This window comes from Tinamus guttatus, unplaced genomic scaffold (genome assembly GCF_059628265.1).
Source record: "Tinamus guttatus ecotype Peru unplaced genomic scaffold, ASM5962826v1 Tinamus_guttatus_pri_ptg000652l, whole genome shotgun sequence".
Taxonomy (NCBI): Eukaryota; Metazoa; Chordata; class Aves; order Tinamiformes; family Tinamidae; genus Tinamus; species Tinamus guttatus.
Window position 1 is genome coordinate 2,306,710 of NW_028289186.1, and position 60,948 is coordinate 2,367,657.

Consider the following 60,948-nt stretch of genomic DNA (forward strand, 5'->3'; position numbering starts at 1 on the left):
TATGAAAGGGTGCAGGAAAAGGTGGTGGTTGCAGAGATTTTGAAATCCAGTGGAGGTTCCATCTGGAGGAAAGATTTAAGCTTGAGCTGCCAGTTCTACAGCTTTTGTCGCTTTTATTTCTGCACTTCACTCTTAATTAAACGGGCATCTTAAGAAATGAATCTCCCTAAGTGCCTGGTTAGATGGAGTGGAAAAAGCCCAGCGTGTGCTGTGCCTGGGGGAGCCGCAGGGCTCTGAGTCAGCGCCGTCCAGCTCCGCAGCGTGGCCGGTTTCCACCCAGGAAGGAGCCGGGGCTGCTGCGGCCCGGCGCTGTTTGCCTCACGGACCGTGTGAGTCCGTGGGCTCTGGGAGGCACCTGGGCACCGCAGCGCTCGCCACAGCCGCTGCGTTTATTAATTTGGGCTCCTTTCCCGCTCGGCCGGAGCGGGCCGTGACTGGGGGAGAGGGGAAGGCAGCGGGAGCCCAAGGGTGGGAAGAAGAGGCTGAAGCTGCGGGATGGAGAGGAGCCGGCCAAGCTCTGCTAAGGAGGCCGGGCACGAGGCGGCTGCGGATTCCCCCTGGCTCCGGGGAACGCGCGAGGCGGCTCCTCCCGGCCTGGCGGCTCTGCTGTGCCGGGAAGGGAAGGTGTTTGCAGTACGGAGCCAAATAGCTCTGCTTGTGTGGCAAGGGAATGACTCAAAAATGCCTTGGAAGCGGTGGCGAGGGCGATGACATCACTGGCCACGCGCGTCACTGCGGTGATCTCAGTGGGCTCGTTAAAAGATAAATCTTAATAACAAGACAGGGAGTGCGGCGATAGGGATCTCGCAGCGAGGCTGGAGGAGCGGGAGCGTCCGGGGGGAAAGTGGCTGCAGCCAAGGGCGGCTCCGGCTGCGCCGTGCTCTGTGCCGGAGATTTCGGCGTCTCTGGAGGCAGAGAGGCCCTGTGGTGCCAGCGCCAAGGCCATGGTGCCAGTGCCAAGGCCATGGTGCCCGTGGGCCTGGCAGCGAGGGCTGCTCCCACCACAGGTAGCAACGGGCACCACAGCGCGGGCTGGAGCAGAGGGAGCTGCTTGGGACACGGATTTTCCTACACAGGGATGCGGGAAGCCTAAGCTGAATGGAGCCTACATAGGTGATCGCAGAGCTCTGTAACATGGCGCTGGCCTTGGCCTCGCAGCCTTGCCGCAGCCGTCAGGACTGTGCCAGCCATCCCCGGGCAGAGGGCTGGTGCTTTTGTCACTTTGGGCTTTTCACATTGTGCTAAGGTGTCTTAAGGGAGGGGAAGAAGTCTCTGATGTCTGGTTTAGTGCTCAGGATCGTGCTGGAGCCTCCTCCCCTGGTGTCTGTTTTGTCTCCCGCTTTGCCCAAGCCTGAAGGTGTTTGGGAGGACTGGGAAGTGTTCAGAGCAGCGGCTTGCACCCATAAACAGCTCAGGTGTTCCCAGCTCCATCATTCCGTGGGAATATCCATCCGCTGGTTGGAGACCATTTGACACCGTCAGACTTCCCAGGCTGCCCGCGCCGATCCGTTCATCCGCACCGACGGCGAAGCAGAAGCGATGCGGGAGCAGGTGGCCGTTACTCGGGGTTTCCAGGGAAAGCTGGGGACAACGGATGCCCAAGTCATGGGGAAAGGGAAGGCCTGGAGCCAACTGTCTGGCTGGAAAGTTTGTGTAAGGGACACCTGGAGGGAGCTGTGCCGCTTGGCCATCACCTCCTCGATGCCACCGATCCTTAACCCTCTGCTCCCTGATTTTGGGGGCAGCCCCATGCTGGGAGAGGAGTCAAAGCTGCAGGGAGGGAAGTCCCTCCCGCTACAAGAGGCCGGTTCCTCCCGGACCTGCAGCCTCTGCTCATCGAGGCCAACATGAACTTAAACGTATCAGCCCTTCCCCTGCTGTGGGGAAGGGAAAACGGGAAGCAGAAAATACCCTGCCATGATTTTTCCTTGGCCCTAATCCATGTAGCCCTAAGGCCCTCTATTTCTGGCTGCCAATGAGTTCCACCTTGGCAGTGAAAGCTTGAGTGAAGGGCAGGGCTGAGGAGTGAGATTAAAACATGGAATTTTTGAGGGCGAAAATTTGGAAATCGGGTGCTCTGAACAAAATACCTGACCTTTTTTTTTTGGTTCGCAAAAAAAAAAAAAGAGAAAAAAGAAGGAAAATGTGGACTTACTAGACTAGCAAGTGGCATTCAGAGACATTTGAACGAGCAAGCATGGCCTTCTTGCTGGAATGTTTCCCCTATCTGCCCCCTCTTCCCTTCCTTCTGCTACCTGGGAAGGCCGAATTCAGCCCCTTGCTACTCCGGGAACGTTGCTCCCGTGTGATGCAGGGACACGGCCGGACATGTTGCACCTGGGCACACGAGAGGCTTTCGGCTGCTGCAACCATCCCCGCTGCGAGCGAAAACCCCATGTGAGCTGGGCACAGGGCTGCGGTGACATCCAAGATCGGCAGAGGATGGAGAAAGCAGCGGCATTTTTGAGGTTGCAGAGATACAGGGACACTGGAGAGAGCGAGCGAAATTCCAGAGATGTTTCACGTGCAAATGGATATTTCCTTTGAGAGTCTCTAGACTAAATAATACTCCTTGTGTCTAAATGGACAGTATATCCTGCTGACCTGGCAGCATCCTCTCAGCCCAGCGCAAACCAAGGAATGCCCTGCAGCTGCGTGAGAAGGACACCAAAAGGGAAGGCAGGAAGGGGGAGCATGAGAAAGGTTGGTCTCCCCGTGCAGCATTCGCTCCTGCCTCCTTTTCTCACATTTCTCTCTTTTCTCTCTTTTGCAGAATCTCAGCACCTGGACTGAGCTGTGCACACAGGCACCAGGCAGGGCTGCCCTTGGCCTTACGGGTCTGTGTGAGCCACGTCTGGCTGCGCCGCGCTGGCCTGTCATAGGATCATAGAATCATAGAACGGTTAAGGTTGGAAGGGACCTCTAGAGATCATCTAGTCCAACCCCCTGCACACGCAGGGTCACCTAGAGCACGTGGCACAGGACTGCGTCCAAGTGGGTTTGAAGATCTCCAGAGAAGAAGACTCCACAACCTCTCTGGGCAGCCTGTTCCAGTGCTCTGGCACCCTCACTGTTAAGAAATTTTTCCTTAAGTTCGTGTGGAACTTTTGGTGTTTCAGTTTGTGGCCATTACCTCTAGTTCTGTCAGTGGTCACCACTGAAGAGAGACCAGCACCATCCTCCTCACTGCCTCCCTTGAGGTACTTATAGACACTGCTCAGGTCCCCTCTCAGCCTTCTCTTCTCCAGCTGAACAGGCCCAGCTCCCTCAGCCTCTCCTCATAGGGCAGATGTTCCAGGCCCCTGATCATCCTTGTGGCCCTGCGCTGGACTCTCTCCAGCAGCTCCACATCCCTCTTGTCCTGTGGAGCCCAGAACTGGACACAATACTCCAGATGTGGCCTCACCAGGGCTGAGTAGAGGGACCTTACCCGCTGTCGCAGAGTTCTGCGAGTGCTCAAGAGTTTGCGTTGCTGGAAACTGGGCACACTGAACACAACAGGTGCCTTCTCCCTCCCACCGAGTGACTCCAGTATTGTATAAAATTAAATATTAACCCCTTAAATATTTAGGCAACGAATATTCTCAAATAGGCCACACAGGTTGGTTCACTGGCTTTGTAGATACCATTGAGGTAAGATTTGGAGCTGTTTTGGGGGTTTTAGTTTACTTAATAGACAGTATGTCAAATGCCATCAAAGCTCATGAATCTGTAGGCCTACACGGATTTTTTTTTTTTTTTTGCCTGAAATCCATAAAGCCATTGATTACTACTGAGGAATCTGCCAAAGTTATCTAAGAAACAAAAAAGTTAACAGGAGGATTTGATTCACATGTCAGAGGACAGAACCTCCACTGGGAAAAAAATCTGTAAATCAAGAATAGCTGAAACCACAGGTTTGCTGTATATATAAGGATATATTCATTTTAAACATCTGTTCTATATAAGCAAGTGAAAAAAAACGCCCTCCCTCCTTGCCTCCTTTTCCTTCTTCCCTTCTCTTCCCTTCCTTCTGCTTCCCTTCCGTTTCTTTCTCTTCCCTTCCCTTCTTTTCACCAGAATTTGGACATAATCTAGGAGAAACTTCCCTGCTTGGCGCAGATGTGTGTGTCCAAAGGTGGAACCACACGGAGATGTTCCAGGTCTGCAATCCAGCAAGGCCGCCCTGGCTCAGTTCTGCTCCTGCCTCGGGGAGAGCTGTGGTGCTGCACAGGAGAGCCCACGAAGCCGACCCCGCTGCCGCGTGCTGCTGCCCATGTTATGGTCCAGGGAGTTTCACATGGCTCTGGCCAATGCTGGCACAACATGTATTTACAGCTGGGGCCCCGCTGATCCTCTGTTCTGTCATCCTTCAGCCCGCAGCACACCAAGAGTGCTCTTAGCCTCCAAACAAACCGCAGAGACGGGAAGGAGTCCACGCAGCTTCCCCCACGTAGGTGCAGGCAGCCCAGCCTCAAGTGGCTCGCTGTCCCTCGCCCAAACATGTTACCCCTAGCATGTTGCATGGGCTTTGCTTGTGTCCCTATCATTGCTAGAAGGGCTCCGCTGCACCAGCGTGGCTTTACGAAGCAGCTAATGCCGCTTTGTTCCTCCTTTCCAGCTCGGCCTGGCAGCGTTCCTCCCTGGACCCCAGGGTCTGCCCTGCCAGCCCTAGCCCAGCCTCTGCGTGGACCTGCCCAGGCTCGTGAAGGTGAGTCTGTGATGGTTGGGCCTTCTTGCACTCAATGGTGCATTGAAGCACATCAGGAAAGGATAAGGTCAGGTATTTCCTTTGGGCTGAGTGCCCAGGAGCTTTGGAGTGGGGGAGGAAGAGAGTTTCCAAGGCCCCTTCAGCAAACAGGGCCAGTGCTGCTCTGGCATGGCAGGAGGGGAGGAATCTCCTGCCAAGACGTCTCTAGACCCCCATCAAACACATTGGGGCACCCCCCTTTGTTTGTGCTAATAGATGAAACTGCCTCTCTCAGGAACGTGGGTACCCAATGCCAAGTTTAGATACAGTCTAGACGCAGCAGTGTATTTATAACCCTGGCACATGACGTGGCAGGCAGTGGGGTATAAACAGCATTCAAACCCAGTGAGACGCAAAGTTATTTATGTATCAGGGTGCTCAGTGTAGGAGCCCGCAGCCCCAAGGGCAGAGACCACAACTTGAGGGAGATAAGGAGGATTCAGCCCATCAGTGGGAGTGAGAGCTGTGAGAACGGGACACAACAGGCGTTCAGATATCGAGCTAATCCCATGCCCAAGCTCTGGCAAGGCAACAAACCGTCTGTGTCCCACGAGCTGACTACACCTTGGTAATTTTGAACTGCGGTAGGTTTTACTTCAAGGATAAATTTGATTTGATCTGTTGCTGTAAGAGATGAAAAGAGTGAGAAGCATCGAACTGGCTCTGCCTGAGATTTAGGCAAACCCCTTTGGTCACAACAACAACAGTGTCCACATTCAGCAGAGAAAATCCACCCGGACAGTCCCCCGTCAGCTTGACACTGTCCAGGGGGTGGAGTGGCAGAATGTCCCTTGCAGGGCTAAGCACTGGCAAATTGGTGCTAGTAACAAGTCAGCATGTACAGTGCGTGGTGCACGGAGGGTGCAGTGAGCCCGCAGGCTGCTCAGGCTGCAAGGGAGCAAGGCCTGAGCGAAGACACAGCCTCAGCAGCTCCTTGCAATTACTTCAGTTTTATGCCATATAAAATACACGATTCACTGTCAGGCAAGGCCTGAGTGTCTTTGTGCTGCACTGGCAATGCCAGCTAAAGTCTAGCTAAGGAGATAAAAGAACGACAAGAGATTTCCTCTAGAATCTGCCCTCTTTCTCCACTCTTGATCCACAACTCTTTGTTACCAATTTTAAATAGGTGAGACTTAGCTCTGAACTAAAGAGTCTTTTTATTTACTCTGTAGATCTCCATTTACTTTGCACACCTTAGTCTGTTCTCAGAATAGCCCTTTGGCTGGAAGAAAGAGATCTGGACCCCAACTTTACAGAGGGGATGATGATACAGTCTGGTAACTAACAGAACTTAGATCGGCAGGTCTCAATCCTCAACCATTCGCTCGTACTTCTTCATTAAAGAAAAAGCAGAGGGGACAGTCACAGTGCTGACAAACCAGTGCAAGTGTATTTCTGAAATGGGAGAAAGCGCAGTCTGGAACCTGAGCTTTCAAGTTCTCTGGCTTCCTTATGGAAACTGCACCCTTAGAGCTGTCTCACAAGGAGATTTTGATTCTAGCTTGGCCTTGATGCAGGAATCTGCTAGGTTTTAACCCCGTGTTCATCTCACTGCTCTCTGGTTTGTTACATGGAGTGGCTCCATGATGTCCCAAGCTCTAGGAACATGGAGACCCCAGGCAGAGTGGCAGGATCAGCCAGTGCAGACAGGGTGAAGGAAGTCCCCGTGTCGAGTCCTCCTCAGGTTCAGCCCTTCAGGGGAAGGAGTGTCACAGCAAGAACTGGACATGACTGCTCCTTCCTGTCCTTTCTTCATCTTGCTGCAAAGGGTTTTAAGTTACTGCCTTTAGGTGGGGGGAACCGGTTCTGCAGGTGATGTTGAGGGAACAGAATGAGAAGAGTAAGATTTGACTCATATGCAGTAAATATCTGTGTCCTTTATGTGTCCTGCATGTCATGAAACACCTAAACCTTTCATGCTGGAAAGAAAATTTTACAGGCTTTAATAATAGCTTTCAAAAACAGAGCACTTTCTCCTGAGAATCCCATGCTTTGGGCAAACATTTCTTGAATCCTACAGTCCCTCACACCCAGACAGCTCTAGGTACAGATTGCTTGGGCAGTGCCTGAGTGGCAGTGAGCATCCAAGTGGCGATTATGCCTGGTGGGGACAGGTTTACATCCAGGCAGTGCAAAAAGTGCAATTCCTGTGCGCTCCAACTCCAAAACAGCTGATGGGACCGTTGGATGATCAGGAGGTGCCAGCTCTGGCCTGCACCAGGCAAAGTCTGTCTCGGAGAGCTCTGAAAGATGCAGGTCTCAGTGTGAACAGGGGACAAATCCATAGCCCACCTGGACCATCAGAGGTTGATGTGATAGGGCTAAGCGAACAGCGAGCTCAGGGTGCAGGGACGGACGTCGTGGGTGCCCACAGTGACCAGCAGCACCGACGGAGCCTCCAGCCTGTTGCTCCTTGCAGCTCGCTTGCTTCCCTGCACACCGACCAGAAATGCATCACGCGAGTCCCTGCAGGCCCCACTGGGGGCATTTTGGTCACAACATGCCCCAAAACACGCTGCTGGGCTCCTCCTATTCCTTGGTCAAGCACGTGGCACTACAGGGCTGCGTTTTGACTTGGGAGCCGAGCGCTGCAGCAGAGAGGCCGGATTTGGCGCCGGCGGCGCGAGCGGCCGGGGGTGCCCGGCGGGGAGGCCGCAGAGCGCATTTCCCAGCGCTTCCCGGCGCTCCCGCAGCCGCGCGGAGCTGCAGGGAGGCCGGAGCTGAGGTGTGTTTGAGCCGTCGCCTGGGCGACAGCTAAATATTGGCTTGGAGTAATGATTGTAAAATCACTTGGCGCGGGGCGCTGGGAGAGGCGGCCGCCACTGCCCGTTGTCCCCATGAGATCCCACGTGAAAAGCTGCTTCTTGAGCGGCGCTGGCTGGAGCCGGGGCCCCATGGAGCTCATCCAAGGGGCAGCTGTTTGCACGGGCTGTTTCCCCGGCATCCCGAGGCGGCGCAGCCTCCTGCTCGCGGTCCGCACCGCAAAATGTGACACGGCCACCTGGTATCACACAAACCCCTTCCTAAACACGGCAGAAGGGTCGCACGTGGCTTAGCGCTTGTTGCCTCCTCTTAGGTTTTCTGGAGAACGCCGGGATCAAGCGCGTTGCATAAGGGACACTGCTGCCAATTGCCAGCCCTGCTCCGCGTCTGTGGCGGAGCCGGCGCGGCGCTGATGGGACTCGCCGCAGCGTTAGGCAGCCCTGGGAGGGACGGGGCTGTGTCTCACGAGCAGCATGAGGTCACTTGCATTTGGTCCTCTTTGGGTGGGATACATTGGCATGCTGCCGCTTGCCTTGAATGCAGCGATTAATTTAATTTTTAGCATCGGCGCAGGCTGCTGCCCCTTCCCTGTTAACTCATTCTCATCTCTTGCCTTTCCTCGTTTTGATCAAGACAAAGAAATCTAAACTACATCGAATGACCGCAGAGTCACAGTTTGGCAATGGGCATTTTTCTCATAGTATCCAAATGCCACAAGGCCACAAACTGGCTCCCTGCCATCAGCCCACCAAGTGCCCCACGCATCTCTTCACATCTGTAAAATGGGAATGATTCTCCTTTCTTCCTCTGCCTTGTCCCGAGATGGCAGGACATGGGCCGGGAGCCTGGAGGACGCTCAGCTCCATGGAATTAAAACTCCAGCGGAGGATAAAAAGGCATCACAGCGGTGGTGGCATCGATGGCCCTGTCCCTCGCGGAGTGGCCTGGCCGCAGCACGGGCCGAGGGGACCACGTGCGGAGGCCGCACGTTCACGCGAGCTCCCAGAGCAGCGCGGAGACGTCCCCAGCGTGCCAGGACAGCCACGTGCGGCAGCCCTTGATGGCAAGCGCTGAAGTTAGCAAACTGAGCGGTTTTGAGGGAAGCGCCGGCACGCAGCTGCTTGCCAGGAGCTGGGTGTTAGGACAGCAGCTCGCGGAGCGTAATGGGCGGTTTGGTTAAAGAACTAGTGCCAAGGCCTGCACGAGGCCCAGCAGGGCTGGGGAGAGCGGAAAACACCAGACCCTGGTTTGAACTGGGTCTGTGAGCGGCTCTCTGTGCCACTCACCACCTCTGTGCCAGACTGCCAGGGTAGCCCAGCAGGTCTGGGAATAACCCTGCTCCAAGCGCTGCCCCTGGACAAGATGTTCTTGGCATCTGCCTGGAGCTTGCCCTACCAGGTCTCATTAAAAAATCGATGACTGTTTTTTTTTTTTTTTTTATAAGGCAGGTGGGTGTTCTCCCTCCTCCGGTTGTGCGGCGCCTGGAATTACACCCGCTCATGGTGAGAAGCGCTTGGGAGAGGAGGTGAGAAGAGGGGGTGAAGCTGAGCTTAACCTGAAGGCAGATGGTGCCTGGGATGTCTCTGCTTGGCTGGGCAGGCCCCACGTTGGCCTCTGCTGCTCCGAGAGTCACTGTGCCTCTACCCCTGTGGGAAATGCGGCTCTTGCAGCCTCTTGAACGGTGGTTTCTGCAGGAATTAGGAGGTGCCGGTGCAGGGAGACGCGGGACCCTCCGGTTTCGCTGCCCTGCGGCAGAGCACGGCGCGAGCAGGAGGCACCGGGCTGCTCTCCTACCCCTCGTGTTCCAGCCGGCCACAAAATCAGAACCATGTGAGGGGCGGCGCAGGACAGGGATTTATGGGTTGTTTTATAGGAGATGGTATAAAATGCTTTTATTTCAAGTTCTCTATTGTGTTCATTTCCTCTCTCTTTTCCTCTGTCTTTTCGTTACCACATGCAGGAGAGAGGCAGAGCAGGCTCCTTCCAGCCCTCTGCAGCCACCACACAGGCCGGTCCATGGCCAGGGTTATCCCACCCCTCCGGCTCACCGGAGCTTTCCAGCTCATCCAAGCCCTGTGCAGAAATGCGGAGGCACAGGAGCAGCGCACACCGGTTTCTTCATAAATCAGCATCCTTCTGCAAAAGTGCCTGGGTTGGGAGCAGCAGTCACGAAACCATTTCTTCATGATCTAAAACCAAGGCAGTCACAGAGCAAAATTACAAAAGGACAAGAAGGTAAATGCATGCTAAAGGAGCAGTAAAAAAGCCCTGGTCGCAATTAAAACACACAAACACACACGCATGTACACACTGCAGAAAAGTAGAGAGCCAATGAGCCACATTCGGGAGGAAGCAAATTCCAGGATGATGGAATTCGCTTCTGTAAAAGTTAATCCGGATCTCAGGCTACGAGGCCAAGTCTTTTTAAAGCCATGCTGGGCAAAAAGGTTTAGTGAGATAAACCTGGAGGTTAGCCAGATCTTTGATATTGTAGCTAGAGCCTCATTAATTCCAGAGGGTCTGTGTGCAGGCCTGGGGGTGGCAGAATGAGGATGTCAAGAAGGAGATCAAAGTCCTGGAATAACTCAAGCAACCATTTATGGTAAAGCATGGAAAATGCCTGGTTACCACCATGTTGCTTAATTCTGGAGTGAGGACAGCGAAAATCAAGAGACAGGAAAGGTTAAAAGGGATCATTTAAAGCTAAGCTAATGATAATAAAAAAGCACATGTGGAAGGTAATAAATCTGGTGGGATGGGCAGCCATTTTGCTAGGCACTTTCTGCTGATGTTAGCTAATAAAAACAGCAGAGTGTTTGGCAATTGAGGTCATCTCCTCTGTGCATTCCACCCTTACTGAAATTACTTTTTCTCCTCCTTAAAAAACTCTATTTTTAAGGGAAAGATTCAGTCAAGTGATGATGTGCAAATCCAAGGAGGTGGGAGGCATTGTTGAGATGAAGCATATTTCATTTCATTCTTGTAGGTATTTCGTTAGCTAAACTGCAGAGAAGCACAAACGCAGGGCAGAAAAAGGTATTCAAATCACTGTCAACATGGGAAAATGATCCCAGCTTGTCTGTGCTGGGATTCCAACTGTGGATGGTGAGAGCCTGCAGGCTGCCCATCACCGTGGCATTAGGGCTTATGAATCCCAGTTGTTCTGCATGATGCTTATGTGGTTGTTCACTTACGGTACAGCATTAACTCAGGACCCCACCTCGGATCAATGTGCCCTTTTGCTAAACTCTGGGTAGACTCAGATTCTTGATAAGTCAGCTTCTTGTCTGGATTTTATTTAATTACAGAGTGCCGGGCTGGGATAATGGTTGTTTTGTAGCTGGGGTTGATAAAGAGGAGAAAACCCAAAGAGGAGGAAAAAAGGTGGGAAAAAAAATGAAGCAGAAAGGAGGTGAAGGTTTTATTTGTGCATATGCCCTGTAAAATGGTGGGGAGCCCTGGCTGTGCCTGCAGGGAGGCAGGGGAATCTGCCTCCTGCAAACTCTGCACAGCGCTTGCGTTGTGGCCTCTGAATTTAGTCTGCAGCTCCACCGAAGTTCAAGGGCATTTGATTTTGGTACTGCTCCAAATGTAGCTTCACTGAAGCCCCTCAAAGCTTCGGAGCTTGAGGTGGGAAAGGGCTGGATCCGTGACAGCCTCGCAGGAGCCCAGGTTCAACGGTGTGCGGAAAATCTCGCTGTCAAGAACTGAATGTCCAAAAAGGAGACAGAGGAGTCCTAAAACTTTATTCAAATAAAGGGAGAGTCCACCGGGCATATCCCTGTGGGGTCTCTCAAATTGCTGGGGGACGCAGCCCCCCTTTTATCCTATTTTCCCGACCGAGGGACGCCCTCTCCTTTTCCCCATTGGCCAAGGTACTCAGAAGTTACAGCCTTCCCAACCCGCCTACACCGAACTCCGGCCTCCCGCCATCTGCTCTCACCTGAGGTCACCAACTCCTTTGTCCCCCTTGCTGGAGAATGTGGGGGAATTGCCCTATTTCCCTCCTTTGTAAAGGCCCCCATCTCCTTGCAGATGGCTCTTTTTGTCCCAGTTGCTCATGGCTCCGCTCAGTCTCCCCTCCCTTTGTCCTGCTCTTCAGCCAAACTGTGGAGAAACCCCCTTATTGATGAATACAGAAACTTGAGCATTCCGCTCAACGGAGTGACCGGGGAAGGCCGGGAAAGACGAGGCCGTTGCATGGGAGACGCCGGGCCTGGCGCGTCGCCCCGCGAGGCGGGGAGGCCGCGGCCTCGAGGCCTGCACCTTGCGAGGCCCCGGCCCACTCCCCATTCGCGGGATGTCTGGGCGCTGAGCTCACTCCTGAAAGCTGTCCAGGTACGGCCGCGCGGCCCTGGAGCGCGCGCTCCCCTCCCGTATGCTTCCTATTAATCCTGCTTGCGGAGAGGCTGGCGATGGAGATGGAGGGAAGGGCGTTCTAGGAGGGGGATTCTGCTCCTCTCTTTAATTTCTTCATTCCCCAGTAATTTAGGACCTGCTCTGCCCAGGGTGGTGCATGTGCACCAAGACGCTCAGGCTGGAGGCTCTGTAGGTGGAAAACTACTGAGGTGGCCCCACATGGAGCTTACAGGTCACCCTTGCCTACAGCGTAGACAGGACACGGAGTCATGTTCTTCCCGGAGCCCGTGGCCACGGAGCTGGGCTGCCTCTACACAGTCTTGTTACACTTGGGGTCCCTCCTTCACTCCTCAGGCCGAGGACTAAATTCTGAATCCAGCTCCGTGTTAGTGCAGAAGGAAAATTGTCTCCTTGTCAGTTTTGACTTTCCCAGTTTCTCATTCCTTTTAATTCCCGTCTCGCTCCTGTGCCCACAGACTCCTGCTCCCGGTGTTGGCTCAGCCCTGTAGCAGCTGCTGGGAGTCTTGTCTGTCCTCGAGGTCCTGTAAGTGGAAGGGAGCCCATTTCTGCCATGACAAAACAGTAAGAGCAGATGAGTCTGCACGGAGCAGGGCCTCCCTCTGCAGCGCCCGTCGGCGCAGACAGCTCCATGTTCATCCTTGGGGAAGTCCCGGCCTCATCTCCGCTTACTCCTTTTGTGCTTGTTCTCTTTGTGCTTCAGCTTTGCCCACGTAAAACAGAAACAGGCAAAATCGCTCAGAATAGGACAGAGAGAAGGAATTCAAATAATGTGTATATACTTCCAGCCTTTATTACATTTATTATTTATTTATTATTAAATTTATTTTATAATTTATACTTACAGCCTTTATGCAATTTATTATTTATTGTGATTTATTTATTACATCATTACAAGTACTCTCAGTAAAATTTTGCTGACTGGATAGCCAGGTAAGATGTCTCCTTGCCATGTCTCAACAAATACACATGTGTTCTGCCTGCTTGTAGCCCGCTAGACTTTGGATCCTTGCTTGGACATTCACTTCTCCCCAGGCATCCCCCAAAATACGAGCGATTTCCCAGGGCAGCTGGGCACTATCAGTCTTGTCATCCCCACCACAGGTTTCTTTGATAGTGCTTCTGACAGGGAGGTAATTTGGAAGAGAGAACTGAGCTTCAGATTTGTATCGGCCTCCTCACAGACACCCACTTAATGCAGACTTCCAGATTCCTTTCACCAGGTGCTTTGGCTGCTCTGAGTTCAGACATTCAAGGTCTTCAGGGAAGAAACATAATTCCTCCGGCTCTTGCTTGGCTCTGTTGCTGGTTTGAATTTGGATGCCAGAAAACAGCTGAGTTGCAGGCATCTATCTGTTGTGCTGGACTATTTTAGCAATGTTTCTGTTAGCTGAGGGCTTGAGACAGAACTGCTGCAGAAATGTCTGACCCAGCTCCAGCTGCAGTCAGTGGAAAAAAGAGTAACTGACTTCAGTGGGAGCTGGATTAGGACCTAAAACAGTGAGTTCAGTGGTGCTGCGATGTCTTTCATCTCCAAATTGCTGGGTGAAATCCAGGCTAGGCTGGTAATGCCTGGAAAGCTGCCAACTGCTAATGATGTGGAACAAGTTGGTGAGTCCTCGCTCCAGTTTGTAGGAAGCCACCAGACAAAACAAGTCCCGTGAGCAGCCAGCTCAGCTCTTGCCCAGTCGGGTTCGTGCTGTACTGGCAAGGGAGCCTCAGGAACCTCCCCGAGGTGCTTCATGTGGTGCCTGATCTGCGGAGGCCACGGTGCTTCTGTGCACTTTTATCCTCACCAAATTCCCTAGAACGACTGAGCCTGATATAAAAACAGTGTCTGGACCACAGAGCTTTCCTAGGTCTGGCCCTGCTGCTTGGACACGGTCACAGCATAACCACAAAACCTGCAGCTTCTGCAGCAAAGACCTGCGCTCTGCAGGGCTCCTTCTGCCCGTGCCTGCAGGTGAGGTGCTGGGTGTGTGGAAAAGCAGATGCTTCTGAATGTGGGGTACCTGGAAAGGTAACATTCAATATGGACCGGCAACCCCTCCCCGAAAACAAGGCTGATTTGGCAGGAGTAGCCTCACGGGCATGTGAAACACTGCGGGAGGTTGCACTACAGTCGCATAATGAGTCACTATTTTTCTAAATTTCAGAGCAATACTGGAAAATGATGGTGGGACCACTGCACGGACCATCCACACAGCTGTTGAGGTAAGCAAATACAAGGAAACGCACACCCTAACTCCACCTTGCCAAAGAAAATAAGAGAAAAGGTGATGGAAGCCCAGGAAAAAAAAAATGCAGGTAGTATTTAGTATTTTCTCTGTCTTGACTGAGGCATTCAAACAGTGCTGGTAGCTTTTTCTCCAGGGCTTCAGAGTTCTCACACTTGAGCTTTTTAGAACCGTTTTCCCCTTTGGGATGTTTCATGGAGAAGAAGAGGAAGCAAAGAGTTAAGGGAGGATTGTAGACATAAATAAGCAAAACTAGAGGTGCAGTCAGAGAAAACGCAGAGTCTGGTAGAGATCAAACCATCTACACTTAGTTGCTTGCTGCTCCCATCGCCTCTGCTTCTAACGTTGGTCTCAGAGTGCTCTCTGCTGGGCAGTGGGAGCTGGAGGACAGCACAGCTACAGGGTTCCTTAATCCAGAATCAGCACAACCACCGAGCCTAAGGAATAACGTGCTTGTACATCACTTATACATTGCTCCAGGAGATGCCTGCAATCTGCTTTTGCCCACCAGTAAGAGCTACTTTCACTAGCATAATTTATCACCTAGAAAAATGGAAAACCATAAGATGTTTCTGACTAGCTATCCCAGCAAACTCTCTGCTAACCTTGTATTTGATGATGGAAGAAAACTTTCATCATCTTAATATATGTCATTTTCTGAAATCTTTCTGGGGAATTAAACAGTACTTCCATGAGAGGGCTCTGGGGACCCATCTTTAGTCTCAGAAAACTCTCTAGTGTAAACAAGCCATCAGGTGAAAATACAGGTTTCAATCCAAATATTGGTTCCAACCAGTATGACATTGTATTGGTGCAGAGTCCTGCCCTCTAACTAGTGTTCTTTGTAGGCAATGCTGTCCATAAATACCCTTACCTGTCATTACTTCGCTGTCATTACATTAACTCTCTTTTGCTCAGTAGTTTTTAAACTAAAGGGTTTTAGTGGGGATAATTTGTGATATGTGGTTTCATATCCCACAGTGAATAGAAGCAGAAAAGTATTAATTTAAATAGTAGCACAGAGTGTAGGAAATTGCCTGAGAACTCTCTTCTAGCTGCTGCCATGTATTAAATTAAGCTGGAATGCATGGACCTCTGAGTTACTATGCTGGGCTATGGATGTGGTGGCTGAAAGTCAACATATGGGTAGTTCTGCTGCTGTGGTGGGCAGCAGGAGTCAGACATCTCTCACACTTCTTCCACATAAATTACTAGAGCCAAATTACCAAACCCCAAAGGTGCTGGTTCTGTAAGAGCTGAGTCTTTCCAGCTCCTTTGAGGACTGATAAATCTCAGTGGGGCCAGAGAGGGAGCTGCCCCTGTGGCTACGTCCCTCTCTGCCCTTCTTTGCTTTTGTAAAGGGCCGTAGGATAGAAGGGACGTATTAAACCCAAGGTTTAGACAGTGTTTAGTCTGCTGACCTTTATCTGTCCCTTCTCGGCTTAGCCCTGCACAGAAATAGAGGCACTGCAAATCAGGCCCTACAGTTTTAATTAGAGAGTTGGAATCTGGCCTCCCTCACGCACACGCAGCTCTGCCATGCTCCCCGGTGAGCCGTGACTCGAAATAGCTGTGTTTAAAAGCAGCTCAGCTCTGGACACATGCTGCCCAGCTCTCCGATCACGGATCTAGGAATCCTTGTCCGGAGGCTTTTCCGGGAAGCCCATCGGTGAGTGGCTGCCGTGAGCCCGCGCCTCTCGCACACCCTCTGCGCGGGCTGCAGCCCAAGACAGGGCCCTGGCTCTTCCCTCTCGTCTCTCAGCTGCTCCTGCTCCGTCCTGGCCTCCTGCCGGGTGGACGAGCCCTGTGCCCAGTTCCCAAGCGACAGCTGGAAGAGGTTCCTCCATGTGCTCAGCACAGCCACGGGGAAGGAGCAATGAGACAGCAACAGGAAAACACACCCAGGGAACGGACAGGCGGCCCACGTGCACGTCCTGCAAGAGCTGCATGAACAAGAGTCTTAGAGAAACTGGTTTTTCCTTCTTTCTTTGTGCCCAGAAAGTTGCAGGACCCCATTTGATCTAGGAGCTGCTCTCCCAAGTTTCCTGGTGGGTTGTAAATAACCTCTTGCCATTGCGTAGCTCTGCATGAACTGTGGTGTTTGTGTCCAGACCCACGTACTGAGGTGTGCGAGGCACCTTTTGCTCCTTTCCTTGTTTGTTTTCCACGGGACACTTGTCAGAGATACACTGCTACTAAATACCAGGAGAACACTACAAATTTAGAACCTCTTCATAAAGAAACCTGTATTCTGAGCGAGCATCTACCTGCAATTGTCATATAGATGGTTGACATGTACCTATCTCTCCTGTCTTTGACGGACCCTCAGCAGCAGCAGCTCATTCCTCACTGACAACATGCAGGCCCCTTGGGACCTCCTGAACAAGCCTCCCCACCTCCTTTACAGCAGCCAGCTCCATTGCAGCCTATTAGATCCCAAAAGAGCGTAAATAACAAAGTATTTAGCAGGAAATCTTAACAGAGGGGTTAACAGGCTCTCTGATTGCATCAATACACTATCAGGTGCCATAGAGGTGTTTTCTCAGTTTATAACTAGCTAGAGGGTTTTTTTTTTTTCATTGTGATAAGGTCATTGTGGTAAGAGGCGCTATAAAATAGGCCAGTCTACAAAGACCAGAGGTGGCTGAATCGATGTTGCCAGCAAACACAAGAGACGTGTTACAGGGTGGATGTGCTGATAACACGCGGAGTTTAGCAGCTCCTTCTGAGTCATCTCCCCCTCGGGTGTTCCTGTTCGGGATCTATTCGCGTTATCTGCTGGGATTGTGCATTGGAAAAGCTCCTCGCTGACCTCGTGCCAGGCAGGAACAGCTTCCTCCGGACATTTGCGTTTTGGGATCCGTGGGATCCCCCGTTGTACAGGCACCAGGGAGCTGGAGCTGCCGCGCTGCTCCACATTGCATTTAGGGAACGCTGTGTTAAAATGGGCATTTTCACCCCAGGAATAACCGGCGCGCTGTGAGTGTGACACCAAGTCTGTCACCTCCAGCCGCAGCCAAGCTCTAAGGGCGGCTCCGCGGAGCCGGCACAGGCCCGGCCACACAGCACTGCGGTTACTGCCTCATCTCTGGGGTTGTCCCCTTAGTGCAGGCGCTGACGTGCTCCGGGATCTCAGATTTGGGGTAAAACAGCCCCAAAAGCTCCGTCTCGGGGGGAGGCGCATGCGCGAGACCGCTCCCGCCGCGTGACGTCGGCGCGGCCTTGTGACGCGTGTCCTGCTGGCGTCACGTGCGCGCCGCGGCCCGGCCTCCCGCTGGGGCTGCCGGGGCGGCGGGAGCAGAACCGGCACCGGCAGCGGAACCGGAACCGGGAACCGGGAGCCGGGCCGGAGCGGGCGGCATGGCGGGCGCCCCGCAGGAGAACACGCTGCTGCACCTCTTCGCTGGAGGGTGAGTCCCCAGCAGGCGGGCGGGGGGGCCGGTTCGTGCCGGTCCCATCCGGACTGATCCGGTTTGCGCCGGCGCGGGCGGCTCCTGAGGCGGCAGCAGCCCCGGGGCCTGCGGTGGGCCCGGCCGCCCCCTCCCCGCCGCACGGCAGCGCCGGAGGTGACGGCGCCGAGCGCGGCCGCCGGGACATTCCCTGTCTGTAGCGGGAAACCGGGACATTCGCCGTTTATAATGTGAAATCCCGCCGAACCCCGGCGGGCAGGGGTACCCCGAAGCCTGGATCCTGCTCGCACGAGGCTCCCGCCGAGCTAAGCGGGAGCTGGGGGCTCTCGTCCATAAAGCACCATCTTTGCTTTTTGCTGAGCTGTGCCCTGATTTTGGAAGGAAAGGAGGGTGTTGGCACCATGGTCCTGTAAAATCCGCATAGGCATTTCACCTGCTAAATAGTAGCCCGTTATTTCTTCCATTGCCAAACAAAATTCGGTCTCCTCCAACATCTCTTTGGAACAGTAAGTCCATTTAATGTAAATATTAAAATGGCAAAGCAGAGTTTTCCAGAGACCTTGCCCTTCTGCTGGCCTGAACAGCATGTGTTGCGCTAAGTAATCTGTCTTTTTCTTTATTTATGTTAGAGGACCTGGATAGACATATGAGAATTGTTGGGATAATTATGGTGTTTAGCTGGAGCTCTAGGTGACCTCACATAACTCTTCTCAGCCATCAGCATTTTAATCTAAGCTCTTCTGCATTCTCTCAGGGTCTTAATGAGTGAAGATCTTCTGCAGCTTGCCCAGAAGGTCAGTTTTGAACTGCTTTGCGTGGTGCATGGAAATGAAAAAAGGGAAGACCATTGTCCTCCTGAACATGTCCTCTTGGAATAAGACTGATAGATTTCTAAAGCATTTATAAAAATACAGCATGGGGAAGAGATGTGATCTTCCGGGGTAAATTGGCTTTAAAGCTTCATTGTGGGGCTGATTTTCATTCTGAACATCTTATTTAAAAAGACATAGAAAAGCACCATTTGTATTACAGCAGTGTGACAAAAAGGAAAGTGAGACAGCAAATTTAGTTTGTCTGCTGATGCCTCAGTGCATGGCTGACCTGCCAGGTGTCTGTGTTTGGCTTTTAAGTGTTCCTTCAACAACAACGTCAATTGTTGAAATATTCAATCAGACTAGTCAATGAGAGCATACCCTGTCTTCTCAGTGTGGAGTGGAGATGGACTTGCCCATCAGGGTGTTGTGGTGGTTCTGTGAGTGATACCGTTCTGCAGCTGCCACAGAAACACCTGTTTAAGCAGTGGAACCAGTGACCTTGGAGCTCAGCACGTGCTTCTGAGGCCAAAGAACTGGACATGGGCGTATCTCATCATTAAGAAACGGGCCAAGATTCTTTGCTGTAGAGCAGCTTGGCTGTCTAATGTGAGGTTTTAGCACTGTTGCTGGTGGTACATCTGCACTACACCTAGGTGTTTATATGTTCTCTCCATTGTAAATGTTGGGGGTTTTTCTGTTTTTTGTTTGCTTGTTTTTTAAACAATTTTGTTAGTGATTTCTGTTGTGTTCACTTCTAAGAAGGTGGAGGTAGCACGTAGGAAAAGGATTTTGTCAGAGCTTAGGAAGATGAAGTACAAAATCCTTGTGCATGCGCAAAAATGCAGGTCTACCTCAGACTACCTTCGCATCTAGAGGGCACGCAGAGGCTGGGAGGGATAAATTAAACCAATTAGGAAGCATTGTCCAGTTGCTGAAAGAGGCAGCTTCTTATTAACTCAGTTATTTATAGGAAGACTAACTGGTTTCCTCTTGTTCCTTCCTTTTAAGGCTCACAATAATAACAGCAAAGTGAAAGGTCCTGGGATGTTGATGGGAAGATGCCTCTGAGGGCAGGGAGGATTTTGAAAGGAACAAACATGATGCTTAAGTGTCACAATAAATTTAAGCATGTTTACAATTCTGTCTTCCTACGTCTTTACTGAAGTCAGTGCAGTTCTCGGCAATTTTTGGTTGGGAAAAACCTTTGACCTTGTCTTCAGGAGATGGGACTTTCCATCTGGAGTTACGCCCTCTACTAGAGGTAACAAGGTATTAGTTTCCTAAGAACTGGTATTCAGAGGCTCTAGTGCCCTTCATAAATCTGGCACAGTGTCTGCAGAGCTAAAGCAGGGAACAAACTGTTACCTTTATTTCATGTGGGTAACGTGATGTTTACTCATGATGTAACGTGGTGTAGAGTACTTTGGTTCAAGCTGGGGGTGGGAGACTCTTCATATAAATAAAACTGTGCTCGTGATTTCCACTGGAGCAGATGATACATTAGCCCTCTATTTTGTTCAGGCTCTCATGTACATTATGTGTTCCCTAGCAGTGCGTCAGCTATATATGATTTACTGAAAAACACAGTAAGTGCCTATAAGGATACATACTCCTGATGATAAAGTTATTAGTTGGAAATATATTATCTTAAAATTGAGGCATAAAGACCAGTTGGACTTGTTTTGATCCAAAATGTGCTGTGCTTTCTGTGAATGCAGCAGCTTGTTTTTCTTGAACTCTTAATGATGCCATACCAAAATAGCAAAGGCATAGCCTGCCTTACTGTTTCTGTTGAGCATTCAGTGCCAGAGCATGTGCTACTACGGGTGGGTAGATCTGGAACAGGCATGAGCACTTAGGAGAAAGATAGGAAAGAATCCCCTGCAGTATTTCACTTGACTGCTGCCATTCAAAAAATAGCTGTTAGATGTTGAGAGTAGCTCCTGCCCTTTGGGAATAAAAAGTTACTTTCAAATGCCCACACAGCAGAACGTTTCATGTTAGATTATAAATTGTGATTATTCCTCCAACTGAGCAGTTAATCATTTTTAACTTGTAATCTCAGTAAAGTCAAAAGTACTGTAATGAAGGAGCATCTAAGGTTTGGATGATCTTTGCAGCACTTGCTTTATTCAGCATGATGTGTGATTATCCATATTAAGAATATTGTTCAATGATTAAACCCAGCAAAGGTGAAATCACTCCTCTCGGTTAAGATTTTTGGCATCATCTGTACCAGTTGTGCAGGTGGGTGTTGAGAGCAAGTCATTGACATATCAGAGGTGGACTTTGTAAAGGTAGAAAGAGAACAAATGATAATTGGCATGAATTTTAAATAAAATGTTTGGGGCTTTTTTATATCAGCAAGTATTTATTTCTGTAGTTTTTTTGTAGTGTACTTTATAAGCTGTTGAATGGTTCATATCCTCAGGTCAAGAGTTTCCTTGATTGCTCTACTCGAACATTAGAAAGTAGAGAATTTTACTGCTCTAACAGCAATATATGCCTGGCCCAGCTTGTAACCAGAGGAAGTATTTGTAGCCTGGAGGACAAATCTGTTTTTTTGTCTGGGTGTGACAGGTCAAAGCTGATGATTTGTTGGATGTGTCCTGCAGAAGAGATCTGTGCCGCGTACAGAGCATTACTGGGCACTTTTTTGTGTCTGCTGTGTGGCCTGTAGAAGATGCCCATTTTGTTTCCAAGGAGGTTTCTCTCCCTTTACAGATTAAACATCATTTGGGGATTTTTTTGCAAGAGGCTGGTGTAATAAGCACTGCTTACCATGTCTGGAACTGTAATTCTGCAGCTACTGTGTGTGTGTGGTGTTTTCTTTTTTTTTTTTTTTTTTTAAGCTCTAGTCAGTACAAAGACTTGGAGGCTTTATCTTGATTGCAGGATAAAATTTTCCCAAAACAGTCTTATCTGGCTACATGCTCATGAGCTGAATCTTTCATGGCATAGGGCTGTCTGTGTAGCTGAGGAAGGTTGCTGGTTGTTTTTCCTTTCTTCCCAGAGGCAGGCGTTTGGAACATTCTAGGAATATAAAGTGTTTCTTTTATGCACAGTGTGCTATTTTAAGCCATTCAGGGAATAAAGCAACACCAGGACACGATGCATGGAAATCTCATCTGGAGGAGAATCAACTCATCTGAACAAGACGTTCAATACAGCAAAGTCCTTGCTTGAACCGTATCCTGAGGATTTATACTGGGGACATAACTTATGCACCCTGTTGACATTCTGAGAATTGTTTTGTTAATTATGCTGTTTGCCTCCAATGCCACGCTGACAGCATTAACTCCAAGCTGTTAAAACTGATGCAGATACTAGTTCTTTGTGGTGAATATCAGAGGATTACATGTGCTTTCCCAGAAGTATGTGCATAGTAAAGGCATAAATTAACTGGATTATCAGAATAGACGGGTGGAAGGAAAGGAGTGGGCTAGGAGGGCAAGCAGACAGATGATGCGGAAAGGAACTTGCCAGAGTGATTAGAAAATTGTATGTTGAGATGCCACTCTAGACCAAGCAGCTTGTAGTTTATGAACAGTAGCGGAATTTGTGTTCCAAATTTGTAAAATGTTATTGTGAACTACTAGTTTAATGCTCACAAATTTGAAATAGATGAGGATGGAAAACCAAGTACAAAATGGGGTCCAGGGCTGGTAGGTAAATGCATAGAGAGCTAAGGAAATCCAGTGCTCTTTGTAGAACTCCTGGAAATTTGCTATTTTTATTCGAATCTGTTGATGATTCAGGTGTTAATTATACAGGCTTAAGTCAGTATTGTATGTAAGCAGTCAGTAGTGAAAGGGTGACAGATGAGAATCTACAAGAGGTGTCCTTAAACACTTTTTTTTTTTTTTTTTTTAACTTTGAGCTCTGGGAACAGCAGTTTTGCTGGAGAATCTGTTGCTCACCCTTATGTTCCCCCAAGATCTAATCTCAGAGGCATGTGAGCAACACAAGATGCATCTAACAAAACGGAGGAGGATGCACTGGAGCAATCTCCTCCGGAGTAGCAGTGACAGAAAAGAAGACTTGGTTCTGAGCCAAAATGATCAGAGGCTGAGAATGCCACTGTTCCCAGAGACTTTCTTGATGCAAGTGACAACTTCAGCTGCTATGTAGCTAGTTCCATAAACAGCTTAATGACTTTATTCAGGAGTCAAAGCTTAAAGGGGTTAAAAGGCCTGAACACAAAGCTTTCTCTAGCTGACGTTTTAAATGTAGGGATTGCTCCTAGTGAAGATTAACTTTTTCTTGCAGCATTGAAGAGCAAGGAGCATGAGCTTAAAGAAGAAACTCATTTGAAGCATGCTTTTAAATCCTATCACCAGGCTTGGTGAAGCATGGAGTTTCTTCTGATTTCTTCAGATGTTTGCATCTGAAAACCAGTGAAACATCGTGTTTGGGATGATGCGTTGAACAGAATCCTACAGGCTGCAGATACCTTGTGACTCTAGCAAGCAGTGCTTTTATTTATTTATTTATTTTCCTCCCTCCTCTTCTACAGAAATCAAAGGATAGGTGTTTTTTTTTTTTTTTTTTCCTTCTTCCACCCATGGAAAAATACTTAAATTACAATTTCACATTAACATCAAAGAGTTTTTGACTCGTGGTATTTTCTAAAGAAAATCACAAACACTGCTTCCTCTGGAATAACATACTTAAACACTTGTGTAAACAAACAAAAAAACCAGTTTCTTGCCATTAGGTTCAGTTGTAGTAAACGCCCTTATAAAAACAGAAATCTTTAGTTAAGTCCAATGACAATTAGAACCCTTGCATCTTATCTGGCCCAGCAGGCTTTTCTGAGGCAAAGCTCTAGCTGGTTGTTCATAACAATAATTAGTGTCTGGAAGCCGTGTTTTTTCTTTCTGTGCTATGTGGTTATGGTGGGAGGCATGGGTTAAAGCAAGATACTGAAAAAGCACAAGAATAGAAAAAGTGAAAAGTGTCCCGCTAACCAAAAATATGTTGATGTTTGATTTTTTTTTTAATATAACCTGTGTAATCTAGCAGAATAGCTTTGGTTGTTGCTATGTCTATAAACCCTTTACATTCAAGTGCTGAAATGATGAAGATTTCTGTTGCTATGTTTTCGGCCTACTGGGTCCTAATCCCCAATGGTTTCTTCTCTTTCTCCAGTTTCCTGCTTCTCACAGGAAAAATCCATCCAAGGATATGTCCGATTAGGTCAGCAACCTCTGGGACGTGGGTTCCTCTGCTTTTACAGGAAGAATTCCAAGTCCTAAGAGAACATGGGGCCACCAGATGATCTGTCATGTTGCTGCTGCTGTTGGTGCTGCTGTTTTGTCTTCTCAGTTGTCTCTCTTCAGTCCATACACATGCTCATCATTTCTTGAGGTCTCCTTCCTCCCACTAAAGCTTGGGAAGAATCTCCCTTGCTGATGCCACAACTATCCCCCGCCATCCTAACTATTTTTCAATAATGCAGAACAGTCACGTGTTAAGTTTTTATTTATACTTGACGACGCTGTGATTTGACAAGCCCGTGCAACTACCATTCACTGAAACTGTCTTCTGCTCACGTTGTCTTTTACAGATGCGGAGGAACAGTCGGTGCCATCTTTACTTGCCCTTTGGAGGTAATAAAGACGAGGCTTCAATCTTCAAAGCTGGCCTTCCGGGCTGTCTACTACCCCCAAGTCCAGCTGGGGACCATCAGTGGGGAAGGAATGGTCAGGCCAACGTCGGTATCGCCCGGGCTCTTCCGTGTTCTCAAGTGAGTGTTGCTCCTCCTGTCACTGAGCGTTACTTGACACCAGTGAGCTAAATTTGGATTCCTTTGTGCAAACATGGAATGCAAATTTTGCTCCAGACTTGCACCGGAAGGATGTCTGTCAGTTAGGCTTATCCATTCAGCACCAGAATGATAAATTATTCTTTTAAAAATAGATTCTTAGGGTTCCTGGCTCTTTCTTTGAACTTACACAGAAACTTGCCTTTGGCACTCAAAGGCTTCCCAAGGAGAATTGTTTTGTTTGAGTATCTGGAAGTGTTATTTTTAAATAAGCTCTTCAGATTTAATCTTTCTGGTAGTTATTACATGCCAGGGATCAAGAGTTTGTAGCATATTCTGTGTATTTACATGCATCTCAGCTTGCTGGAACTACCATAATAAAAAACACCTTTCCTCCAGAATATTAACACAGGAGTTATCATCTTTGTCTTTTACTGGAAATCTGCTTAATTTACTGTAATCTTTGAGTAGTGGGTCTTTGCACAAGAACTGAAGGACTGAATGAACCATATACCCTTATCTTTCTTCCCTGCAGCCATTCCCAAATTGCTTTAGGTGGTTAGAGGTGCTTGTTTCTGCTTGTGCTATTTACTTGGTTGATGAGGGAAGCTTTAATTGTGCCCATTCCTGTCTTGCAACTCTCATTCTTTGGGGTTTCATATAAAAGTGAAACCCTATAGCCTTCCTTTCACCTTAAAGACGCGCTTTAACAAGGGTTCTACTTTTCTGCACTTGGTGATATGTGTCAGCCTCCTCTGATCTCTTTGAAGCTGGCCCTGCTTTGAACAGGTAACCTTCAAAGTTCCTGTTCAACCTAAATGATCCCATATATTTTAAGCATTGCTTGTCTGCACTCGTGTGGGTGATCTATAACTGAAACTTTTGGCAGTGGAGGAAGGATACTTTGCAACACTAGTCTCTAAAATATAATGTCTAATTGGGATCTTGTGAGCTCTTGTCTGTTCCTTAGACACATCTGATTTAATTAGCTGACTCCTGCTTGCTGTTAGTATGTTGCTTTAGGCAATTATTGTGCATCAATCCTATCCATGTCTGTGCTACTCATGAATTTGAGGTCTTTTCTGTAGTTGAGACTGCAGTAGTTGCTGTTCCCTTTTCCAATGTGTATTGAGTGAGATGCTAAATCATCTAACTTGAATCTGCTGTAGAGCCATCAGCTACTCTGAAGGCCAAATCTCTTTTTACCAAAGCTGCATAAACTTATGATTCAGGCCTCAAGTAAACAGAATGAGGAGTTGATTTAGATCATTGTGCATCCTAGGGTGATGCAGAGAGGTCCTGCTTAGATCAGGTAGTAGAAATGCCAAAGATAATACTGACTAGCAAAACAGGTTGAGAGATTTATGTAAGACCAACACATTTGGCAGCTTGCCGGGTGAAGCTGCACAGTTATATAACAGCACAGTGCTCACTCAAATTCTCTGAAGAACTGGATGGCTAGAATCACCCTGGGACTTGAGTCTCTCTCAAATAACATTTCTTTCCCTTGCCAAACACTCCTTTGTCTACTCAGACATGAGTCTAGAACAATCCATGATTCAAAGTGGAAGGCAGTGCCTTGATTTCTTATTCTCCTATTCCTTTCCACCTTCTCACTGTGCAGCATTGAACCTGAAGCAGTTTTAACTACAGGAACATGATAACCTTCAAGGTATGAGGCTCTTAATAACTACAAGAACATGATATCATCAAGCTATGAGGCTGTCTCCCCATCTCAGTCTCTGAGGCTGTCTTCCTGGGAGAGAGCAAATGGGTTAACATTGGCTCAGTCTTTTAATGCATTTATTAAGATTATTAAATTTGGTGGCTGTGATCTTGATATCATTTTACCTCAGGAATTGCTCAGCTGCATGTATCACTAAGCTCTCTACCTACAATCTTCAGAGCGCTAAGAAGTGAGAGCAAAATAATCATACTCTTTGTCATTCCATTGCGGTCAGTGTCCTTGAAGTACAGATAACTCTATTGATTATAGTCTTTCTGATAAAATACATTAAAAACGAGGAGTGAGTAAGTGTCTCGCCGTTTACCATCCTGTACCCCTTTCTCATCCCTGGGCATATGTGCATTATCAAGCAATGGATGTGACTTAGGCTCTGGTTTAGGAAAATGGCACGGCTAAAGAAGCTGCCCTTAGAACCCTGTGTGTGAACTGTTCCATAAGAATTAAGGGGTGTTGAATGTAAAAGCCCCTTTGCTACTGTAAATAGAAAGAAAGTAGGTACTCAGGAGAGCAAGTTAAGCTTGCTGCAGAGAAGAAAGCACCCCAGAAGGACAGGCTGTTTTTGTCTAATCCGTTTAAAATTCTGATGAGTCACCCCAGCTGGAAGCTGCAGTCGTGACTGTTAAGTGACAAAGAACAAGTAGTTGGTGGATCTGTCTCCTTGGAGATGCTCAGCCCTGGAGCTTACACAGAAAGTTCAGCTCTGCTGAAACTGAAAAAGTGTTTCAGAAGCTCTTACATCCTCTTCTTTCTACTGAGCTTGTTTTTGGAACAAATCTCTGGGGAACATTCCTGACAGTGCTAATGACCTAGAAAGCAAACACTGAAAAACAGGTAGTTCAAACACATGCATGTGAACTACCCCTGGATCCTAGTATTATCTGGGTTTTCTTGCATGATTTTCACATGATGCCTCTTATTTCAGTTAAGAGGGCTACAGCCCGCTTGTGTGCACAGAAATCCTGGTGGTTACTGGGCTGTAGCTGACAGTCACTTGTAGATGAACTTGGCTTCATTGGTGTTTAGCTGTTAATCTAATCCTTATAAATATTTCTCCTGTTAGTAGTGCAAAGAACTTGTGCACAAGGTAAGTCTCTTTTGGTGAGGCACTTGAGCAAGGAAAATTGCTTTGGTAACCTCGACTGAAGCAATTGCAAAACTGTAGGAAAACACTGTTTGGTCTCCTCTTCCTTAGACCAGATCATGAAGGCTGCTGGCAGCCATTCACAGTTGTGCGTTTGGGATTTTTTTGGGAAGGATGTTTGTGAATTCTTGAATGTCCTCAAAACCCAAACAATTGTCCCTAAACTACCTGGAGAAACATAGACTATAGTGCAGCTGTCACCTGCAACTTTCACTCTGGGCATTGGGGAGCAGAAAAATGACAAAATAATAGTAAAGGGCCACGCTGTACAGGAAAAAAAAAACCCACCAACAAAAATCTTCTGAACCACTTAGAAAATGCCAAAAATACTTTTAAACAGAGTCAGGTGGTCTTGCATTCTTACAAAAACTCTTTAACCAGGTTCTGACAGCTTTCAGAGAATGGGAATTACAGCCCTGTGGCATTTGGCACGCACAGATTTGCCTGTAGTGCACTGAATTTTACTGCTTAGTGGCTTTTATTCATTAGTGTCTTATTTTGATAATTTGAAATTAAATTGTGGTCTAAGAGTTAACAGGTTCACAATTAATACTTATTTCTTTAGCATAGTTCTTTCGCTTGATGTGTGCAGGAACAAGAAAAAACTACTAACCCATATAGATTTTTTTTTTTTTTTGCTGTTTGTTTTCATTTTAAGGTCAATTCTGGAAAAAGAAGGACCAAGGTCACTCTTTCGAGGGCTGGGTCCAAACTTGGTTGGAGTTGCACCATCAAGGTAAATAGTTAAACTATTGCTAGAGGACATATTTAAAGGCACCAACCCAGGTGTTACATCACAAATGCAGCATAAATAAATGCACTGTATAAACAGGACAAAATTATCCTGTCTTTAAATTGTGGAGCAGTTTCAGACTGCGTGGTGTGTGTATATATCAACAAATGATTATAAATCCACTTTAGATTTAGACATCTGTTTTTCAGTAACATTTATGAATTGCTAATATATTCAGCACCTATTTTTTGTCAATATTCCTTTCTTCTAACTGAAAACCTGATCAAATAGTGTGAAAGTCAATGCCTGTCTTCCTACCAATTAAACCTGTATCTGCCATATCTACCATATTCTATTGGGTTGTCTAAATTTTGTGCATTTACCTTAGCAGCTCCTTTTGATCTTTGCTTTCTGCTGTCAGTGGAACTCACTCTTTATTTATGCTATATGATGCTGTCCTTAAAATAAAAAAAAGAGGTTTTCGCCTGGTATTAAAAGACATATTTTTAACATTTTTAAAGGCATTTAAGTGGCTTTTGCAGTGATCCAATGAATTGGTCATTTCCTTGGGAAAACAGAATAACGTAGATGCAGGAAAAAAAAAACTGTAGATTAATGTTTGCATTTCCCTAATAGGATCTACCAGTTACCTGTGAAAACACAGTGTTTGGCAAACACTTCAGGAGTGGCCTGAGGCCAGCGGAGATGGGGGTACCCTTCTGGGACTTGATTGCCTCAGCTCTTCTCAGATGAAAAGCTGAATGGGTGTGGGGAGGAAATGGGGATAAATACTCTTAAATACTTTATTTATATATAAAAAAATATAAATATATATATACACACACACACATATATATACATATAAAACATATTCTATATATACATATATATATATATATTTGGAAGTCTTCCAGGCACCTAGTGTTTGTTTTCCACACATACGTATAATTGTCACGTTCCTGGCAGAGCTGAAGAGCTCTATACCAAATAATACCAAAGTTCATTAGATCTGGAAAACAGTCAGATGTTCTTTGCCAGAAATTGAACCAGTTAAAAAAAAAAAAAAATGGGGTCAAAGGGTGATGGTGCTCATGTGCTCCCACTTTGGCATCATAGCCTGGGAGATAAGATGCCCACCTGGAAGTGGGGAATCCTGTTTCCGTACAGGTAGTCTTTGCAGTAGATACCTGAATCCAAGACTGCTTTTCATACAACTGACTCATGCTCTTTTTTTGTGTTCCTTCATACTCCTTAAGCTTGAAATAAGGTACTTGGTGTCTCTACTTGAGTTTCCACCAACTTTTCCCTTTCTCTCGCATTTTTCTTCAAGGAGTTGTGCTCTGAACATAGTTCAGGCAGCTTCTCACACTGACTGTTGCAGCTCCTGCTCTGAGCTCCTGTCTGTTCATGTGTATTAGAGATTTACACAGTCATGGGGAGGCCCGTTTGGTGAATGCTTTTTATTGGGAGGAGGGGGGCTGCAGGAGGGGAAGCTGTGAGAGGAAAGATGGCAACATATCTAATTTGATGTCCTCTGTATTAGCTCGCTTTCCCCCCTCCCTCCTTTTCTTGGGCAGGGCTGTCTATTTTGCATGCTACTCCAAAGCCAAAGAGCGGTTTAATGGCATCTTCGTGCCCAACAGCAACATCGTGCACATTTGCTCTGCGGGTTCTGCAGGTATGTATTAGTAATTCATCTTTGAAATGGTTCCTGTTCTTCAGCCACCCACCAGCAGCCTGTGCACGCATTGGTATCTGTGGCTCTGAGATATCTCTCAATGCTGTAGAGTGTGTATTCAAAGCTGTTATTGCCACAAGACTTGTTCTCTTACTCTCAGAAGTTGGAGAATAAGTGGAATAAGGCAGACACTGGAATTTTTAGTCAGCCTGTGAAGGACCTAGGTTCATAGGCCAGTCTTTACTGTGAGAGTTGTGGATAATTTTGGTATACGAATGAGTTCAGAGGCCAGTATGTGGCTCATTCTGGAAATGTGTACTTGGTCTTGTACATGCTAGAAGTTATTAGAATCTATTGCAATGTGCAGAAAGGGTTTCTTTTTAAGAAACATGTCTAGCAATGATCCCTGTAAAAGGCTGAGGTCAGGAGAGGTGATTTTACTTCACAAAACAAGAATATGTAAAAGACTCCTAATGAGGCAAAAGTTCAGAGACTATTTAAAAATCTGCTAGGCTGGAAAACAGTCCTCAAACAAACGAAATGGGAGTGCTTGGCAAGCTTGTCTAGGGACTGTTAAGGAAAACTCTTCTGAAGAACTAAGTTGGTGCTTCATATCATTACTAAAAAAGTAAATCTGTTTTTTTGTAATATCAAAACAACCAAGTATCAGTACAGTCCAAAGGGGGTGTTATAATAAAAGGCTTTGCATGTGTTTGTTGCATAATTTAGTTGTAGGAAACCTTGATTATATCTTCAAAAAGCCATTCAGAAGTATTTGAGGGGCAAAGGGAAGGCATGTACAGACTTCACAGAAGAGCCTAATACCATGTATACATATATGTGTGTGTATGCATTATATATGTATATTATTGTTCAACACTTAATGCTTTTTTCTCACTGAAATGTTGCAGTAATATTTCACTAACCAGTAACAAAATATATCAGCAAAAGTTTGATACTGTTTTAGCCAAATTGTTATGGTTTAATGTAGTTTTTTTTTTCTCCTGCTATGGGGAAAATAATGTTTTTCTCTACGCTAGAGAGAGTGTGAGATCTTTACTAGTTAAAGCTTCAGTTACCAGAGAGATCATTAAAAACAATTTCTTCAAACTACCCTCTTTAGATACGGGTATCTGGGTAGGTTTTGTTCATGAGATGGCTCAATGGCACCACCTAGAGCCTTGGGGTAGGGTGGGGAGAAAAACACTATCAATTTTCTCCATGGATTTCTTCTCATCTTTTACTTTACTGTAAAACATAGTCAGTAAATAAGATACCTGGTCTACAGCAGGCTTCAGGTGCATGAACTACCTATTGATACCAAGTGCAATAGCTACAAGAAATTGCAAAGGAAGAGGTCAGTGCCTTCTGAAGTTTAATGCAACAGCGTTCTCTGGCAAGAAAGAGGTTGTAAGTCATAAACCTGCATGTCTTTTGAAACCTCAGGATAGAGCAAGTAAATAGAACTGTGCAGTGGAGGTTCATATTGGTCCATGTTCTTTTTATATTTGCTAAGATTCCTATTTTCCACTGCAGTTCATCAGCCTAACTTGAGCTATATATATTTTTTCTTCTTTCTTTTAGCCTTTGTCACAAATTCCCTGATGAATCCCATATGGATGGTGAAAACCAGAATGCAGCTAGAACGGAAGTAAGTGACTGAGAGACACTGGATGGTTAAGGGAGGCTCTAGAAAGTCAAACTTTTGACCTTTTTACTCATGGCTCTTCAGACCTTGGTAGATTTTGCTATTGTTTCCCTGACAATCAGTCTATCGTTTGCCTGTCCGGACTACAAGTTAGAGTTCTGGATGTTGTACTTTCCAGAATTACGACTGAGAAGAATGTATAGGTTGTTGAGTTGGACTGAGTTTCTGTTTTCATCATAGATCTTAAGCCAATTGGCTTAATTAATAAGCATTAATTCTTCTCAGTTCCCTGATTATAAAATCTTCTGTACCTCACGTATTGATGGTGCAGATAAGTACATCAAAACCTGAAAGGTGCTTTGATACCGCAGTAATAGACACTAAGGAAGTGTCAGATGAGCTCAGGTGGGAGCCTGAGCAGGAGGTTGCAGTCTGTCCCACTTAGCAACACAGCTAGCACTGGCCTTGGATCCTACAGATGTGTTACTGCAACAAATGATGGTATAAATACACAGCAAGCTAGCTGTGAACAGAAAGGGTGATGTTTCTTAATATTCTAATGAAGCAGCATGTGTTTTGCTTCCCAAAACATTCTCAAGATCACAAGATTCCATTGCAGTAGTTGAATATTCTCTTGTATCCTTCGGGATTGTGTTGTTGTTAACTATACATTCTGGAAGCAGAGAGGGAATTGGGCAGCAATAGATTTTGGGTCCTGTGATCTGTGCTCACTGGTGGATACTGAAGCAATGAGGGACTCTGTTATTAATGGAGATTCCTTTCTGCAAGGACATCCTAGGTGAGATAAGAAGGATCCTTTAAGACACTACAATCTATAAATAATAAGCATTAATTCTAGCACTTGAGAGTAGTGAATTTGAATTGAATGCTGCCTCTTAAGCTGAAGGATCATTTTTCATATAGGAGACCTGTCTCTTGGCCTGCTGAAAATGGCCTTAAAGGGAATTGCCAACTAAAAATGTCTGTTTGGTGCTCGTTATCTTATAAGCAGTGGTGAACTGGGACAGACTGGATGGGACTGGAGCCTTAAGCATTACCCTGAGTATGTGTTAGTGGATTGGAAAAGCCCAAGGTATGCTCTTAGCATGATGCTACTGCTCTGTGCAGTGTTCCTGGGAGATCTTTGCATTTGGCTAGTTACAAAAGCTATACTGAAAGCCATGAGGGTTTTTTATATATATATTCTAAATTGTATTCATCATGTGCTCTGTTTTGTATTTGTTTTCTAGAGTCAGGGGTTCAAAGCCAATGAATGCTTTGCAGTGTGCCAGATACGTTTACCAGACAGAAGGTATCCGTGGCTTCTACAGAGGCTTGACTGCGTCCTATGCTGGGATTTCTGAGACCATTATCTGCTTTGCTATTTATGAAAGCTTAAAAAAGCACTTAAAGGAAGTACAGCTGCCCCCTTCTCCTGCTAATGGGACCGAAAGGAACTCCACAAACTTCTTTGGACTGATGTTTGCTGCTGCTGTTTCCAAGGGCTGTGCTTCCTGCATTGCTTATCCACACGGTATGTTAACTTCTCTGTTTATGAGTGCAGTAGAACAGCTCTTCAGCTGTTCCCTCTTGCTTGAGCTGAATGATGATCAATGCCAAAATGCGTATTACAGTGGCGTATTTGTACATGTTAGTATTTTCAGAACTCGTCCAATTATTCTTGATTAGCGACATTGTTAATGATTGGGACTTCCTGATTTAAAAACAGCTCAAGAAAAAAAAAAAGAGGATTGGATGCCTTTGACTTCAGTTCTCATTGGTAACGTGCCTAGCTGTGTCCCCACTATACTTGGGACTCTACGTATTTCAGTTTATAGAAGGGGTAAACGGTAGTGCTATATAGTTTGTGGAAGTGTTTGTTGTAGAAGGTGAAGGTTTGTGCTTTGACAGGAAAAGGGTAGTGGAAAACACTTGTAGCTTACTTCTTGTGAGTAAGATTAGGTGTGAATGTCTTCATGGTTCTACAGAAAGAGGCATTAGCTATACAAGCAAACTTAGTTCTACAGATGCTTGAACAAGCAAATAATCCATCCATTCCCCATGGAAAGGAACTCACCTTTAACTTCCAGTCTCGCCCAAAGGGCGACGTGTACAGGATTTCCAGGCTGAAAGTCCTGTCTGGCAGACAACACCAAGGAAGATTTGGGTGACCTGGGGCAGTACAAACTTTTTCCTGGTCTCAGCACGCTTCTCATTGGGAAGGTATAAGTCCTATTAACTCTTGTCTCGCTCTCACTTTTCTGCAGAGGTCATACGGACACGGCTGCGAGAAGAAGGCACTAAATACAAGGCTTTCATTCAGACGGCCCGGCTCGTGGCACGTGAAGAGGGCTACCTTGCCTTCTACAGAGGACTCTTTGCCCAGCTCATCCGGCAGATACCAAACACAGCCATTGTGTTGTCCACCTACGAGTTGATCGTGTATTTGTTAGAAGACCATGCAAAGTAGCAGAACCAAGACTACTCTTACGGACTGTAGACCAATTCTTTCATTGAACAAATAGTCCTTTAAGAGACTGATGATGCAGGTGGCAGCGCTGGTGAAAACCGATGAGTCTCTGATTACCTGCTGGATATTTTCCTTTTGGATTCATGCTTTCTGAAAGGTCTCAACTCATTAACGTTAATAGTTAATTAACTTTTTTTAACTTAATGATAAAAATTAAATAGCTACTAAATTAAATTACACTATTTAATTTAAGTATATGTTTGTCCTTTTCCTTAAGCACAGCCGTACGTGGTCAAGGAATGTACCTTGTATTATCAAGTGATCTCTTGGACTGATGTTCATTAAAACTATATTAAAATAGAAGAGGAACTGGTTTGGAAATGTGAAACTTGGGCTTCCTACCACTGGTGTCCTGTTGCTTTTTAACACTATAATAGCCCAAATAACTTTGAGAGTTCTTCACTGTTGTTTAAGGTGCATCCTATTCATTGCTATAGGACCTTCCTGGGGTGTTCAAGTGGGACAACTCTGCAACGCTGTAGTTAGAAGTGTTCATGCCAGCATCTCTTAGAAAAGCTACCTGCACTGGCAACATCCCTGAAATATAGTTGTGGGAGGCTCTTCTGTAAAACTTAATTACTTAAGAGTATTGTGCACAGCAATGGACTTAGATACATGTTTGAGTTATTGTGTGTAAATTAATCTTTTATGATAGACTGTTCTTAGATGAGAGGATCTGATAGGACCCCAGCTTTAAGGAGTATGAATCCCTTTTTGGATTCTGCTTTACAATATGACGTTTGAGAATAATCACTTTTGATTTGATATCCTTTGTGGAGCAGTGCTTCTGGTGAATGAGATGTTATCTCATGGACGTGCCACTGGAGTTGAGACAAACACCCCAAAATCCACGGTTTATGTAAATAGTTTTCTTACATCATTAGTGACTTCAATATTGAAGGAAAGAAGAAGGATCTGCTGGTCTAGTACAGAACAACTCCTCTATTTGTTCCTCACGGATAGAGTATCTGCCCTCTGCTCCCCAGGCACAGTATCAAAGGGGTATTCTTCAACACTAGTCATGATGAAGTTCTTGCCTTGCAGTTATAAACAAGATGCACTGCATACCTGAGAGAATTATTAATTTCACAAACATTAAAATGTGCTTCTCTCTTTAGTACAACACCTATTGCAGCAACTCTTTGTGATGAAAGTATTGCTTATGTTTAGTTCCCGATAGTAAAATACTTAAATTAAGGTTAGATTTGTGCTTTGCATTGCTCATGTTATGCTCTCCTATTTATTAGTGTCATTTGCTTTGACAGCTGAGACAAATGCTGCAACAGCCGAGCCCAGCTTCAGCCTTCCCTGCTGTTGAACTGAACAAAAAGCCTCTCATGACTTGAGCAGGTGTTGAGTTCTTGAGCAAAAGCAAGTGTTTGTGGACATCTCTGACCTCAAGACTTGTACACAGCGGAGGTGATGTTTGGAGTCGGACTGTGCAAAGCATTAGGAAGCAGCCTAGTAGTGAGTAGGGCTCTCTTGTAAAAGAAAAAAAAATTCAGGTTATTATTTTGTTGTAGAAATGTAATTAGTTGATAAATGGATTCAAACCTTCACTAGAGCCTAGCTGGTACTAGGTACCTACACTGGGACTTGGTGTCATGTATGACATCAGTGTGATGGTGAAACACACTGCAAAGAGGGAGTAGGGAGTGTGTGTGCATACACCTCATAATGAGGCAAAAGGTGCAAAAAATAACAGATTTCTACAATGTCTCACTAAAAAACATAACACTTTACCCTTAAGCTAAAATAAGAAAGAGTTGAGTAACTAAAACTGAGTATGATATTTTTTAAAAATAGAGATGATGAGCAGCAGAAGCTTTAAAGCCTCCTCACAGGAGTCAGAAACTGTCGTACATGCTGGTACTATTTTTGATAACCAGGCCATTTGTACTGCTGCTTTGTAACTTTTTTCTGAGATTTGCCTTCTTAAATTAGTGTTTCCTCCGTACTTAAAGTACTATGGCTTTAGTCAAATGTGTGGATTTCTGATACCTTTTGAGAATGAGGGGAGGAAACCGAGATTGGGACTTGGTAAGAGTGAAAGCAGACAGTTTGTGCACCAATTGAATCTGGTGGAGAATGAAGAATTCAGATGTATTTTTTACATTCTTTGAGCTTGGCTACCAGCTCTGACAACCTTAATTGGATGGGGATTTGATAAGCTGTATTGGGAGCTTACAGCACTTTTGAATTGGTAATTTATTGCTCTCCTCTTTACCAGAATCCTAAAAAAAAATCACCGCCTGAACTCCTTAACCCTGTAAAGAGCTAACATCTTCAGCTGATGTTCTGTGAGCTGTCCCACTGATGTCACAGAGTAAGCCTGTTATCAGAGGGAACATTTGGGAATAGTTCTTCCAAAGGGATATCTGCATTAAAAAATAACCAACCTCTCTTTGGTTTTGAAAGAAAAAAGCCAAGCCTTTTTCACTGTCCATGCCACTTAAACAGCTCCCCCTGAACATCAGCTTCCTGGGAAGCAGCTGAGCTGGTTCTTCTCTAGGGTTTCCTGGACCTTTCAAAGGCCCCAGATGTGAATTCTCAGGTGAGGAAACCCTGGTCTTAACCTGAAGTGATCACAAAGTTTCCATTAACTTTATGAGGGCCATTCATAAATGAGCCAAACAATGGGGGAAAGAGATGGAAAGAATTTGTATCCATTCCTTTTATCAAGAGGAAATAACCTCTATTATTCTGTGGAACTCTTTTACACAGTTAAATCGACGGAGCTGGAGATAGGAGGGTTAGGACCCCAACCCCAAGTCAGACAAGTTTAAAAATACAGCTTAATTTCAATACTTGTCTGTGAAGAGCTCTCTGCTTTAGCCTAAACAGGACCGATTCCATGGTCCCTTTGAGCTCTTTAAAACATGTTGAGACAACTTGGTTGCCCTGAATTTTAAGCCATTTCTGTCTATGGCCCTGAGGATTTGTTTGTTTGTTTGTTTTCAACCAGGACAAAGAGCTGTGCAGTTTGAGGCAGGGGCAGTGCCTTATTTTGGAGAGGGCTCCCCTCACCAAAGCAGGGCCCCGGCGCTGTGAGGATCACGGATCCCTCGGCGCGTGGCGGAGCAGGAGCAGGTAAGCGCTGCCGCCCTTCCACCAAGGCAGCCAGGGGAACGCCTCGGAGCGAGGCTGAATGTTTTCTGCAGCATCGCCTTGTTCATCCGTGAAATTAGGGAGAGGGAAAGTGCAGAGCAGCTGCCCTTGAGCTAACTGTCAGAAAGGTCCCCTCGGCGATTGGTGTCGTGTCGCGGCCCTGGCTCAGGAAGCCGAGCAGGGAGCCCAACAGGGCGATAATTCCTGCTCTGACCCCTGCCAAGGCTCCTGCGCCGTCCTTGGAAGCCCCTTCCCCTTCTGCCCTTGTCCGGCGAGCGCCAGGAGCCCTCAGGCCACGCGGGGAATCTCCCCGGCGCGCGGGCCCGCGCGGGCGCCTCGCCGCGCTCCCGCTTCGCCTCAGCGCTCCCCGGTTTCCCCCGCCCGCCCCCGCGGCCGCCCGCGCGCCCGCGGCCCGGCGCCAAGAGCGTGACTGCGCGGGCTCCCCCCCGCGCCGAGTCGTGCGGCCGCGGCGCCCGCGGGGCCCCGCGTCGTGCCGGGCCGCGGGCGGGCGGCGCTGGCGCGGGGCGCACGACGCGGCGCCGCCCCCGCCGCCCCCGCCGGGCCGCGCTGACTCACGGCGCGGCCCTCCCGCACGAGCGCGGCCTTTTTTTTTTTTTTTTTCGCGGCGGCTCCCGCCGTGACTCACGCGGCCGCCCCCGCCGCGGGCCGCGGGCAGGAAGGGGCGGGCCGGGGCCGCCCTACAAAGCGCCGCCGCCGCCGAGGGGAGCGCGGTGGCCCGCGGGCCCGCGCCATGGAGGGAGCCCGCGCGCTGCTCGCCCGCTGCCCCGCCGGCCTCGGCGTCACCGTGTGCGCCGCCGCCGCCGGGCTGCTGCTCTGCCGCCTCGCGCGGAGGTACGAGACGGGCCGGGGACGAGACCGGGGCCGGGCCGCCCCCTGCGCCGCGGCGGGCCCGTTGCCGCCAGCGACCAACTCCCCTCGCGTCCTCCCTTCCCTTCGCCCCTCTCCCATCGCTCCGTGTCTTTGTGTTCCAGGACATCGTGCAGCGGGAGCCGCGCTTAAAAACCTAGAGCATCTTCCTCGTGCCTTGCTTCCTCGCGCTGCCGTAGCCAGTGGCGTTGAGGGGCTCTTCGCTACTCGCGATTTGGCCGTTTTTAGCTTTTATTGTCTTTCGGGCTATGTTGTTTGAGGCAGAGGGAACGTTTTGCTTCGCTTTGTGCTGGGTGATTTGGAGGTGAAATGTTTCCTGTTATCTTTTCCAGGGTTGTTGGGGGGGACAGTGCCAGAGTACCACGGAAATAACTTTAAAATGTGCCGGTGCGCTGCTAGGATTTGCGAAGATCAAATAGGAGTCAACGCGGCAATGGCAAAGCTGCTATTTAGTGACAAAAAAAAAAAAACCTTGGCTCGTTTTGTTCTTAATTGCTTAGGGCATTTGTGATCTCAGAACAAACTTGCACAGGTTAGCTGAAAAGCAAGGTTTGAAAAGTGCTGGGAGGGATGGGTTTCTTCCATCTAGCTTAGCTTGAAATGGGTAGAAAAACCTGTGTGGAAAAAGAGGTATTTTTAGACTGTAGCAAAGCAGACTTCAGCAGCCTGCTCTTCTCTAAGGTGTTTCTGCTGGAGTAAAAGGAGGCCCCAAGGGCTGGCGGTGATGAGGTTCACTTACAGTTCATGCTTTGAAAGGTATCAGCAATGAAATCCTGCAAGTTTACTCCAAAATGCTTACAGTTTATAGAACCATATAAAGAGGTCAGTGGTATATTAGCCTGTGTATAATACTTGGCATTTCAATTGCATATTTTGAGCAGCTAAGAAACGCTAGTGGCCTAAAGCAATCCTCGGTGAAACGGGCAGCATTTCTTTGACCCCGTTGCCTTTTGAAGCGAGAGATTTGACCTGTTTTGCTTAACTTCATCAAATAGAAGGTCTCTGTGGAATGGCAAGAATTTCTTCCCGGGTCCTTGAAAAATGTGGTGAATTGTAAATATTTCAAGGAGGTGACCTTGATAGTTGTTCGGGGTAACGTATTTGTGCTCTTCCATACTATTCTGATATTGCCTAGCTTTTTACACTGCCTTAGTAAATTAATCTTTCAAAAATATGGAGGGGCTTGGGTTTATAAGCGATCAATTCAAATGCAGACATGATGCTGCTGTTTTATTTGGTATTAATGTTGTGATGTGGCTCTGCTCAGTTCTCAGAACGTGCTTATATATCCAGCAAGGTGCCTTTATCACAACAGCTTCAGCCCCTGTAGAAAGGGAAATCAGTGTATCAGAATAACTGCTCAGTACAAACTAGTCCTGTGGTAACTGTCAACATAGGAAATGTCACTACTTTAACCATGCTGACATACAAGGCTGTGTTCTTTGTACTAGGGAGGATAAAACATTTGCTAAATGGTCGGAGCTCCCTAAACCCTTATGGGTTTGGGCAAGAAAGGAAAACCTTAAAGCCTGTGGTCTTGCCCCTGAGCTGTTGTGCTCACGAGTCAGTGAGTCGTCGTCATCATCCTCTACAAGCAGAGCCCGGGTAAGCCAGCACCCATTCCTGAAAGTGGGTTGTAGCAGTGTGGGGAATTGCCGTGCTGTGAGGTCCTTTGTTAGGCCCTTCTGCAGGGTCCTCTCCTGATGCAGAGCATGAAAAGTTGCTGCTTCCCATGTCCCAAAACTGCAGTTTGGCAGGTGGTGACGTTTGGGGTGGATAGTGTGAGCCGCAAGCCTGGGTGCACTGGGCACCTTCTCCCTTGTCAAGGGGACAGTAAGTGTGACCCTAGAAGGAGGCAGTGCTGCAAGGGGTGACACTGTTTGATCAGGAACCTGCCCGTGTGGCTACATCTCCAGCCCTGTCCACAGCTGCCAGTTCAGTGTGTCTGCAACAGCGTTTCCCTGCCGGAATCCGGCCAGCTGCGCTGGGAAGCGGCAGGGGCTGTCGGATGTTCTGATCCCAGCTGGTCTGTGCAAGGAGCCTCTCCTCCTTCAGACTTGCTGGCATAGCTGTTTGTGTAATTGCTTAGTGACATGGTTGTACCAGCATTAAGTGTTTTGCTTTGAAAGACTTTTGATGGAGATTTGCTGCTTATTTTAATCCTTGGCAGAAGAGGGGGGTAACCCGGCTAGGAATTGCATATTCCCCTGTGGGCACCGTTAAGAATACAGAAAACCTCACATCCACGTCTTCTTGACACAGCAGTGGCAGGGGAAAAATAAAAAGGCATGGATGTAAATAGAAATATTTCAAGAACTTTTTTTTAAAAGGTAACTCATTTGGCCTGTACTGTTGATTAAATTGTATTCTCATGTAATTCTGTTGTTGTTCTGGCAGCCCATTTGAAGTATGAGTGTAAGCAGACCTTAAATATGTGCATATTCTTCTAGGTGTTGATCTCGGAACCAACCTTACTCCAGGTAAACCCCAATGCTGTGTTGAAGGGAAGCCCTTGTGCGTGCAGAGCTGTTAATCCAGGGCAGGCAGCTCTCCGGGCACAGGCCCTGTGCTCAGCTGCTCGTGCAGTCCCTGGGTGCAGGAGCTCGGGCACTGCTTGCTGCTCAGGTTTAGTTTGCAGGGTGGCTCTTTCTCCGGTGAAGCTAATTCCAGTTAATGCGGTGTTAGGTTATAAAGTCCTTACAGATGGTCCACCTAGTGATTTTTGTAAAGGATTAAACACATGGTAGATGCTTATGTAGGTTTTACTGTGAAGGAGGAAACTTTTTTTTTTCCCCAAATTTTATTTAGGTAAAATAAATTCATGACAACATTAAAATCAGTCCAGCAGGTCTTTCACGTGTTCCTTATATCAGCTGACTTGAAGGACTGCTAGATTAACAGCAGAAGGAGCATTTTTGATGTCACTAGGAAATTATTGTCCAAAACTTGGCATTATCAGTCACCTCAGAATTTCTGGCTCTGGAGACCAGGTATTTAATCACTGCTTGAATTCAGTCAAGGTATGTATAGTTCCAAAGTCTCAGTCCTTCGAGTCCAGTATTTGAAAGTTTCTCCAAATTAGGATTTATTTATTTATTTTAGCTTCTACTGGTTACTAGAATAGTAGCCCCATGCCTACACAAATGACATTTTTCTCGCCCTTCTGCATCCAGCAGGTTAGAATCTTCTGTTTTTCACACCTATTTCTATGGCAACAGATTATAGGATTACAAAAGGAAGGATTATGGCTTTTTATCCTAAATAATCCAGGGTTACAGATTCCTTTAGCATACACTGTTGGAATGAAGGGCTGCTGTTTAACCCTTAGTAGCACTTCCTTAACTGCAAGAATGAGAAGTGCAGTGCTGTTTGGAAGAGATGGAGAGCAATTCAATCTCTGATATTAGCACTTTCTCACACAGGTTTGGTATTGCTCTTTCATATTTTTGTTTCACAGCATAGATGCTTTGCTGCCTTTCTGGCCTGTGCTTTCCAGTTCTCTGTCATCTTAGAAATTAGCGCTTCGATCTGCAGTGTCCTCATGGACGGGGAGGTAGCTGCAGACTCAGGTGTAACGTGTCCTGTTTTCATAGATGCTAGAGGACATCTCCACAGCAGCGTGAAGGTGGGACTGTGACGCTCCCTGCAGCACCTGTATTAGTTCAGGGACAACTGTGCATTTCATTGTGCAATAACATACATCAGAGAGTGGAATTGGGGTCGTTTTTCCTATGCTCAAGGTGAGGGAGGATTTGCTTCCAGGTGGATAACATGCAGAGGCCTATGCCTTATGTTTTCACTGCTTTTCCACCCATGCTGGTGAGATGAAACAAGCACAAATAGATATTGCAGTTCTGCCTTCACGCTGCTGTTGACACATGGTCCACTCGGCTCTCGGACAGTGGTAGCTCGGATTGGCCTTCTCTGGGTGTGTTTTTATTTCTGGTCTGCCTTAATGGTGGTATTTTTAACCAGCAGATCAGCTACTGCTTTGAGCTTCCCTGGCAGGGAACCAAAGAGCTGCGCAGAGAATATTCATCTTGGGAGCAGTGTGGGTGTATATGTCTATTTAGAGAGGGAATCTGTCACCCCAGTAGCTCCAGCTCTTTTCCTTTAGCATCTGGGAGAGAACCCTTTGTGTATTCTGGCTTTTTAGATTCCTATTTTGTGCTTCATTTTTGAACTTGTTATTGACACTTAAAAAGGAGGCCCAAGCATCCCTTGAGGGTTCGGTGTTCTAGGAAACTATTTTAAGAGGTGGTCTATGGAAATGGGAAGGGGGCAAGGATCTTAATTGTAGACATCCAGCTGCAGAGGTGGTAGCTAAGGGGGATCTTTCTCAGCCAGGAGCAGGACCACCTGGCTGGCTGGTCGCAGGGTGCCGGATGGTGCACTCTTTCCATAGATGCTTCCTTATGGAATATTGTAGTAGCAGATAACATTTTCTGGAGCTGGAAGTGGAGAAATTGCTCCCAACTTGCGTGTGCTTAAGTGGCTGCTGTTTGCTCCACTGCTTGGTTGATTTTGTTGCTGCTTTAGATGTGTGTGACACTTTGTCAAGCAGCTCTGCTTCCCCAGACACAAATGGTCCCTGGGGTCCTGTTTCATCTCCTGGGCCAGCCTGGTTGTGTTGCTTGACCTGCTGGCAACCTCCTTTCAGGTCTTATGCCTAGGCTTAGGACAATTGCAAACTTTTTGTAGCAGGCAGGGCCCCTTTGGTTCTCTTGCCTAAAAATTAGGGAAGATGTGTTGATTCTTCTTACTTACCTAGCACCATGTGAAGAAACATCTTCCTGTGATGAACCTGTGGCCTAATTTGATGCGCCCTCGTCCTTGAAAAACTCTGTAACAAGCTGGGCAGGCAGCATTGTGAGCATGAGCTCATTTCCTGGGTTTTTGAATATCGTCACATGCAGTTCTTGCACGGTGTAACTTCCCCTTCCCATGGAAACGGTGACAATTGGGAATGGGTGCCGGGATCCTTTATCATACACCACTACTAGCTAATGCTAGTGACTATGGAGGTTATTTGCTTAGAAAAAATAATCTAGTGGTATATTCATGGGGCTGTTATTGAAGTTCTGGCATGTCCAGATATTAGCATGAGACAAAAATGTTTCTGCTTTAATGATCTTTCTTCTTGTAAAATGTTTTCTGTGGGTCATGCTGTCAAAGATACTGAATGGGAAGGCTAGTTGTTATTCCACGTTGTCTTGCTCTTCCCTCTTTGAAAACCCTTGCTCTCCTTTAGACCGGGAAGATTTGGTGTTGGTGTCTAACGTGTTTCTGTTCCTAACAGGAAGAAGCCCACGCACGTCACGGTGAACTGCTGGTTCTGCAACCAGGACACGGTGGTGCCATATGGGAATCGCAACTGCTGGGATTGCCCCAACTGTGAGCAGTACAACGGCTTCCAAGAGGTATTTTACAAGTGTTCCTTGCAGGGTGGCTTGGAAGCTACATGCCCTGTAAAGCAGCACTTGTACCAAAGTTCTCCTTCCCATTTGGGGTGCTGGGGGCCTGCTGCTGGGGAATATTCCCATTTGGGGTGCTGCTGCTGGGGAATATTCAGCAATTTGATGTCTGGCAGCTCTGTGCTGAGCACTTGTGAGCTCAGCAGCCAATTGCTCGCTCAAATTTGAGCAAGATTGTGTGTGCAGAGGAATGTGCTGACACAGAACGATGCTGGCAAATTCCTTGCTTCAGAGATCAAAGAGGGCCTTGATGTTTTCACCAGTATCTCATCAGATTTTTTTTTTTGTGAAATCGTCATTTTTCTGATTTTCGTTTTTGGAAGCAACTGAATTATTGCATTTAGGGTATGGAACAGACAAAGTCTGTCTTAAATGAAAAAACAAGAAAATCCCTTAAGGATCCCGTAAGGGTGGATGGGGGAGAAGACTTGAAGTCTCTTGTTGTCTTTTCACATATTTTTTTTTTTTTTTTGTTGTGGAGGTGAAGCAGTGGCAGAGCCCGTGGAATCTCTGCAGAGCCTGGGGAGACCTAATTTTGATTTCAGGAATGCTTGCTTACTCTTTCCTCCTCTTCTCCTGCTTTTTGTCAGAATGGAGACTACAACAAGCCCATCCCTGCTCAGTACATGGAGCATCTTAACCATGTTGTGTCGGGTGCTACAACTTTCTGTGATCCTACCAAACCCCAGCAGTGGGTGAGCAGCCAAATTTTGCTTTGCAAGAAATGCAACAACCATCAAACCACAAAGATCAAGCAGCTGGCATCATTCTCACCAAGGGAAGAGGTAAGTGTTATTTAGGCCTTCTTATGATTTAATATGTTTGCACATTGGTGTCTTCTCTTCACAGTTCATGGCCTCCCACCTCTGAAAGCCTGAGCTGCTGCAAGCCCTTGGCTGGCTGCAGTGCTGCTTTTGGCTTTCTGGCTTCCAAGAGAAGCTGCATGTGATTAGCACAGAGATAAATACACGCTGACCTTTAGCTTTTCCTCTGCACTCCCTGCTGTGTTCGTTCAGAGGCTGTGCAGGAGGCTTAATGTTGTATCCATGTGCCTGGAAAACCCTTTACCAGCCACAGAAGGGGGAGCAGGGGAGTGCTCCCCCCAGCTCCCACCTCATCTGAGCTCCTCTCAGCTGTGCATTTGGGTCGGTAGCAGCCTTGGAGAATGCAGCTGAGTTTTGGAAGGAGCTTTCTAACAGTGATGTGGAGGGGCACTTTTTTTTTTTTTTGAGGACTCTCATCACGTTGAGGAGCAGAAGGGCAAATCTAAGTGGTGTGGGGTCTGTTTGTTTTTCTCCTCACAGAGTGAACAATCACGGCAAAATTCAGTCACAGGAATTAAGAATTCAACATCCCTGAAAGAGCCACATTAGACTTCTATGGGGATTTCCAGAGGCCTTAGGTGTCTTTACAGCTGGCTTAGCTGTAGGGAAGGTGGTTGGTTTGCTGGGCTCCAGCTTGTTCTCTCTTTGGGCCTGGTGTCAGGGGCCTGTGAGGCTTTGGAAATTGAGAGCACGGGTCACTTGTCCATCGCCGGGTGTCACGCTGCTGATGGACCTGCAGTTCTCACCTGTTTTTCCTTCCCTTTCACCAGGGCAAATACGATGAGGAGATTGAGGTGTATAAACACCATTTGGAGCAGACCTACAAGCTGTGCCGTCCGTGCCAGGCTGCTGTGGAGTATTACATAAAACACCAGAATCGGCAGCTCCGGGCGCTGCTGCTCAGCCACCACTTCAAACGTCGCGAGACTGACAAGGCCTATGCTCAGGTAGGGGTTGAACTGCTGGAAAGCAGGTCTGGGGAGAGAGATTTGGGAGTCTGGGTTGACAACAAGTTAACCAGGAGGCAGCGAGGTGCCCTCGTGGCCAAGAAGGCCAATGGGAGGAGATCTGATCGATACGTACAAGTACCTGGGGCAGAATGTAGGGAGGATGGAGCCAAGCTCTTCTCACTAATGGCCAGTGGTAGGACAAGGGGAATGGGTACAAGCTGAAAGACAGGCAGTTCCATCTCCACGTGAGGAAGAACTTCTTTCCTGTAAGGGTGACAGAGCCCTGGAACAGGCTGGTACTAGAGATGATCTAGTCCAACCCCCTGCTCACGCCTAGAGCACGTGGCACAGGGTGGCATCTGGGCGGGTTTGGAAGATCCAGTGTAGATACTATCAAGGACTTGCACAAGGCTGTCCAGTAAATGATGCAGTCTAGAAATGTTTCCTAAAGCACTCTGTCAAGGCTGTACCCCAGTTTATTTAGCTTCTGACAAGATATTTCTCTGTCTTCTTTGCAGAACTTGTGTTCATCCTCTTCCACTTCCATAACCATCCCAGCTCAGGTGATATTTTTGCGGTTCTTGGCCTTCCTCAGCTGTGTGATCCTGGTCCTGATGGCCTGGTATGGGTCAAGCAATCCCTTCTCGCTCAGTGCTGCAGTCCCTTCTCCCACTTCCTCTGCTCCGGCATCTGTTTGGAACAGGACTGGCACGAGCTTCCAAGCAGACTCGGGAAATGACACTTCCCTGAAAGTGGCAGGATGGCAAGAGCTGCTCCACCTGCTCCCGGAGCAGATGGTGCAGAACCTGAGCGTCGCGTGGACGTACGGCAAGAACCATCAGTTGGCAGTTGCTGTCCTTGGGCTCTTCACCTGTCTGTTGGCTATGGTCTTGGCTGGGCGGATCAGGTGGGTGTGCTCTTGTTACTGCTTCTTCTCTTAAATGGTTTTTGATGGGGAGCCTTTGGTCCTGTCTTGACTCATTGAACCAAGGGGCAGCTCCAGAATGGGGACTGTTGTACTGAGCAGCAGTTTTCCTTGTTACTGTTTGGCTTCCTGGCAAGCTAGATGGAGACAGCAGAGCTTGTTCCAACTCTGCCATGTTTCATTCAATCCCAACTTTAATTACTGGGAATGAAAAGCTCTCCCTACAACTCAGTAATCTAATAAATCTAGTAGACAGTGGAACTAACCCACTTTGGTACTTCTCACAGGGATGAGAGAGGCTACAGATGAGATAATCTTAGTAAGAGATAGCATAAAACCTGCTTTGATCTGTGTCCACAGAAAATAACTCATCTTCAAAGTGCTACTCCCTCTCTTCTGCAGGACCAGAAGCTTTGCAGTCAATTAAACTCTTATCTTGTGTCTTACTGAGGTTTTTTTTTTGGCATTGCAGGCTCCGAAGAATTGATGCATTTGCTTCAGTCTTGTGGTTCATAGTGATGGGTCTGCATTTAGCTGAGAAGTACCTGAAGACAGACACACCCAACTGGCTGGACACGGCCAAGTTTGGCACCACGTCCCTGTGCTGCTTGGTGGGCTTCACCGCGGCAGTGGCAACGCGGAAGTCAACGGGCCAACGGAGATACCGGCCCCGAAGGTCAGAGCCAGAGCAGTGACGCTGGGGGAAGGAGGAAAAAAGCCTTGTGAACTCTGTGCGACTGGTGCTTCTCTCTCCTCTTTTTGTTTTCCCTTCTTTTTTCTTTTTCTTATTAGATGAGCAGTGAAGAGCTTTTTTTCTCTCCCTCTCTTTTATTTTTATTTTTTAAATTTTTTTCTTCCTCCTCCCTCCTTACATTCTTGCTTCCTACTGTATGAGCTGTTTGGAGCATTCCCACAGCTGGTACTAGCCAAGGAAGCAGCTCCTGCTGCCTCTTCTCCCTTTTTTTTTCCTGCATCCTCTGTCAGCAGTGCAAATATTCAACCCCTAAAGCCAGTTCTTCCAGCAACTGCTTCACAGACTGCTCCATAAATGCAGCTTCTTCCCCATTCCGCTTCTCCAGCCAAAGAGGTCCTGGCTTCTCCGTCCAGTTCCTACTGCCTGTCCATCCCTAGCCAGTCCCAGACGAATCCTCTGCCTTGATTCTTCGTGGGGCCTGGGCCATGTTCAGTTTTCTAATGGTGCTGATCATTTTAATTTTATACTGATGGGAACTTGCCTCTGGATTCCTAGTTCTCCTAATGTGTGACTTAACCATAGTAACAACACATGGTATAAGGGCATATGAGGAGGGGAAACATGTAGCTTATAACCTGGTTCTCTTTGCCTTGCACCGAGGAGCATCACTTAACTGCATGTTCTCTCGCTCTGCCATTCTGCTGTGACTCCTGTTTTAAACTGCACACCTGAAGTGCTTTTGACTGGAACTTCAGTAACTTATGTGAAGGTGCTTTTATAGTTCAGTGTGTCTTGATTAGATACCTGAAGATATTCAGCTGTTCTAGTATAACTCTTCAAATCTGCCAGTGGCTCTTTATTTCTATGCTATTTTTTGGGGGGATGGAGGGGTGGATTTTTTTTCTAAGAGGAGCATCTGTGTAAAAGTACAACTGGAAAAAAATAATCCATATGTTCCTCCACTCCTGCAGACTTGGAGAAGAAATATGGGACTGATGGCCAAATGCTATTCTCTGTGATCAGCTTTTGTTGTACATGAGAATTTATTCAGTCAGTGCTTTCCTTAGCATTGCAAACAAGTTGGGAGGACGTGCTGGAGGAAGGGTGGGAGCTTCTGCAGAGGGTGCACATGCTTTTAGGGTCAATTATGTTTGTTACTTGGAGGTTCCTTTTGGAAGTTGTGGCCTTGGTGCTAACCCTGCTGAAAAAGGAGCTCTGGAAATCGAGACTTAGAGACTTAGTCCTCCCCTGAAAGTGGCTGGGTGTTAGTGGGTGGGAAGGAAGGGGCTGTCAGCTGCTTAGGTTTGTGTAGGGTTGTTTTGTAGGACCCTTTTGGGAGAGCAGTCTGGCTCTTCTGCACTGTTTTTATAAGTCACTCCCCTGAGTTTGTTACCTGGATTCAGGGCTCTTAGCTAGAAATGCCTTTCAAGAGGAAACAGCAGAGTTGCAAAAGATCTGCCAATGTCTCCTATTAAGAACAGCTCTGTGGGACTTGCCTTTATCACAGTCTGGTGTCCTGATCTTCCTGTGTGTATATTTTAAAAATATATCAGAATTAAATTGTTAACTAGAGAATATCTGCATCTCCTACTGAAAGATCGAAGCACTGCTGGCTCCTGCAGATGCTGATGAAATGGCAAGATCTTACTTTCTTAAGGAAACAAAAGATACTTCATAGTCTTTCATTGCTGTTTTTCAAACCAGCGTTCACTGTGAAAGCAGAAATGTAGCACTAGAAAGCTCCGAGGAGATCCACTGCCAAAAATAAGCTGAGTGCATCCCGGGGAAGGTGCAGCTCCTGCCTGAAGAGCTGCCTGCCTCCAAGTTAGCACCTGGCGTAGGAAGTGGACCCAAAAGTCTTCTTCCCTTGTATGTTCTTCCTTGGAGCACATTTTTACTTGTGCCTTGAGATAACTGCTTTATTCACCTCCAAGTAAATGGAACATCTTTGTCAGTTCTGGTGCTCGTGAACGATTGCTGCTCTGGAAACAGTTTACCTTCTTCCCACAGAAGGGAGGCAACACTTGCAGTCTGGTTCTTCCCATCTCGGAATTCCCTTTTAGGAGTTTAGGGAGCCTGATTACTTCCTTTTAGTAACCAGCCTTGACCCAAAAGGTTTGTCTTCCAGCTCACAGTCCAAGGGTTTTTGTTCTTGTTTCATTCTTGGACTTTCAGGGTGCTGAATAACCACTGTGTCCTATTTTACAGTAGACAATGGAAGCTTTTTGAATTAAGAGACCTTTTATAAAATGAAACAAATGCTGTAGGGAGCCATGCGAGTCTGTCTAGACAGCAAAAAGGCAGAAGGGGACAAGCTCCTCAGCCCTGGGCTGAAGACTTGCACAGTCAGTCTGGCTCTTCTCTCTGGCCATTATGTCCAGCAAGTAAAATACACCCATCTGGGGCAATTTTTCTCCTTTGTTCCTGCTTGAAAGCTTTCCGTTTTTCCCCATAATGTTAATTTTATAGCAAAAGACTCGCATCTTTGTCTTCCGCCATTGCGTGGGTTGACGAGTGCTTTTAGCATGTGCACGTGCCACTAGCTGGCCCTGGGGACAGGAGCTCTTCCCTAATGCAGCTCTGCCCCATTGAGAGTCTGAATGGTGAGAGGCATCTCATGGTTGGAAGGGTCTTTGAGGAATCTCATGGTTGGAAGGGTCTTTGAGGCTGCTGCAAGAGGGAGGGCTATGAGCCGCTGACAGGCTCTTAAAGTGTCATAGTAACCTATGCCATGATATATGTTTTTAAATTAGTATCATGACCGATTTCTAATGGCAATGAGCTTTCTTTTTCTATTATTTTAAATCTGTCCATGTTTTCCCTGCCCAGTAGCAAGGAAGCCCCCAGGGACCGCTCCGTCCACCGCGCTTGCCAAGCGTTCCAGACACTTGGCTTGCAGGAGCTGGAAGGCTGGGCTGTGTCGGGTTTCTCTTGCTCCCATTTCGTGTCCCCACATGCCAGTGCTGAGCAGCTGTTTTCCTCTCGTCTTCTATTTCTTCGAATTTAGGCACGACCTATCTTTGAGCCCTGGGGTTGAGCACCTTAATGCTGTTTTGCTGTGAAATGTCAGAGCCTTCCGCTGTGCTGCATTTCTTCTCCTGGTCTGTTTTCCCCCCTGTGCTGCTGATAGCCCTCCCCACAGGGCAGAGTTTGTGCTCTGAAGTGAGCAATAGTGCTCAGAAATACTGTAATTCTGTTTGCACAGCAAGCGCAGATCCATACATAGAGTTTAAAAAATCTCTTCAGCTGGGAGATACATTACAGTCTATATGAAACCAATCTGTCTTTTGCATTATGCAAATTAAGACAAATGAAGTGTATTTACAAGTCGCACTGTTACATACCAGAACTTTAGGAAGGTGCTTGTGTTATGGCCAAGCTGTGTTATTGAAGCCATGGTTCTTTGCGGAGGGTCTTATAGCTAGAGACCTTTTCAACTGCTTAATAGTAAAAGCTTCAAAGGGAAAGCAAGATAACAAAACAGATACTGGTGTGTGGGTGACTTCCAGTGCCAAAGAAGCTGCTGTCTTTGCTCAGGTGTCAACTTGTTCTTCCACTCCGTGGTGCCTCCACATGTTGGTGCTGCCACTTCCAAAAACAGGCAGCAGGCAAAAATCAGAGCCTCAAAAACCAACTTGTTGCAGTTGAACATTGGGGTTTGGTGACTCTGATGCTGCCTGTCTCCTCTCTGCCTGTTGTGCTGTGCTTGGGCTGGTGGGAGAGGATAGGAGATCTTTTTGGAGAGGAGGAAAGTAAGGAAGAAGGGGGTCCATCCAGAGCCATTCTGATTTATAAACTTCCCAAATCTGAACCAGTGGTGTCTGCAGAACTGCTCCTTGGGTAACTTGGCCTGGAGCAGGTTGATTATCAGTTATCAGGACTACAGTATGCAATTTCAGTGCCGGTTATACTGTTCCATACGGGCTGTGCTGTGTTGCTTCCCCAGGGAAGGTGCTTTCCCAACTCGCCAATTTTGGTGTTAAGTTCAGTTAGGAAATAACCCAACAGTTACACAGGCCATCCCTGAGCTTGGTGCTGCCTCTGCAGTAGGTGCCGCAGAAGCAAATCTACCCTTGCAGCTCTGTTGTTCTGGTGCCAGCCCAGTGCCACTGTCCTCGTGAAGCTGAGGTGCAAAGTTTTGTGACACCTGGGTATATTTCTTGCTGCTGAGGATAACAGCTGACAAAGGGCTGGTGACTTACTCAGAATGCTGCTGCAAACCTGTCCCAGACCCACTCGATTGGTGCTTTGAGCTTCTCGTTTCACTTTGCTGGGCTCTTTATTTCAGACCACAGAGGAATGTGTAACCTGTGGTTGTCAGGTACAGCTTTGGAGTCTCCTGACCTTGCAAGCCAGAGCAACCAAACACCTTAATTCAGCAGTATTGGAGAATTTTAGCCTAGAAGCCTCCTCTTTCAGGTGCTCCTTTTTAACACCGGTGTCTGGACCGGGGAACAGGACTGCAGCATGGGGCAGGGAAGGTTCCCCTGCGTGAGTGTGATGCTGAGGGGCTGTTGGGGGGTTTGTGTGTCCTGTGAAACCTCTCATGGTGATGGGGCTGCTCTGCCCAGTGAGTTAGACGGGCTCTAAAGCAGCCTAGGAGGGTCCACGAAGTGCCTTTCCCTGGACAAGGTTTCTGGCAACACTGTGTTGCCCTGTCTCAGTGGGACTGATGCAGCTGCAAACGGACACTGTGATGCTGCAGCCCACCAGGCCAGCAGCTCTTGTCCTTGATTTGCCACCGGGGAGGTGGCAACGAGGAGCTCCTTGGGCTCTTTCAGACTCTGATGACCCTTCTAGGGCTGAGAACAAGCCCAGGGCTAGCAGAGTGAGCATGGCTGCTGCCCTGCTCTCCCCGCACCCTCCCTCTCTGCATGCACCAACCCCTCGCGACCCTTTGCAGTCTGAAACACTCTGTATTTATAACCCAGCCTTTCCCTGCCCTTGGCCCTCCTGTGCCGTGTCTGTGCTTTGCATGCCCTCGTGAACTGAGCTGGGCTGTGTCCGAGGACGAGAGGGGACTATAACAATGATGTGGTGTTTCATTTTAGCTTTTATATTATTATTATTAATATTATTTTTCAAGTAAGCTTGACTTGTGTGAAGCTAATAATCATGCTTAGATAATGTACCAGATACGTACAATGTATTGTAGAGGAATTATTTATGCTCTTATATAAATTAATATAATGAATGGCTGGTTTCATTGCGCTAGCTTGACTCTGTTCACAAAAGCAGGCGGGTGAGGTCCATGACTCTGTTTTTAAAGAGCTGCCATTGGGCTCCTGTGCCCTTGTACATAACCTGCACGTCCAGCCCGGGTGCGTCGTCGCTGCGGGTGCACCCGAGGCCTCCGTGAGCACTAGCAGATCTTCCTTACGAAAGGGGCAGTACTCGGTCCTGAAGTGAACCTCCAGTTATTCCCTGGAAAGCACCATTTGGCACCAAAGGTATCGAGCATGCAGCCAGGAGAGGGGTCCTCTGAGCAGCTCCAGGGTGCAGCCAGGCTGCGTGCCGTGGACACGGGACGTCAGCACCCACGTATCTGTGTCACCAGCCCTGGAGGAGCCCAGGTTGATGCCAGACACTCACCTGTGCTCCAGAAGGGCAGGACCTGCCACCTGGGGCCTTCTCAGCTGTGTTTTGCCCTTCCTTTTTCTTCCCAAACAGGGTGACTTGTGGGAAAAAAGAATCCCCGATTTGGGTAACTAAACGTTCTAGCTCTGTATCGAAATCTTAATATGTCTGAGAACGCTGTCCTTTTATAACACTCCTCCTTCCATCCGTCTGCCAGTTATTTGTGCTGTTCTTTACTCCCGAATCCTTTGCCCTTGACCAGGAGCCCAAGTTGTGGTGCTGCCCGAGGCCCTGCCCACAATGCAGCAAAGTCAATGGACTTTAGAGCTGTTCATATCAGGCCAGGTGCCTCCTTGTCACCTCGGAGAGACTTGCCCCCTTTATTCCATGCCTGTCCCTGGCTGCAGTGAGCTGCTTTTGCAGTCTGAGCGGCAGGGCCCATGTTCTCTGGGGAAAATGCATTATGTGTGGGCAGCTCCTTGATTAAATGATTTTTGGGCCTTAAATTCAGAGGAAATGTTTTACCCCGTGACCGAGAAGTTTCCTGATTGCTTCCAGTACAGCAGTGCCTGGCTGCGATTGCACGTTACCTTCTTACAGGTCCCTTTGCAGACCACTATTAGACCTGACCCACAGTCTCCCACATCTCTCTGTCTATCCCAGGGCTGATGTATCATTTCTGTGGTTAAAATGTGGATTTAAAAGGCACACGCTTAGCAGCCTGGCTTTGGCTGGAACAGAGGAGCCTGTATTGGCAGGAGGTGTTTCTTCAGGGCCGTGTACTGTCCTATGCCGTATGATATTTTTCTTTAACCTTCTATTTATTTATTTTTAAATATCTGTGTAGCAGAGTTGTGCCCGACTGTCCAGTAATGCTGTGATCATTGTAAACACTAATCAAGATGCCCAGTTTTTGATGTTCACAATACCAAGTTCTGAAATAAACGGCTTCCGGGCCCTGACTATTTCCACAAGCTGTCTGACTCCAGAGCCTTTTTCTTTTTTTATTCCTTTTTTTTTGGTTGCTTTTTTCACTGTCGCCAGACCTGCTTTAATATCCACATCCATCTGCACCCCTGCACCAATGGCTTGGAGCATCGCGATAACCTAAGAGCAAAGGCAGAGCTGCCCTGCTCCGTTCCTGGGCTGCGACGTGGCTGCTTCCTGCCCCTCTTGATCATCTCACCTTTTTGCATCTGCTTCTGAAAGAAGTTTTGGTTCAGCTGGTAGTCTCGGGCATGAAACACAACACCCCGACAGGTTCCCTGCTTTAGCTCCATCAGGATCTCTTGACGTGGCAGTGGCAAACACCCCAGATAAGCACATAGGAGAGGTGCAGGGTTTTGCACGTGTTGCAGGAATTTACTTTATTCAGAGTTGATCAGTATTTAAATTATTCTTTGGTCAGGCCTCAGTCCTGAAGCACTAATAAGCTATGCTTGAAATTCTCCACCTTTTCTTTGCTAACTATAAAAAAATCTGTTTTTGGATGGTGTCATGGTGAATGTTTCATCGTCTGCCTGGAGGGTCTGACTCTTAATTCGATGAAATGGAGAGGCAGAGGGATTATTGAGCAGCAGAGCCTGTAGAAAATGCAGTCCAAGAAAGTTAAAATCCCAGGAAAGTAACGTGATTGAGTGACAAAATGGTTCTAATTTTTAAAATAAACAAAAAGCCAAAAGTCAGAAAGCTAGATGTGCTGTTTTCCAGTGGAGCAAGGAGCTGTGTCAAGCTGGTACCCAAAGCACATGAAGCTAGGGGAGAGAAAAGAGCCAAGTTCTCCACAGCCTCCCCCAGATACAGCACCCTGAGTGCTAGGCACTGCTCTATTAATATCATCGCCCCGAGCCCCCCTTTTCCTTTCTAATTCATTTTCTTTTGCGGAGCTGAGCTGGACACGTCCACCTGCTATTTCCTGCACGTGTGGCTGGGCGCAGGGGTGTGTGTGTGCACCAAGGACTCCGACACCTTCCCAGGTCCTCTGGCACCTGAAGAGGTTGGGCACTTTCTGCTGCAAGACTGACGAGTCCCTTGCTGCTGTTAAAGGCATGTCCTGCTTGCAAGCACCAGGAAGCTGGTTGGCTCAGATGTTGCTCAGCCTCATTAAGCTGGTCGGGATTGTTGATGTCTGCCTCATACTAGCAGATAAGTAGCTTTATAAGATATTTTAAATTATCTTGAATCTAGATTGCTGCTTCTGGACATGCTAGTGCTGCATAATATTGCTGTATCACCTTCTTAATCTCCAAGAGAGAGTGACATGTGTATAAATCACCACAGAGCACAGTGCAAGACTGAGATACGTGTATTCCTCCACTCTGATTTACTGCTGGCTTTTTTTTCCAAAGAGAAAGAAAAGCCGTGTTGCTGCTCTGTCTGTCTTTTATATTAGAAGTGAGATTAACATTTAGCCTCCAAATGTTTTCATTTGATCATATGCTACACAGTCTGATGTGGTAATTTAAAAGCAATGTGTACTTGGTACAGTCCTCCTTAGAGGAAGCCTCATGCCTTATTTGATAAAAGGATTGCATGTTTCTAAGCAAACAAATATCTTGGAGGAGATCACTGAAATATCTTGCATCTCATTCAAGGTTTAGGCTTTCTGTCATGCATTTTATTTGGTTATATTAAAAAAATAATACAACATTTCCATGTTCACAGCATTGTAACCTTCTCAGAGCACTCATTTTGATGGTATTGTGAGAACCCAAGGGAGACTCCACAGCAGATTCCTTGTTTCTGATGCAGTGTAGTCAATTAAACTGCACATATAAATGCATCCCAAGGTGCAAGCAGGAATGGAATGAAAGTAGAAATGGGAAAAACTTTTTGGTAGATTGTGCAGTTTAGGTTAATTTCAAAAGGTGAAGCCCTGTAGGTGATAATATGGGACTATTGGAAATTAATTGTGCTAGCACATGCTTGGGTGTTATGAAGTACATTCCTTACAGTATGCAGAGAAGGGAAAATGGTTTAGGCTTCAGTTTAGAATTGGGAAACCCAGACTAGTGTTTCAGTTCTGTCGTAGACTTTTTGTGTGACCATTGGCAAGTCACTTGGCTTCTTTTCGCTTCTATTTCTCATCTGTAAAATGAGGATAGTGAGATTGCCTTTCCTTACAAAGGTATTTTAAGGGCAAATGCAATAAAGAAACTTGAGATGTCTTGCCAAAGTTTCCATCCAAGCACCCATAACAGGAGTTTTTTCTCTACTGGCATCAGAATTAAGATGCTGATTCTGGTTTCTAGAGACAAAAAGACTGGTAGATAATCACTTGCTTTCCCTAGTCATGACATTTCCAAGCATGTTTACATGTGTACATAAACCTAAAATGTAGCCCACTGTTGGTCCTATGTATATTTGGACTTTGTAAAACATTCCAGTGGTCTCTAGATAATGTTCTCAGGCAGAAAGAGAGCCAAGGAATTAGCCTTTTTGCACCCAAGCTGTTAAACTGTCCCACCAGTTTTAATATCCAGCACTGCAGGACAGGTTAGTGCAGGATCATTCAAGCACCACTGAGCAGTTCTTCACTCTCCCAGTTTCAAAGGCTTAGGAACAGACTCTACACCATCCTGCATCTTGCACTCCTGTGCTGAAAAATTACTACAAACCTAATAATGAAATAAACCTTCGTATATAAAAAGTTCAACTTCAAAATTGGTAGTTTTCATTCAAAAATAAGTGTTTTCTATTCTATTGTGGCTGTATCATCCTGACCTCCTAAGTTAGATTTGAGAGGGTGGTGCTGCCATGTACTTACTGCTAAGTGTCTGTCGTGCCTCTCATTTGCAGGTACCTTTCTGGGGACTCGGTTACGCTGTTTCCCAACGGCACCGCGACCAGCTTCCCTCCTGCTGCTCCATCTCTCTTTATCCCAACACCTCCGAGTATCCTGCACTTGACCAACCAGCAGCTCTTCAGATCCCCGCGCAGGACGTCTTCCTCCTCCCTTCCTGGGCGTCTGAACAGGGCACTCTCCCTGGGCACCATCCCCTCCTTGGCCAGGGCAGGTAAGGGGTGCAGGAACAAACAGCCCTGCAGTAGACAGTGCTAACGAGGCAGTGCTAACGAGGCACATCTTGATTTCTGACACGCGTTTTCCTTATAGAGGCTGTGTAGCGAGAACAGGGTTAACCTAGTCCCTGAGGCAGCTGTTAAGCCTGATGCTGTGTTACTACTCATTATATATTTCAGTTGTTTTTAATTCCTAATGCTTCTGCAGCAGCTTAGCTAAGAGCTGTGTGGTAAATTGGTTAATATTTGTTTCATGTTGGCTTTTTAGATTCTGGCTACCTGTTCAGTGGAAGCCGCCCGGCCTCGCAGTCATCTCAGTCCAAGGAATCCCCTACATCGGGTAAGGCCCAGGGTGTGCAGACCAAGTGTTTTTGCAGGGTTAGCAGTGTGTAGGTTTAAACACATGATCCAGGTTTAAAGTGAGAGCTCAAATTAAGAATGGGACTGCATTAAAACAAGGTGCTGTGTGTGGTGGATATCCCTTTCCCTGTGAGAGCTCATGGTGAAATCAGTGAGGCAAAGCAAAAATCACTTCCCTTTGCTACACAGGAGTGAGATTGCTTTGTGAGGAGACTCTGAACTGTTCCTAGTGCAGCTCTTCTGTGGTGTTCTCCTTCCCCAGCCCAGGGAACTGCTCATTTACCTGCCCTGTCTGCTCTGCCCTTTTGCTCCCATGTTCCCCAGGGACCTGTCTGTTGACTACTGACCTCAAAGGATCATTTGGCCGATTGTGCTCCTGCAGTATTAACTGTTGGAAAAGTAGCCACTGCCTGGGCTAATGCTATCATACAGCTCTCCTTATTTTCTTGATATAACTTCCCAAAAAACAGCTTTTAAAGGACATGCCAGAACTGTTCATTTAAGTGCAAACAGTACATGTAATGCAGGCTCTCCTGGATGGATGCATTAAGTAGAGAGAAAGCTCACTCATCTCTTGAAAAGATTATCTAGTCTAAGTGATCCATTAGTGAACCAAAGTGTGTGCAGGATTTCTGTGTACTGCAGTGTGGAATCAGAATGAATAAAGAACTTAAGTACAATATATGTTGGGCATTTGTAGTGCCTGTTTCCCCTTCTTGCAGAATTGTTAAAGTCATGCTTCCTCTACTGAATTGCAATCTTTGTTCTTTTTTCTCCTTCCGTTGCAGAGCACTTCTCCCTGCTGTCGGGCAGCTGCGCGCCCTCCCGCATCCCGTCCCCGGCACCGTCCGTGGCTGGCTCCGTCACCTCCAGCTCGGGCTCCTTGTGCTACCGCCGGCCGCTCATCAGCCCTGCCCGCCTGAACCTCAAAGGGCAGAAGCTGCTGCTTTTCCCATCCCAGAACGAAGCTCTGCTCACCCCAAGCAGCTCTGAGGAGCACACGCACTCGGACAGCAACGTCTGCGGCGCTGAGCTGTCCTCCTTTCCGAGGAGGAACCTCAGCGAGCGAGGAATGCACGGTATGCCCTTAGCCTGCAGCCCTCCTGGGAATGCCCTTAGCCTGCTGCCCTCCTGGGAATGCCCTTCGGGAAGGGGTTGACTTGCAAGCAAAGCTTTGCATCGTCTAGATCAAGCAGCAGGTAGGAAACCTGCAGGAAAACAGAAGCGTGATGCCTGCACCAAATTTCCCTGGCCTGGAGAGCCTCTGTGCTTTTCTCACTGGTGCCACAGGGATATTACCACCACTGACCTCACCCTTGTTTGAATAACCCCTCTAACCACTGATGTGCTGATGCTGATATGGACAACATGTGAGAGACAAACATGAAGACATCTTCTGCTGCAGAGCAGTGAATTTTGCCTGTTGTTTCTAGGTTCCATTTCAATCCTTGCATTGATGCTTAGCTTTAGCCTGGAAAGTTCTGCTGCATTTGGCTTCTACTAGTGCCTCCTGAATTTTCATATCTCTTCTCCTTGCAGATATGAGATCTGCCGTAGAAGGAGGGAGCATTTGCAGTGATAATTCTATCAAAAAGGAGGATCATTCATCACACTCATCTACCTGTGTGGTGGATACAACTACCAAAGCGGAAGATTTGGCAGGCTGGAGAGGTAGGTGCAAGTTATGTGTTTTGTGTGTGAGCATCTGTGTGAGGACAACTGAGATCTTTCCTGCACTGGGGTAGTGGTTTTATTTTGAAATCAATAAAACAAGTGATGGAAAAATGGTTCATCTTTATGCTATCATTAGACCTTATGTTCCTGTTCTTTAGACTATCTCAAAAATAATGGTAGCTAGAGTGCTAAACTGAGACTGAAGGAAGGGGTGGGGATGTGGGTGTCAAGAAGAGGAATAAGATGAAAGCAGAACCAAGAGGTGCAGCGAAATCTTTCCTGACAGAAGTACTTCAGCAATTTCTGCTCAAGGTGAAAATACTGGGCAAAGGGAGTTCACTGTTATCTCATCCGTTCTTTAACATTTCTAGTATCCCTTCTTTCTTTTTCTTCTCCTCTCCCACCAAGGTCATTTGGGTAACTCCGCTCTCCGAGGGCTGCTCGCCGTGAGTCTCACTCTCAATGCTATCTTCACATCAGCCTATGTCTACCGGAACCTTCGCTGATTTGTGCCAACACTCCCTGTCTTCTCGGTCCCACCTTCCGAGAAGACTCTGAAGAAAATTCAGCTACAGCTTCATGTCTAATGGCTGTGCCACTGGTGCATGCTGTTTTGTTTTGTTTTGTTTTCAACTACTGTATGCTCAACTGTCGCAACAAAGAACCCAGGTAGCTGCTACCATCCCTTCCAGGTAGAACATATCACAGGATCGCCCCTGGAGATGGTAGGCAGAACTCCCAGAGAGCTCCAGATCAAAGCAAGGGGCCAGTCGAATGGTCCATGCACTTTCTTTCAAGGGAACTGACCTGACACATGCGCCTGAAAAGGTGTAAGCTGCATTTTTAGGAACTGCCCCCCAGCTCTTCTTGCTGACATTTTAACCTCATGCTGATGGTGCTGATAAAATGAGGAGAATTATAACAAACGAGCTGGAGAAGAGGGATGGCTTAGTTGTTGGTGCTGGGCTTTGGCTGGTGTTAACAGCTTTCCCAGCCTCTTAGCCCAAAGGCTCCTCTCCTCTCTTCCCCTTCACACTTTCCTCTTAATTATCAGTGAACTTTTCTTTGGTTGCCTTAAGCTTGCCTGAGCATGTGGATGACCTTGGCTGCTCTGTGATACTCTTGCCTCTTGCATGTCCTTGTGCTTCCACCCGGGCTGTGCCCTAAGGCTACTCTTGCCAGCTGCTGTTTTGGTCTTGCTGGTTATCAGCAACTGCTCTCTGTGCATACATCCGACCAGAACTGTTGCTCTGCAGATGCACAAACCAGAGCAGACCCCTTTGTGTGGTCTGCACTAGAAAGATGAACCCTGCGCTTTGCTTTGCCCGGGAGCATTAATTCTGTTTTAATAAGAAAGGATTCCCAGGTGATTTGCACAGTATTCCAAGGGCTTCGGCTCGCAACTCTGACTGCTGGAGTCTTCACTGAGGCAGGGAGTAGCACAGCTTGTTTGTGGTGCAAATCACCCAAATCTGTTACACTGGAAAGCCTGTGAGGACCTGTCTGACTGTATACATCTCTCCAGAAACCTGGATCCTCAGCCTAATGCTGAGATTTGCTAAGGAACTGTTTTAAATGTTTCCTATGTAGCTAAATGCAGGAGTGCTCTTAGAGATGCCAGACCTGCTCCTGGACAATTGTGTTTTCTGAGTAGATAGATCTCACCTAAAGGAAGTAGCCCTAGATTTTCAAAAGCAGTCTATAACTAGGGCACTTCTGCTTAAGAATGAATCTTTGATGTTGCTTAGAAATCAGGTGCCATTTAGGAAGAGTATCACACTGAACACTCAAAATCATTTAGTGCATCATAGACAATAATTTTTTTACCTCGATGTCATGATTGCTAGATCCTAAGAGCAGAGAGATTTACCAATGTGCCAAGGATGCCTAGTGAAAAGAGAGCCAGCTGATAGTAGCTATGGATTTTCTGAAGCAGGATTGACTCTTAACAAGAGTTTTTCTGTTGTCTCTTCCTTTGGGCTTCTTTACCTCAAACTTTTTTCTCTTTCTTCTCCCCTAATTCCAGTGTCCTGTCTTGGAAAAATTATAGCATTATTCTTGCTGTGTCCTTTCCTCCTTTTCTACTCTGCTGCTGCTCCCTCTGTGCACAGAGACACAGCATCTCTGCTGGTGGTAACTCTGCTGAGAGCCTGAAATCCATGACGATCACCCCTCCTTTTTCTTCGTGCTTTTTCTTGCATGTTTTTATTGAGTTCCTGCCACAGGCTCCCATCAAGCGAGCAGTAGCCCAAATACTCTCAACAGCCTACTGTAGTATAGCAGAATCAATGGAGCTTTTCTGCTGGTGATTCAAACTCTGGAAAAAAAACGTTCTTTGTCTGTTGCATTTCTTCCTGCACTGTTTTAGCAGCCACTTCCAGCCACTGCTCCCAATCCTCACTGGTCAGTGGGGCTTTGCATTCAGAGGATGGACGTCTGGCCGCACGCACTGATACAGACACTGCGGAGATGTGATTCCTGACTCTGCATCTTTCCCTCAGCTTCTCCGGAGTGTTGGAAAAGGGCTGCACAGTCAGTGCCTCCTGCACAAAGCTCTAGGTTCAGGCCAGAGCCCCGCAGCAGGAACAGTTGTTTAATTGATGGTTAACTCATTTGTAACTTGCATGAATTGCTTCTCATAGCTTTGTCTATTCCACCACCTTGCTGTTTTGTCCCCGTTTAGACTCCTTCAGGCTGACTTGAGCATGTGTGTAGGCAAAATGCTAACAGGCTGGCTTACAAGCTCACCCTAGAGCTGTGCTGTTTGAGTTGGATGTTGTCCTGATGTGTGGCATCCCATTCACGGATCCTTGTCCTGACTTCCAGCATACCCAGGGGCCTCCTATGCAGAGACAAGCCTGCCAGAGAATCCGGTG

General features: G+C 47.1%; 2 protein-coding genes across 2 annotated transcripts; both read left to right on the plus strand.

Moving 5' to 3' along the window:
* Positions 1-17,438: 17,438 nt before the first annotated feature.
* SLC25A33 (solute carrier family 25 member 33) lies at positions 17,439-33,906 on the plus strand. Its single transcript, XM_088536144.1, has 7 exons — positions 17,439-17,519; positions 23,904-24,083; positions 27,648-27,725; positions 29,300-29,400; positions 30,985-31,051; positions 32,299-32,582; positions 33,316-33,906. Exons 1-7 carry the CDS (start codon positions 17,470-17,472, stop codon positions 33,516-33,518), a joined length of 963 nt encoding a protein of 320 aa, XP_088392270.1. The 5' UTR covers positions 17,439-17,469; the 3' UTR covers positions 33,519-33,906.
* Positions 33,907-37,427: 3,521 nt separating this feature from the next.
* On the plus strand, positions 37,428-58,624 carry TMEM201 (transmembrane protein 201). The gene is made up of 11 exons (XM_010212489.2): positions 37,428-37,538; positions 42,874-42,994; positions 43,639-43,833; positions 44,643-44,819; positions 45,341-45,729; positions 46,220-46,423; positions 55,817-56,034; positions 56,307-56,378; positions 57,187-57,477; positions 57,938-58,069; positions 58,481-58,624. Exons 1-11 carry the CDS (start codon positions 37,438-37,440, stop codon positions 58,576-58,578), a joined length of 1,998 nt encoding a protein of 665 aa, XP_010210791.2. The 5' UTR covers positions 37,428-37,437; the 3' UTR covers positions 58,579-58,624.
* Positions 58,625-60,948: the final 2,324 nt, after the last annotated feature.

Excerpts from the sequence above, each read along its gene's own strand:
- TMEM201 (XM_010212489.2), top strand. The coding sequence starts at position 37,438 with ATGGAGGGAGCCCGCGCGCTGCTCGCCCGCTGCCCCGCCGGCCTCGGC. Across the intron at positions 44,820-45,340 it reads CTGACAAGGCCTATGCTCAG|AACTTGTGTTCATCCTCTTC; the intron begins GTAGGGGTTGAA and ends TCTTCTTTGCAG. Across the intron at positions 56,379-57,186 it reads CAAGGAATCCCCTACATCGG|AGCACTTCTCCCTGCTGTCG; the intron begins GTAAGGCCCAGG and ends CTTCCGTTGCAG.
- SLC25A33 (XM_088536144.1), top strand. The coding sequence starts at position 17,470 with ATGGCGGGCGCCCCGCAGGAGAACACGCTGCTGCACCTCTTCGCTGGA. Across the intron at positions 17,520-23,903 it reads CTGCACCTCTTCGCTGGAGG|ATGCGGAGGAACAGTCGGTG; the intron begins GTGAGTCCCCAG and ends TGTCTTTTACAG. Across the intron at positions 27,726-29,299 it reads GTTGGAGTTGCACCATCAAG|GGCTGTCTATTTTGCATGCT; the intron begins GTAAATAGTTAA and ends TTTCTTGGGCAG.